The 55,562-nt window shown below is 42.7% G+C and overlaps 4 protein-coding genes across 4 annotated transcripts; 2 read left to right on the forward strand and 2 right to left on the reverse strand.

Annotated features, from left to right (window-relative positions):
• Window positions 1–756: 756 nt before the first annotated feature.
• On the forward strand, window positions 757–1,654 carry LOC144741121 (tetranectin-like; the record flags this gene model as incomplete). The annotated part of the gene is made up of 3 exons (XM_078623756.1): window positions 757–942; window positions 1,026–1,124; window positions 1,254–1,654. Coding segments are annotated over 3 exons (686 nt in total), but the record flags the coding sequence as incomplete, so codon positions are not given.
• Window positions 1,655–3,078: 1,424 nt separating this feature from the next.
• CDCP1 (CUB domain containing protein 1) lies at window positions 3,079–8,262 on the reverse strand. Its single transcript, XM_078623757.1, is given in 12 exon segments — window positions 3,079–3,523; window positions 4,178–4,265; window positions 4,427–4,583; window positions 4,585–4,784; window positions 4,885–5,250; window positions 5,678–5,875; window positions 6,660–7,028; window positions 7,168–7,222; window positions 7,224–7,400; window positions 7,402–7,478; window positions 7,557–7,775; window positions 8,193–8,262. Coding segments are annotated over 12 exon segments (2,421 nt in total).
• Window positions 8,263–10,458: 2,196 nt separating this feature from the next.
• LOC144741123 (actin-binding Rho-activating protein-like) lies at window positions 10,459–10,971 on the reverse strand. Its single transcript, XM_078623758.1, has one exon. It carries the CDS (start codon window positions 10,969–10,971, stop codon window positions 10,459–10,461), a length of 513 nt encoding a protein of 170 aa, XP_078479884.1.
• Window positions 10,972–11,905: 934 nt separating this feature from the next.
• Window positions 11,906–53,726, forward strand: LOC144741124 (tRNA (guanine(10)-N(2))-methyltransferase TRMT11-like; the record flags this gene model as incomplete). The annotated part of the gene is made up of 14 exons (XM_078623760.1): window positions 11,906–11,983; window positions 12,772–12,837; window positions 13,046–13,119; window positions 13,247–13,328; window positions 13,505–13,597; window positions 13,703–13,837; window positions 14,006–14,162; window positions 14,522–14,606; window positions 15,046–15,206; window positions 15,318–15,390; window positions 15,496–15,630; window positions 18,165–18,285; window positions 21,059–21,184; window positions 53,644–53,726. Coding segments are annotated over exons 1-14 (1,469 nt in total), but the record flags the coding sequence as incomplete, so codon positions are not given.
• Between the last annotated feature and the right edge of the window lie 1,836 nt (window positions 53,727–55,562).

Below are 55,562 nucleotides of genomic sequence, written 5' to 3' on the forward strand. Positions count from 1 at the left end.
TTTACAGTATTTGCTTCAGTGCGAATTGATTTTGTAAATATTTTCTTCCAAATATATTGATGAAAGCAAAGCAAACGCTCTATGTGTGTTTTGTGTTGGAGTGCAAAAAGGTGACATTGTGAAGGATTTGCACTTTTGGAATTGAATCTTTGCATTGCGTCACTTTGTTGTTGCTGGTGTGTGTGTGAATGTGTGTGAGTGTGGTGTGTGTGTGTTCAGTCAAATGAGATTATAGTGGACTGACGTGTGGGATCTTTATAGGATTGGATCAGCACGCCGCCTCCTTTCTCTCTGCCAGCAAAGGTGAAACTGAAACTCTCTGAGGAAGAGTAGAGTTCCAGTAAATGATGAACCGTAAACAAATACTGACATCACAACTGTTTTTCTTCATTATATAAGACGCTGCAATGTGTCGTCACCTCCTCCGGCCCACTGAGGAAAACCAGATGTGTGTTCTGAGATAAACCCCAAAACATCTAACCTCTGGTCTGCCGGAGCCAGAATGCAGCAGACCGTTTAAAAAGAGTCTATAGACGTCGATCAGCAATCAAATAATCCCTTGCAGAAGTAGTAGTAGAGCCGAGTAGTTTTTAGTTAATATTTCCTAACCTGCAAACATACAGAACCGCAGTCATGCTTGCTCCCATCTCACCCTCATCAAAAACAACACAAATGTAAAACATCTGTGAAACATTTGTTCTGTCTGAGAGACGACTTCCTTGTCCAACTGTGTGCCGCCACTCTGCTGTTTATAAGCAACAGTGTGTCTGGCCAGCACTCAGAGCTTCAAGGAGACGTCAGACTGGTGCTGCACTCAAACGGCTTCTTATTTTCCTGAGGAAATGATGGATACTCGAGGTGTTGGCTGGGTATTTTGTCTTCTCCTGCTGTCACACTGTGCACATCAGCAGACAACATCAAAGAAACGAAATGGGAAGAAAGGTAAGACTTGATATTCACATTCACAAATATCTCTGTTTCTGAAGCTTTTTGTTCTTTTTATGTTTTTTATTTGACCTCTACAGACTCTGCAAACAGTGCTGCAATTGAAGAGCTGAAGAAACAAGTAAATGACATCGTCCAAGAGCTCAACTTGTTGAAAGAGCAACAAGCTTTGCAAACAGGTATAGTTCCTCTAAGCAAAGTCTTTCATAAATGTTAGGGTTTATTTGTTTTGGACATTGAAAAAGACCAATGATCTCAGACATAAATTGATAAAGAAACATCTGAGATATTTCTTCATTCTCGCTCAGTTTGTCTGAGAGGAACCAAGATCCTCAGCAAGTGTTTCCTTGCTGATCCGGTCAAGAAGTCCTTCCACGCAGCCAGCGATGACTGCATCGCCAAAGGAGGCAGCCTGGGTACCCCTCTGTCAGGAGATGAGAACGACCATCTTTATAATTACGTTCGCCAGAGCATTGGCCCGGAGGTGCAAATCTGGCTGGGCATCAATGACATGGTGACCGAAGGCCAGTGGGTGGACCAGTCAGGGTCAAACGTGCGCTTCAAGAACTGGGAGACGGAGATCACCCTGCAGCCAGACGGAGGACGCAGCCAGAACTGCGGCATCCTCTCCACTACAGCCAATGGGAAGTGGTTTGATGAGAGTTGTCGAGCTGAAAAGGCCTCGGTGTGCGAGTTCAACATTGTCTGAAGGCATTCAGTGCAGATTAAATGAAACGCTGCCTGTGTCTATAATACGCTGCATCTTCCTTCAGCTATCACCATGTCAGTGGCAATCACTTCTCCTTTCCTTGTATTTGTATAAGCTAACGTCCCTTTCAGATGGTATTTTTCATTCATACTGATACTAAATACTAAAATACAAAATACTACATTTCATGGTAAACACCACTGGATGACTTTTTTTTAAAAATGTATGTCTCTTTATATAACATTTGCTAATAAACACAAGATTTTTTTTACTGTATCCATCATCCATCAGTGCCTCCTCATTTTCTGCTGCTTGTATTGAACGTTATAAGAATAATTCTGGGATGATTTTAAGGAAACAAAAAAAAAGACCAATTCATTACATTCTGAATTCAAAAAGACATTAATATTCACTCTTGAGGGGAAATGTCAGAGAGCTTTTTATTAACGTCTGTGTTAGGTCACAGTTCGTAAGAGCGTTGAAGTGGACAGCGTTGCAGTAATCTTTCAGCGTGATACTCATCATTTCCCAGGATGACCTCGTGAACATAAGGAGGAATGATGAGCTCTCTGACAGAAATATGAGGTGTGTATACAGAATTAAGGCAGAGATGACGGCCTAATAAGTGGCCCCTGGGTGTAGTTTAACATATATTCAATAAAAAACAAACACTGAACAAATGTAAAGCCTCAATGGTTGATACAAGCGTGAGACTCAAAAGATGGAGACATTCCCTTTTCATGAAATCCTACGCAAAGCTCCATAATCTATATCATTGAAAGTGGCACAGGTTCTCTGGCTCCAAAACATCAATCCAACAGCGTTTTGTTACTCCCCCACTCATGTTCTCCATCATTTTAACAGTTTCTGGGGTGACACAGAAGTTTGACATTACATCACATCAACATGTGTGGATGTTTTCCGTGGACACCCAGCCACCCACCCACCCATACTACTAGTGTGGATTCATCTGTTGTTTATGTCCTCGTAGGTCACTGTGAGTCATTCTCACACCAAAACATACAATATCTACATGTTTTTGTTGTTTTTCTCTGTCCATTCTTCAGCAAACATAGAAAAAACTGTAAAATCCCATAAAAACTGTCGTTGACTGACCGACCCATTAACAAAGACTGGATGACTCTCAGTTTTTTACATTTACACCCGAAATTCATAAAGTTACATAAAACTCTTTGAACAACAAAGTCTCCATGTGTCCATGTTCGTCCTTCACTGGAGACCAAAGACCTCCAGATCTGTTTTATTGGTGAAGAGGGGAAGAGGAGGAGTGCCAAAGTGCCTCCATCTCAGATGAAAAAATAAGAAAACAAAAGGGAACTTTCCGGTAATCACACAGACGCCAGGGAATGAACAACTCCCAGTGGAAGTCGGTCAAGTGAACAGCAGAAAGCTGAATCTCCTGCTCAGTCTCCTCCCTCTGGGTCCTCCCGTTGTCCCAGCGTCTCAGACTGTTCCTCCTGCAGGCTGTTGGCCCGGTAAATAGCATTGTCCACCATGGGCTGGCTGTGGCTCGGAGGCCTGTTTGGAAGCGGGGGAGCCTGTTGAGCTCTGGGGCAAAACTGCCGGTAAACTCCGACCTCCATATTGTCAGCGCCCGCGTTTTTCGACAGTAGCGTATTTTGTGAGTCTGTGTGGCCTGTAAAAGGCCGGTACGTGTCCGTCTCTCCGTAAACGCCCATCTCTTGCCCCTTTCTCAGCAGATGCGTGTACACCAGCGTGTCCTCGATAGAGGCGTACACATGGTACTCGTCTTCAGATGACTTGGGGAGGCCGTTGTGGCCAGGCAGGAAGCTTGTACCGTTTGGGTTGTAAATGGACACCTGATGGTTGAGCTTCTTCTTCTTTTTCCTGTTTGGCAGCAGCATGAAGAGTTAAAGAACATGAGTTACACAGTTACAGCTTTCCAATTCAGCAATATTTGGAAAAAAACAACAGAAATGAGTTGTAATGGATCCTCGTTTTGCAGTTTCTCCTGCACACACTGCACACTGCAGCTTTTGACTCACTGAACATCCATGAAAGTATCGCCATGATATTTCTAATTACTGCTGACTACACCACGGTCTGGGTGAATACTCTTTTCTGATTGGCTGGCTGCTGTGCGTGAAAACCGTGTAACGCGCACATCGTTCGGCTCCAGGTTATCTTTTCTAATCCATCCACGGCTCAACCATTGGCAACATAAAACAGCGAATGGGTGCATCTGTCAGCAGTAACAACAGGAAAACACGCAAAGTGGATGATTTTAACATTTGCGTCAACCTGTTTGGAGAGTACGAGAATTTGTGGAACACTGCAGAATAAAAAGAAATGGAGAACAAAAGACAGAAAACCTGGTCTTGGGCTTGTATAAAATGAAAACAGAAATAAATGATCTGAGGACCGTTTTGCCCCGTTTAATGCACACCTACGCACTGAAGAACTCTAACTAAGAACTAAAAGTCAACAACTGGACAGGACTGTATCCACTATACCTGACTTAAATTGGGAATTTGCACTCACCTTATCACCACGCAGACCACTGCCAGCACCGTCACAAAAATGACCAGCAGAACAGCAACCACGCTCACGATGATGGTCAGCAGCAGGCCTGCAGGAGAGGAAAACACACACGACGTGATCGTCAACCATGTGCGATAGAGGATTTATGACATGTGTTCATAATTACAGGCAAAGCCCTGTAGCCTTATTTCATGCTGGAAATAAAAATGTTAAAACTGCAGACGGGATGCAGTAAATCAGTGAACATACTCTGGCTCCTCTGCAGCGTGACCTTGGTGATGACGCTGAAGTCTCCTCTCTCCGGCATGCAGTTGGACATATTGAGGTAGAAACCCTCTGAGACGGTGATCTCGCTCTCAGCTTCCTCGTCCTCCCTGCGGCTGTAGTCTTCTTCTGGACGGGCCGAACCGCTGCACCTTGATGTTGGTGTGGCGGTGGCTGCACTTTGGCTGGCTGAGGTTGGCGAACATTAATTGTGCTTCCATCTTGGGCGGAAGAGAAACCATCCAGGAGACAGTGGAGTAGGACTTCATTCCCAGCGGCCATCCAGGTGTAGCCAGCAGGACGGACATGTCTCTTTTTGGGGACACAGTGATGATGTATGTTTCTGTGTATGGATAAAGAAAGAGAGTTAGACTGAACTGTTCTGCTTTTTTTTCTGAGTTAGATTCAGACATTATTGATGATGCATTTGACAGATTCCTTACCTGATATCTCCTCTTTAAATGTAGCGGTCAGCACAGGCCTGAGAGACGGCCTCAGACCTTCCTCCCCGGCTCCGGTCACTGTGACGGACACGTTGGAGTGGATTTGGACCTTCTGGATGACTCCTTGAGGACAGAAGTGTCCGACAGTAGTTCCATCATCCTCTGACACTTTAATGATGCTGTCATTGCACGGCTGCCCCGGCAGGTCCTGCTTCAGGGGCACAAAGGAGTACAGCTCCACGGTGCCGCGCTCAGGAGGACGGAGGCTCCAGGTGACACTGCTCAGAGGGGCGGGGAGGCAGCTGGGCAGCGAAGGCACGAACAGGGGGACACTGTGCTTCGGGCAGTCTTCAGGGGGACCACACCCTGGGCGGAGAGCGGGTGACATCAGTCAGTCAGAGTTCAGGGTGTTTAGAGAAAGTCTAAACAGATGTGATATGGAAAACACTGCAACACATTCATGAACTGTCCACAGCACCACACATAAACGGAACCTTCTCATACCCACTAAGACCTTTTAGTTACAATGTTCACGGGTCTGGTGGACCCACATGTGTCCAATGACGATGTCAAAATACTCAAGACATACTACTTACTGCCAATTACAAGTAACAGAGACTCTTTAAACAGTTCATATTTGCCATTTACCACTGTTTAATTAATGAATAAATGCATTTTCTCCTTTGCCATGTTTATTTTTTCATTCATCATTTTAGTACTAGTACTCACAAAAGTTAAATTTGTTTCTAATTCATGAGAAAATACCTTTTGTGTTGTGTCTGGACTGATTTACCTATGACTCTCACAGCTGAGATGTTCAGGTCCTTGGGGAGACAGTCCTGGAAGGACAGTTGAGTGACTCTGTCTGAAGGGACGTTGATCGTCTCCTTTGTCTCAGAGTCCATCTTCATCTCGCACTCTGAGTCCGTTCTCAGCTTGTCAATGCGAAGAGAATGTCCCTTCATGTTTCGTAGGTCCACGCGACACAGCACTGCAGAGGACGGAGGTGAGACAGAGTGGTTCATCTTCCTCAAGCAGAAACATGAAAATGTGTGGGCACGCGCCTTTTAACCGAGACCATTATTCATCACAACCATGTCGACCAGGAAGCGTTAAATGTGATTGGCCAATGCAGCATGACATCAGCGTGACTTCCAGTTAACAGCCAGCGGTGTCAGTCTTGAATCAGTGATGAGGCAACATCAGAGCCCTCCAAACCTGACTGACACCCCAGGGCTCAGATAGTGACGGTCCACGTCACTGCTGCATTACTCAGACAACAACACAAAAACTGTCTGACGAGACGGAAAATCCCTCAGTCTTAGACCAACAAACCTGCACAGAATGTCACAGAATCGAAAAACAGCGCAAAATTGTCTTGTCTGAACATGCAGGAGAGACGTACATCAAAAACTATTCTGAGACGTGGTGGAACAACTGCATCACTGACCACTTTATTAGGTCCACTAGTGCAATCAGTGTTATAGGACAATAATAACCATCGCATATTCATGTCATATTGATTAAACTCCATATGGTTGTCATATGCAGTGTTGGGGAATAACTGGATACATCTTAGGGGTATGAGATGGATTTATCATTGATAATTGAAAAAAATAGATGTCATAGATTTCAGTTAAATCAACGGATTAACAAACTGGAAACCTTAAATTGCTCTGAAACATGATACAGCATTTTTTTTTAATTCTCCATCTGATAACATTTAAACATCTAGCTAGTCAAACCTCACCATCAAGTGCAGATGATGTACAAACCTGGTGGACTTGCCCTCGAAGCAGAAACGTTGAGTTTTAGGGAAAGTCCAGGAGAGTCAGCTCGTCTTCTGTCCATCTCACAGTTCCTCAGAGTCAAGGAGAAGTCCCCCTGGTTCTGGACGGGCTGGGTCTCCGTCAGACTCAGCACCACTGCCCCTCTCCCTCTGTTGTGGTACTCCACTGCGGTTTCCTTCTTCACACAACGTGGCTGCGTGAGATTTAAGAAGCGAACAGAAGCCTTTTGTTTGGCCGCAACCTGAAAGTACCACTCCATCACATCGTCATCAGGAAAACTGAGCGGGTAGTTTGGAGAGAGCAACTCAAAGGACGAGGTCTCTTGTGGCAGAGACACCTTCATTCTGGCAAGAGCTAGAAGACAAAACACATTCAACTGTCAAATAAGTTGATGTTTGAGGACCAAGATGGAGCAGAAGCTGATTGGAAATTCACTTACATTTAATTTCCTCCCCAACAGATACATCAAACTGGGCATTTTGCAGCTTCACACCTGCTGGGACATCCAGGGAAAAGCTGCCCCGGTTCAGGATCTGGGCACTGCTGATTGGAGCCGCTCCGGCAGAACGTTCCCACGACCACCGTCCCTGCAGACTGGATGGACCTGAGTGTGTACGTGTGTCTGTCAGGACAGCTCACAGATGGATCGATCTGTCTCAGACCCATGTTGGTGAATTCTACTCGGACTGCTTTTGGAGCCGCCGCTTTAAGATTCCAGGTGAACGAGGCGGTTAAAATCCAGAAAAGGATGGACGCCAGAATCCACTTGGACGACGTCGCCGCTGCACGACCTCGTTGTACATTCTGAGGAGGGGATATGTTGTGAATGTCACTACAAACAAACCCCGTCACATCATTTCATCATTTCATGATGTTTCTCACCTATATTTCGTACGACCTCCACGCTGAACACGTCTTGAGGTGTGGAGCAGTCAAACTCCACTGAGACGGGAGTGCTGTCCTTCAGCAGCAGAGACGTGTCACAGCGTTTGCCGCGGCGTCCGGCCACTGTGCATACTTTGCATGTTGACCCTTTGACCTGACTGACCCTGAGGTTGAGAGAGGTGCCGCGCTCTGGTGTGACGGTCAGCTTCTGGACTCCTGAGTTAAACAAACACAAAGACACACACACACACACACACCAGTTAAATTAGGAACAACACACGTGTTAAATGTGACGTTTGACCAACCAGACCTGCACTGAGCAAACACTAGGCTACAGTGTTCTTTCACTTTTGCTATACTTCTTAAAATGACGTGGACATCATGTTAAACATGTCTGGTGACATATGTTCCCTTAGACACTGAAGAAACTCAGAAAACACCCTGACCACATCCGGTCTGACTTCATTTACCGAGCCAGGACTGATCAATAGATCCACTGATATGTGTCAGAGGCCACACGAGCAGCCAACAGCTCAGAGGTAACATTACTGATGTTTCCCTCCATTGGTGAACGAACTGTGCGGAACAGTCCTTTAAATAATCCTCCACCGATTGTGTTAATGATCGACTCACCTGAGACAGAGAAGACGAACACAGCGAGAAGACAAAGGTGAAGAGAGACCGGGACTCTGGATGAGGACATGTTGTCCGACGATGGAACCCTCTGCTACTGCTCCGGAACGGAATCACGCGCATGTTTTCATGTTCGGCTTCTTTGGCCGAAAACAGAAAAAAAAAAAAAAGAAACGAAGTTTTCCTGCGCTCGAACACGCTGCTGGTGAGACACACAGGAGTCCTCCACTTCCTGTAACAGTGTGTGTGTGTGTGTGTGTGTGTGTGTGTGTGTGTGTGTGTGTGTGTGTGTGTGTGTGTGTGACTCAGGTGAGGCAAAGGCGTGGCTGTTTGACAGAGAAAAGCTGACTCCTCATGACGCCTTTAAAACAAAAACTACGATATATAGTGTGTGTGTGTGTGTGTGTGTGTGTGTGTGTGTGTGTGTGTGTGTGTGTGTGTGTGTGTGAGTGGCCTACGTCAGCTCTACTGATGCTTTGGTTTAGTTTGGTTCAGGAGACAAGACACGAGACCTCACAAAATATGTCAATATATTATATACACACTCACAATATATTTTGTGACAATATTTGTCACAAAAAGTGACAAAACGTAAATTATATACGTTTACATACATGGTAGTAAAATCTACCGATAATTAAAGAATATCTAACTGTTTGAATAAGATGTAATATAGATAGAATATAGAATAAAATTTACAATGAAATACTGTACATTATTTAAATAAGAAAAGTACTCAAATAGCTTAATACTAAGAATCTAAATGAATAAAAAGTCCAATACCGGTAAACACCCTTATTGTGTTAATAGAAAGCAAAACATATTTGTAAAAAGGAAGCGACAGATTTTTTGTTAGATAAATCAATTAAGTTTAAGGACAATTATATTTTCCTTTCGTACCAAGTAGAACACATTAATCTCAAGATATTTGCCAATGTAAATGTTTGTTTTCTACACCAAATCGCCTGAGAAAATGTTGACATATATAAAATGGCAAAGTCGGCTGAGTGGTCGAGAAGAATTCAAAAGACTTCTATTACTTAAAGTCTGAAAACATTCTGAGCAGCAGCGGTAACATGAGTCAAAGCTGAGTAACATCAACTATTTACAAGGCTCCTTCCTGCTGGAGACAGCTGAGTAATCCTGACACAAGTCTGTGTAATGATCCTAACAAGCACCTCAGACAATACAGCTTCATTTGTGATTATTTATACTGTTTCATGGTCACACTGAGAGGGACTGAGTCTACTGTATGTAAATGAATGTAACATCTGGTAAAGGTTTCAATTGTTCAAACATGTGCACTCATACACATGTACAGGGTGAAAAACAGTCACAGTTAAAGACAGTACAGTAACACAATGACAGACACATGGTGATTCTTATCTTGATTTTATTTTGAGTTGAAACGTAAAATATCACATTGTGTGTCAGACGCATTTCTGTTCACTTGTCTCTCCATGAAAGCAACATTTTCATTTATCTTTGACATTCAGGTGCACTAAGTGTAGAGAGATGGTCTGACATATAAAAGCACACTTGAAAGAAGAGCACTCGGAGAGCGCAGAGCCGCACTGCTTGATTGTGCCACACTAATTAGATAAAATGCCTCTACAAAGTCATGTCCGCAGCATGGGAGTTAAGCACGAGGGTAAAGCCTGAAGGAACCAGCATACATCTCCAGTGCATGTATTCATGGGAAGTGGGATTCGCGGCACACAGATTAGCAATGAAAAACGTCTTGCATTCACCATGATCTGAATCGCCTCCAACGTTAATAAGGTTCTTTGTGGGCCAACAGACATCTCCATCAAAATGTGGTGAGAATCTGATCAGTAGCTTTTGTGTTGAAGTGCTAACAAACAACAAAGTAAATAAAACCTTCTTAGAAGAGGTTAATGACTACATGTCTTAAGACATGACAGTCAGCTCCTATAACACCTGATTGTCACAGACATCATTGTCTTCTTGGCTTTGATGGCATTAATACCTGGGCTCACATGTACTTCAGCAACTTTCTCCATGTTAAGTTGCTTTTCTATTGAAAAAGCGTTGGCCCGGAAAAGAACAACTGGCTCGTTGGTGATTCACCCCGCAGTTAGAAAATAAATACATAAACCGGGTCAGTCAATCCTATGTGACTATGATCCTTCGTGGAAAAACTAAGTATCCTCCTCAGAGTGGCAGTTTAAATGATCCACAGTGACGTCTACAAAGAGAAAAATGCAGCTTATTGTTGAATGAAAGCACTCATCCATGTTTTCATTCACTGCAACAGAGTGATCAAAACATGATCGTCCCTCCCCTGCCACAGCATCTCCCCCTCAAAGTGAACCAACTTCTGCTTCCGGGCTCGTAGAAGAAGCCCCACCAGTTTATTAGAGATGGTAACATAATGCTCAAACAGTTTGCCAAATTCTACAGCGATCACGTCCCCAACTGAGTCTCTTTGCTGGTCGATGTCCCTTATCACGTCACAGAGCTCCTGCACCTCCTTGCTGATGTGTTTGTGTGCATCCTTCCCCCGCTGCTCGGTCATAGAGCCCTGCAGGGGCCTTCCATAGTCACCCTGCCCCCTCTGTGGGACCACTACGTCTGGCCTAGTGTTGTGACTGAAGGGGTTGTTCTTCTGGTATTCCTGGTGCTCGACAGACCATTTTTGCCAGTTATCTTTCATGCCTTTTACAGACACGATGCACGCTGCAGTGTCGTCATTAAACTGCGCAGTAGCAGGGACTTCATGTTCAGTGAGGTTGTTGCTCTGGCTGTTGCTTCCCATCAGTGACTCTGATGACAAAAAACATATACAATTTGAATTTAAAATATGACTACACTGTTTTTAGTACATTTGAAGCTTGACAAAATGTATTTGATGTGTTTTGTCAAACACAAAAATTAACATGTAACTAAATTTCAGTTCAAAATGACAATAAAATTGCTGGGATTGATCACTTTATATACACGTGTATACATCATTTTATACAACTAATCTTATTCTTATGCTTCACTACCATTACTACTATAATTCTAATATTTACATATTTCCTGTGTAGCTTTGACGTTATTTAGTTACTTTTGTTCAATTCTATTTTTACTTTAGTTTGCTCTGTATTCACTATCGTATTCGTGATATTGATTTGAACTGCTCTAATTATTTCTGACTCTGATTGTCAGTCTAAGATTTTAGAGATTTTGAGTGAACACCATCAGACTTACATGTCCGCCGCCGAATGTCACATGCTATAATGGGTCATTCTGGCCTCCGATGCCTGAACTTGTTATTTATCTGACACAACTGCACTACACAGCAGCACTGCTGACAGATGCAATACAGCAGGTATGTTCTGTCCCGGAGCGAACCGCTGTAATAGACATCTGATTTGACCAATGGACTGTTAAGAACGCTCTGTCCAGCCAATCACAGTCAAGAAAGGGCGGGACCAACAGGGTGCCGCTGAAGTAAAGAAGATTACAACATGGACAAGAGAAAGCGTTTATCCCGATAGCCAGGTGTATTGAGTAGTAATGGAATTACGTCGTCTGTATATGTTACGTTAACAGTGACACTAAAAGCGTATGACTCGAATTAATTACAAACGATAGCTGAAAGAAAATACCTCATTCTTCTGCCATCTATGGTGATTTGTTCTCCAAGCGGTACCTTTGTCACAGCCTCGTTTCCAGCCGGACGTATTATTGACTCCGCATCAAACATGGCTGCTCACACTAGAGCGTCATGCCTTCAGTATTTATTACATCTGGCCCAAGACAACGTGGACTTTCGGTTACCGGTAATTCTTAATATATCACTCTCAAATGTAGTTCGGTGTTCTTCTGGCTGTTGGTCTTTGTCGAGTTGACAAAGTAACAGAAGGACAGAAAAGACCCCCCCCCGGTCTGTGATCGCCTCTTGGTAACGACTGAGGTGGAACGTAAATGTTACGTCAAGATAATAACACGTGGGCAGGTCATGTTCATCCCCACTGTATTATATGGTTTATACTGCAGTACTACTTCGTCACAGATGTCCTGGTAGAAACCTTCCACTTTTAAACATCATTCATCCATCAGTAGAATTTGGAGCAGTGTGTTGACGTGTGGCCTCATTCATGTTCTAGTGGTATTTCACTGATCTTACATTCAAGAAAATTCAAAGCCTGAGGAAGTTAACAGGAACATGTTATCAGGATGATGTGAAACCAGCTTGCTGTTGTGTTTCATTTTGTTATTTATTAGGACTGTGGTATAATACTTTAATGTATTTTTATTTCACACTTAGAGACAGTTCTGTTGGGTGGGTTTACAGTGGTTCTCTGGTATATGATACATATACTGTACATGTCAAAACAGAGTAATTCACACACAATATTCAGTCACAGCTACACAATCTCCTCAATTCATATCCAGTTGTTCCCGTAGGCTTGTGCAGAAACGTATAATATTCAATACTCTAATATTCTCATAATCATGTTCTCACAAGTACCCCTGGGGCTAAAAAGTAACTATTCACTAACACTGCAAAAAGTCTTGTATTGATTATTTGTCTGCCTTGTGTTTGTGGTGCGATTATTCTTTTTAGGAGATAAAGGCTCTGCTGTCGCTCAGAGGAAAACCTTTCCGGCCTGGCTTGAACTACAAAGAAAAGGTTTACAACATTCAGACATCAGTTGTGCATGTGATTGTTTGATTGTATTGTAATTTGTGCTTTTTCATCCAGAGTTGAAAATCATTAAACTCATTAAAAAAATAGCAGCTCCAATCAGTAGATATAATCACTGTCCACTGTTCATAGTCACTGTCCTTTGGATCCCTTTTCCCTGCAGTCACATCCGTCTTCTTTCTCTCCTCTCTAGTCTCCTTTCTGGTGTCTGGATGAGTTGTGTGAGGACGACATCCGTAGCATCATGGCCAGATCGGTTTGTGTTAAGTAAGAAACATTTATTACCTTCACCACATGAGCACTGATCACTATAGTAACTGATTCTCATCTGTGGCATGAGCCGTATTCTGAGGGCTTTAATACAAATGTAGGCCATGTGGCATCATTCTTCCAGGTCAGCGTTTGAGCTGTGGGGCCACGGACAAACTCACAATGAGCTTCGAACCGCCCTCCTGAAATACCCATCAGACAAAATGGTTGGTAAAGTTCATGTTCATTGCGCTGTAACAATGACATTAAGGATGGTTTACTAATGTCGTTAGTAGCATGTGTTTGTATTAGTATCTCGATTCAGTAGGACTGCTGTGAAAAACCTCTACCCAGTTATTCTACTCGAACCTGCAGCTTTAATTCTCCTCCACATTCCCTGCAGTCGCCATTCATGCGCAAGGACTCAACATACAGAATCAATGTGTACACGTTCAACAAAACCCTTGAGTTTGCAGAGAGAATTAAAAGAATTGATGTGAGTATATTGGTGTGTTTGTTTGTGTGAACGAGTATGAGAAAAGTACGCCACCATGTGAATGTGCAGTGTGTTCATGTTTAAAATGCATTTTTCCTCTCATAGGCTATGGAGTATCTTCCTTTTGAGGGCACAGTGAGTCTTAAGAGTCCTCAGCACGTCTTCTGTTTACTGGAGGATTACGGGACTGACCCCAATGACATCCCGGAGAATCCACATTACATGTATTTTGGCCGATGGGTGAGAGACTGACAGTATAAAAGGGATAGTCCACCAGTATTAAACATTCAACCTGTAGACTTAAATCATTTTTGTGAACTGGTGCTACACAAATAAGATCTGACTTGACTTAAATGGCAACTTTGATAGTGCAATTAAATTCTTGACTTGCTCCATCAATCGGCACAGATAGCAGATGGACAGCGTGAGCTGATTCGCTCCCACAGTGTGAAGAACAGGCACTTCATCGGAAACACCAGTATGGACGCAGGCCTCTCGTTCATCATGGCCAACCATGCTAAGGTCAAAGAGCACGACCTTGTCTTTGACCCGTTTGTTGGAACAGGTGAGTTGAGTCCATCACTTGAACACACAAATAGACAGATTTACATTCTGGGAAACAATGATCAGGCCCCCATAGCCACACCACAACAGAATCAGAAAGACTTAATTGTCATGTATAAAACTATGACTAAGGAGCTTCGGCTGTTTACCTGAGTGTGTGTGCTGTCGTGGTCATCACATCTCAAAGACCAGACCAGGCAGGGGTGCAGAGCGTTCTCTTCTGGGCTCTGGAACTCCTTCAAAGACAGTTTTCCAATTCCACCGGAAACTGCATTATGAAGTATTACAATGGCACCTGCTTTTTCTGACTTAGAAAAACAGAACTGTCTTTTTCAGTTTTTGTCTGTTGTTTTATTAAAGGGAGCCTATTGGTAGCGTGTTGTCATTTTGGAGCTTATGTCTGTGGATCGGATATTGATTACAACACTATTCATGGTAGAGGTAAGTCTTTTACTCTTGTACTTTAAAAATGTTTGTATGTTTTTGTATCTGATAAAACACTACAAATCAAGACTAACAAATGACATGTACATAATGACCATACCTGAACAATGATGAAATTAGCTGCGTTCACTGGTGTTTTTTGAGTAAAAAAGAGGAAGAGGAAGAAAATGTGTTTATTTTGATCCAGCTCCAGTGTGTGTTTTATTCTTTCTGGTGTGTCCTCTGGAGCTCACAAGTCATGTCCCTGCTAAAATCTGTATTGACACAAGGGGGAGTGTGAGCAGCTGTGCAGGCTGGATGAGCCTGCTGCTCAGTCATGAATGACATCAGCAGATACACTGGAATGCAGAATATCGCCTTCATGTATTGGCCAATTGATCAATTGCTCTGTTACTAATGGTGCTCTGACGGATCAGTGTCTGGATTTCTCTTCTAGGAAGGTCAAGTCGTAAAAACCAGAAATGGCGAGGACCTGATGAGAACATCCGAGCAAACCTGCGACAGTACGGAACAGAGAAGATGTATGTAGATGTCATGGTGTCTGATGCGTCTAATCCGGTTTGGAGGACAAGTACTTTGTTTGATGCCATCATTACTGACCGTAAGTTTGTTTACAATACTACACTGACTTTGTCTGTCCATTTTCACTGTCTTTATGCTTCTCTGATTATGGACTGTCACTGTTTGTAATTCTGACCGTGTTTGTCCTCAGCGCCGTACGGTGTCCGTGAGTCCACGAGGAAAACAGGCTCCCACAAAGATAAAAATAAACCCCCTGATGGAATGTAAGTTCACCTCAGGTTCAACCTGCAAATCTATTGTAGGTATTTGATTGCATGACAGCAGGTGGAAAACCTGTATTTTAGCTTATTTTTTCCTCCTCTGATCAGCTATGCAGAGTCACATGTCCCTGTCTCGCAGTCCTATCACCTGAGTGACATCTTCACCGACCTGCTTAACTTCTCCGCCAGCCACCTGGTCCTGGGTGGGCGGCTGGTCTACTGGCTGCCGGTTTACAGGCCAGAGTAAGTATGGAGACCTATGGTGTTATCTTTGAATCATGAGTCCATTTATTGCAGTCAACAGTTTTCAAGAGAAGGTTTAGGCCTTCACAGTATTTTTCCAAAAAGGACGCGATAGGACAGGATAAAAAAACTAAACTGATATACGAGGGTTAGATGAGGCAGAGCTCAGCAGCTGCAACTTAGAGAGCCTGGTACGGGCTGAATGTTAAAATCACTGAATGTTAAAAGAGAAAAAGGCCTCAGCATGTGAAATTTATACGAATGTTTGTGGCTAGATATGGAAAACTGTTATACTTCTGCTCTTGAGCATCATTCTAAAAAAGGATCACAAATACTCAGTTGTGTCATAAGTGAAAGACATGTCAGGATGTAAACCCTCTGACAATATTTGTCATCTGAATGTGGTCTGCTTAATACATTACCTCTCATGTGACAGTAAATCCAATCAATCAACAGGGGGCAGGCTTAGACCAAAGAACAGCCTGAACACAACAAATAATGTAAATGCTTTATGACATTCCAATGTGTTTTAGTAGCACTTTCAATATGAGTAAGAACATTCCACCACACTTGAGTTTTCCCCCTTTCAGCATTTCCTTCCTGCATTTTCCCTTCCCGCTTCTATAAAACACAAAACAGTGTGTGTGTGTGTGTGTGTGTGTGTGTGTGTGTGTGTGTGTGTGTGTGTGTGTGTGTGTGTGTGTGTGTGTGTGTGTGTGTGTGTGTGTGTGTGTGTGTGTGTGTGTGTGTGTGTGTGTGGTGTGAGAGAGAGATCACCTGTGTGAATGACAGTGTTTATACAGAGTCATTACAGGTGTGCTGAGGTTCAAACGTCACAGTAAACCACAACTGACAAAATGTGAGCTCCTTTCATAACATCGGCTCTACAAAGTTGCCCATTGTTAAACATTTTTTACACTGGCAGAAATTAAAATGCCATCTGGAAGTGCAGGTGTTTGACTGTAAATGAACGAAGCGACAGCAGCAGCAACTGTTGCTAGGGGAAGAAAACGCCCGGTCACTGATTACTGGGAAGGAGATGAGATAATCCTGCATTGTGTGTGTGTGTGTGTGTCTCAGAGCGACAACTAGAACAAACACACTTTGCGACCCGTTGGACCTTGAATATTTCCCTGTTAATGTGCATCAGCACATATGCGTGAATGTGTGTGGCCTCATACATGAGCAAATGCATACGCGTGTGTCATTATGTTCACACATTTGTCTTCGCTACTCATCTACGGCTGCTTGACACTGTGTCTGTCAGAGCACCAAGCCAAAATAAACGTCTGAGGCCAGGCAAGTCAGATATGTGAACTGTCTGTCTCACCGGTGCGCAGGCTGACCTGACTGTGTTTTTGTATGTGTCTGTGTGTGTAAGCCCAAACGTAGCCTGTCTCCTGGGCCTAATCTGGGGCTCTACAGGGGAGATATCGGGTTTCTGTCACCCCCACATGTGTGTATCTGCAGCCACGGCTGTGATAGAAACCACAGGGATTGTATGTGTCTGCCTGTGCCATGAGAATGGACTCTTATGTGTGCGTGTTTGTGCGACCGAGAGCGAGAGAGTGATGACAGGTGACACAAAGTTCTGTCAGCAAACGATGGCGTCTAGTCCCGGTCAGAGTCTTTCTTCTTTCACAAAATAGATGGAGTTAATGTATCAAGACATATTACTGAATATCAGTCGTCACAGTCATAAAGTGACCCAACTACAACATAAACAGTGCAGCAAAGAAATGAAGACGTATTTTCAGAAGTAAGACGATACTTGTCTTTTTTTTTTTTCAACTTCAGTCACTGCGTTTGTACTGAGAATCACAGTCATGCATTCGCTATTATGATAAATACAGTAAGTAAAGTTGAAATTATATTTCCTTTAGTTTAGTTTAGTATTTTCCTGATGAAAAAGAAACATTTATTTGAGTTGATGTGACACAAAAAAGAGATCATACATGTTTTCATCACTAGTAGACGGATTATTTATATATACACACACACACACACACACACACACACACACTACAATTGTACATCGCCTTTGTGCATAATTACGTAACAGAAACAGTTTCTTTACAATTAGATATTTTTATTTCTTTTTACTTTGGATTTTTTTTAAAAATTGAAGCTTCTGTAACTTTTCCTGGTACTTTCTGTCCGGCACAGTCACGCCACGTAAAATGTGTCAGTCACATTTTATGTAGTAGTTGCAGCCATTTACAAAGGCCTAGGATAGAACACTGAAGTCACAGAACACCTCCAACAGCGCTGACTGGGGAGAGGGATCATTACATGACAGATTGATTATAACTGGGGCGACGCAGACACAGTAAGAAGGTCCCAGGTTCGATGTGGGGCTTTCATGCTCTCCCTGTGTCTGCGTCCAGAGTGTACCCGGCCTTCCGCCGGTTGACAGCTGGGATCGGCTCCAGCACCACTGCGACCCCGTTACTGGAATAAGCGGAAGAAGATGAATGAATGATTACAACTGCTCTGTCCTTTTGAAGACCAAGTTCTGAATGTGTCCATCCCAGGTACTGTGAGGAGATGGTTCCCCTTCATCCATGTCTGCAGCTCATCAGCAACTGTGAACAGACTTTATCCAGTCACACGTCCCGACGCCTGATCACCATGGAGAAGATCAAGGAGCCTGAGGTTTGTGGGACATTGCCTTTCAGAGAGTTTGTGTTGCTGCTAATCTGAGTAGTGCTGTTGGTGGGGGGGGGACACTACTTCCTCTACTCCTTAACTGGAACACGACAACATATCAACATTGATTTCATCTAGTCCAAAGGCTGGCTACTTTTTTAGTTGACCAGACAGCCAACTTTGATAAAGACACACGCGATATACAGTCATACACTGACCTCACTGAGGTACTAAGCTAAAACACACTTGTGAGATTGTGTGAAACTGACACCCCAGTGCAACCAATACACACACAGTACATACACAGCATAAATCAGTATCAGGTTTAGGGCAAGTGAAGTCCTTTACAGTAGAAGGACTTTGTCCAGGTAGACTGCTGCATACGATCTTCGTAATCCTGACTTTTCTAATTCTCTTTGAAGTTATGTACCGGTATTGTGGTGTGAACCTGAACACTGCACACTAACAACCTGTGTGTGCCTGTGTGTGCGAGCATGAATAGATGAATAGTTGATGTAAAATGAGAGCATGTGTGTGTCTGTCAGTTATTATCTGTGCAGTTCGTAGACTTATTTGTATATGTAACCGCAGTAGTATGTGTCATGTACATGTATGCATATGTGTCACCCCAGTGGAAACCATGGTGTCTCTCTGACTGTCTGGGCTAAATCTTCACCATCTGGCTCTGCTTGGCTCATTTCTTTCATACTGGAACGTTAAATAGCTTAATCGCACATCATATGAAAAACAATCCATCTCTGGAACTGACATCCATCCCACGCCAAACCCCCAAATTGATGCCACAACGGCACGGACGCACGCACATATGCATGAACGAACGAACGAACGAACAATCTTATCAGAGCTGTATCTGTTTTCATCCAAGTTCCATCCTCTTTTGGTAGATGTCTATCTTCTCTGTGTTCTTGTCTTTCTGCTCTAGCTTCCATCAATGCTCAATCTATCTGCTCTTTGTTCTTGTCCATCTGCTCTGTCTACCTGCTCTATGTTCTTGTCTGTCTGCTCTGTGTTCACCAGCTTTTCTGACTTGGTACTTGTCCATTTATTTCAGTCCTCATACTATGACATGGGGTTTTAGCGTCCGATGATAAATGTACTGGCTCAACTCATGCAAAGTTTCCTGTTATATTGGAATAAAATCATTTTATTTATGAGGTGCTGGGTAATGTGTCCGGTGGCCACAACCTGCTTATTTGCCTCATTTAACACTAAATGTACGTAGACCTCCATCTGTTATGGTTCTTGGCAAAGGCTGAGTGTTTATTTCCACTATTTTCAACTCTCTTATAGATTCCCTCCTTAGTCTTGTTATTAATTGTGAGGTCGTGGGCAGGATGTCAGTTTAGTTACCCAGACTTCTCCCCACGGAGTGGTCATGGAAACCGGTTCCAGGTTGCTTGGCAGCATCAGCGAGCAAAAGAGAGGTGTTGCTGACAAATTACAGGCATGGCGTTGGAGTCATCACTTTCAGCTCCGCTCCGTTCATTATTCCTCTTCCTCCCTCCATGCTTGTGTTGACTAGTGACTATGTTACAGCCAAGACTAACTGTTTATCTGCAGGAATATACAGTATACATTGTTGGTGCATTGTTATTATACAACAGCACTGTCCTGTTCTTGCACACAAACACGGTATTCAGACCTTGTACTGCTTCTAACATCTGATGGTTTCAGTCACTCATGAGATGATGAATCTCAGTCTTGTTGAAATCATTGGAATCAACGCGATCCCAAATGTCTGAAAGACACTCGAGTTCCTCACATGTGAACAGTGAGAAATACAAACCTCTTATTGAAAGCAAAATGAAGCAACATGCTTAACAATATGTTTTATGTATATTGTTCTTCATGATGTGGGAAGCGATTTCATGGTGGTGATTTTATACACATTAACAACAAAGATGCTTGTTTGATGCATTTCACAGATTTAACATGAAGTTGAGTGAAAGGGTGAAACACTGTGTCAAGCGAACCTCTTTCATGAGACAAACAGTCTGGCTGTGAAATCTGGGAGTGATTCTCCTCTTCAGACAACTACATCACCGCTGTACCTTTTTTTTTTTTAACTAAAGTGAACAAATCTGAATTTTATTTTACATCAAATGTAGAACGTGTAAATAGTCCCTGGAATTTCTGGAAGGGAATGTCCCTCATCACACAATGAGTTAAGCTCTGATTTAATTCCAACCCTCTTTTGAGTGTTTATTTTCATGTCACACTTGTCAGCAAAGAAATTCAAACGATCTGTGAATCGGCCTGTGCACTCCTTTTTTCCAAAGGGATGTGATTCAGACTTTTTAATGAGCCATACTTCCATTTCTCATTTGTCTGTTCTGCTTGAGGTTTTTGAAAAATGCCAGTAAGCTATTAACTGCAGTAGCGTCTGTTGAGCAGAACTATTCACCGGGTTTTAAAGAGCATCACTGTGCAGTTACTGGAGCTTTGATGAAGGAACTGATTTTATTTTACTTTTTTGACACTTTTTTGTCACTTTTGAAATGCTTTATCTGAATTCTCTACTCAAGTCAATCCTCCACCTTTTTTTGAAGTGTAATGTTTCTACATTTCTTCTTTGGAGTGATATGTTGTATGCATAAAGGATCAAATATTGTTGCGTTGTGTCAGTATGAGTGCTAGCTCATTTATTCACCCACCACACGTTGCCTTTTGAACTACGATGATGATGATCTGCTTCATGTGAATGCATCTGCTGGGTGTTTGGGCAAGTTAGACAACCTCAAACCTTTTGTCTCCACAGGAAGTAGACAGCCTGGCCCATCTGTCAGACCCTCGCTTCAGGCCGTACCAGGGACACAACGCCTTCAGAGAGAAGTATTTCAGTGGATTAAACAAGAGATTTGACAAGGACGACAACAACTTAGATGTCAGTTGAAAGTGAATGAATCCACTGAGAGAAAACCACCAAAGAGGTGACCGCTGATTCAGACGGAATGAACTGATCTTTTATTACTCTATTACTTTTTTATATATGTGTAATTTTTTGGAACTATATTATGCATCTGCTGTGTATGTCAAGTTTTACTCTTGTTTTTGTTTTTTCATTCCCTTAGTGCCGAATATTAAAACTGCTACTTAACAACCGGCTGACTTTGTTGCCCTTACCATCCTCCATTGTCATATCTAATGGCTTCTCAGATCATTTGCTGAGAATTATAAATTACTTTTGTTTGTTTATTTCCACCAAAACAGATCCATGATGCTGATAAAGTGTAACCGCTTGGTGCAAGATGTCTTGAGCTTGACTGTCGTGTCATAAATCACTTTGGGTCCATCCATTAAACAGCAGATGAACTCAAAACAGTGGAACATCCAAGTAAACAAGAACGTTTTACCAGGATGGAGACTTCAGATACTCTGCGTTCTGCGTTCAGAGCCACTGTCCTGATCATTGTAGACATAGGCAGCTTGTTTATAGGCAAGAAAGAGCCCAAAAGCCCAAATTACAGGGCCCCACCTTGCCGCACACCACTACAGTTAGTCAGCAGCTTTTGTTGTGCTCTAACCACGGTTTACATGCAGCCGGCCTCATTATTCATCTCCTGAGAGCGTCAGCACGCCTCTGTGAACATCACCCGATCACTCTGTTTATCACTTGGGCCCTTGCCTTTCTCCCTAACACTTCCCCGTTCGCCACACGCTACCCAGCTCGCCATCATTTGCGGTGTGTGTTGTTTACTGTTCCCACAGTGCCCTTTGTAGCCCATCATCATCGTCAAAGAAAATCAAATGATTCCACAATACAGTTGGGGACATTTTTTTATGACTTCTCTAGTTTCAGTCTCAGCTTTTGTTGTTTTGTCACTTGGAGGTTCCATCGGTGCCCACAGCTGAAGACTCCTCCCGGTTGAAGTCGGGAGTTTTAATACAGCTGCTGTCTATTTCTCTTTGAGGCATGCTGTGTGTGTGTGTGTGTGTGTGTGATGCTGCATTTCTATGATGAAACAACTAAAAACCCCATGATCTCCCCTAGTGTGGGACTATAATTACGAGGGGGAGGGTAGAGGGAGTTCCTCTCTACACCACGTAATGCTGTCCAGACGTGGAGGAAAGTCCGTGTGTGTTGTTGTGACATGTGACTGGTTTGTTGCTGCACGTCAGTGACAATGAAGCAGGTGAACGTCAACCATCAGTATGAATGCTCCTCTGTAATTACCCAATTGAACGCTCCAACGCTCTCCACCCTACTATCCCTGTTCCCTCAGCCTCCCCTTCACCTCCTCGCCCTCCTCACCTCTGCCCTTTCCTCCTTTCTCCTCAGTCATTACATCTTTCTCCTTTTCTCAAAGGGGAACTCCCTTGAGGACCAGAGGGCCACTGTTGTGGAACACTGGCTCCTGATTAAACTCCTCTCAGTCTGAAAGTGACCATCGCTGAATCAGCTGTTACTTTGAGAGCCACCCACGTTTAAGCTCAAGGAGAAACCTGTAAGTTATTTACAGACTCAACGTGAAGAGCGCATGCACATGAATCATATCGGCACCGTTAAAGGCCATAAAATTAGAGTTGGACTATTGGACTCAAACTATTAAAACTATTAAAATGAAGCAGCTACAGACGGAAACCTCTTAGCTTAGGACAAAGACTGATTGTTTTGCTTGGATAAACTCAGTTTACTCACTCCCATCTCTCTCTCTGAACGTTTATGAAGATTTCGGGAAAATGGAAGATGTCAAAAAACTGCAGAGTAGCAGCATTTTGTGGTTTTACAGTGGATCATGTGCAGGAAAAGGCTGTCGACTTGGCACAGGACACTTTGGATCTCTGACTTAGGGATCCATCAAGACATAACATACTTTCAGTGTAACAGTTTCACATTGAACACACAAACAACACAGTTGTTACCTGTTAAAACATTGTGATAGTTGGTCATGACTGAAGCTGCTTTGACCGGTAACAAATGCGTCAACCACCATTTGTGCTGACTGGTACTGTGCTGACTCTGCTTTAGATTGAAATGTGACGGGTTTGAATGAAGTGATAGTGTCTCTCTGCCTGCGTTACAACAAAAGACTCGCTGTAGGACACAAAACGATTTCATCAATTCTGAGCATTATGGACCGATTCTCACCATCCACTGGGACTTGCGTGCGTGCACCTTCATTCATATCCCTCGACAAAAACAGGCTGTAAGCTGGTTCCTGGGGTGGTGTGTTGGGGATAGATGGATGTCTGGATGTATGTATTCCTTTGACCCTCATTAGAAGGCAACACACGCTCACGTACATACCTCTCAAACATTTCTGGACGATTCCGGCAGTCAGACGGGAGGTGTGAATCCATCATGATGTCCTTATCCCGGCTCGACTGGTGGGCAGATGCTGCACACATCAGTTAGCCGCTGATGGATAGCAAGTGGTAAGACACTGACTGACCTGCAGCTCATCGATCTCTTTACAGGTGTGTGGGACATACAGAGGAATTTCGAAGCATGTGTGTCACAGTCGGGCTGCAATTGTCCCATCTGTGTGTGTTTTAGGTGCTAAGTGTGTGAAGAAAAGTGGGAGAAACCTCAGCACACAGCTGGTATCCAGTCCAGGGTCCACGCACACACGTGACCGGCCGAACATATGTGGCACAGGTGTGGTGCACCTGCCTGTAGCAAAGGCACTTTGGACACCTGCAAGTCATCTTCCCCCTTCTTGTCTCGCCCCCCCCCCCTCAGGTCACCACGCTGCCTTTATCAACCCCAGGAAGCCCCCGGCAGCCTCTCAGTTGTTGATGGAGGTAAGGTGAGAGGTGTTATCTCAATGTCTGGGAGGAGACGCAGCGCTGTAGGAGAGACACTACAGTGCAACAAATCACCACAAGAGTCCCAGCTCTCACAGCTGTATGAAACTCAAACCATGCCCCGACCAGAATAGAGCCTGGAGTAGAACACCTTGGATGCATCCTAATTTCTACTTGTTTCTGCAAATCCCGACACAGAAACCTTTGCACATCTCTTTGCATGATTAAAATCAGTGCCACTAGGTGACAGACTTGAGCAGAGAAAGTTTTCCAAGTGATAGCTGCAGCCCCCATCTGCGTGGTCTGTACTGTATTCCAGCATACAGACTGTCTGCTATATAATCAATGCTCTGCAGCTTGTAAACAAACAGTTGAGGGGCTTTTGAAGTGATAGGGCTGCGGCTGAGAAAGTGCAGAGCCGCTCAGAGCACACAACATCCTATTTAAGATACTCGCCTGGAAGTGGTGAGGGTTGTTGGCCCAGGAAGTAACAGGGGTGACTGAACGGCTTGTCACACAACTTCCTCATCCTTCTTTCACCTATTCACAGCCAACTTTTTGGTTTCAAGTAAAGCATGAGGAAAATGATAGTAAACCAATAGATTGCCCGCTTTCACTGTAATTTTTTTTTGGCATACAAACCCATGAGAGTTTCACCCTCTTTCACAAGATCACTGTTTATTTTCCTCAATGAAACCCTGGGCTGTGAAATAATGTGTCTTTATGGGGTCATCACACTTAATACGACCGGAAAGAGGGAAAAAAGTGTTTGGAGGAAAGGGCAGCAGGGAGCAAAGAGCCCAGAGACAAACAGCCAATCACTGCATTGGAAGTGTGTGTATATATATGCTTAATTTTGTGTTTACAGTCTTCATGCGTGTATGTGGCTTCTTGTGGTTGTCAGTGCTCCTCATTAATGAAACCGCTGGATGGCTCCCTCACGCCCTTCTTTAATGACTCTTAACTGCCAAGTGGGTTACGCACACACGCAGAAAGGCAAACCTGTTGGATCCAAACCAAATCCTAAATGAACAATTCCTCTAACTGGACTTAATATAAGAGGATGTAAAAAGGATGAGGGTGTTTTTAATGTGTTCATAACAGCCTGGACAGGTCAGCAGTCTGCACCAGGGCAAACACCCCCACGCTAATATTCACACTTGTGAGCGTAATTAATTCTCCCGTCTTACTAGAAGCACATGTATTTGTAATGTGGGAGGAAAGCGGTGGTGCCAAAAGAAATAGTGTGCACACAGGAAGAACACCACAGAGGGCAAAGAATAGTGTTCACTGAGCCTCATGAGGAGAGAGTGCAGCTGCTTTAAGAACCACTTTCATTCACTTCACAGCAAGAAACACCCTTCTTTACTATAGTAGTTTTTTTTTAACACAAATGTACAGTATCTCTTCCACCTGCACCCTGCTTGGCATGGCCTCTGGCCCAGAGACATGACATCTTTCAGGATGAGCTGCTTTGCCTCTCAGCAGTGAAAAGTGCTGGTCTGTGCAGGGTTTGCATTTGACAGTCACCTCAGAACCTGTTGGTGGGGGTCAGATGGGAGTGTGGGTGATACCGGTAGCTGTGTGTCTGCGTACATATGTACATCATCTATTTGTTGTCCATCATGCCGACTGTTCTCATGGCTGTTTAGCAGAGTGGAATGTGTTATCCATGAGGGCTTGCGTTAGTTGGGGGCCAGGATACACGCATGACAAATGTTCAGATGTTTTCTGCTCCCAGACCCTGTGGAGAGGATCACCCGTATCACTGCCGGGTGAATGTGTGAGGTGCCTCCTGGCTGCTGATCCCCTCACACCTGTCCTCAGACACAGGTGAGCCTGTGGAGGACCGGCTGCGCCCCCGCTCACCTGCATGACTCTTTGCGTCACTGTTTCATCCGTGTCCGTATCTCTCTGGAAATCTCTTCCTCTCCAGTTTTTCTCTGTGGGAGCTTCAACATGCTTTATTTCTTTTAGGTTAAGTAATAACGTCTCTAAAGGAAATAGAAAAACATTTTAATATCCACATAATCAGCACCTTTCAGGATGACATATGAAGGTTTTCTAAACCGAGCTAGATGGATTTGGAACTTATTTCTTTCCATTCAGCTTTTTCTATCTGATTGACCAGTTTGCAAAAAGTGCGTGAAGTAAGTACTTTTCTTACTTTATTTTCCGATGGACGGTGCTGTATGGCCAAAACAAGCCTAGCCAATATCTGACAGTGTGGAAATCCGACCAAATAAACCTCACAGATTGAGTTAGTGCATGTTCTTGTTGTTACAGCTTTTTGGCTTGGCACAGGCCAGGACCAACACTGACTTCCATCCATCTTGAGAGCTACGTCGAGCTGCAACAACATTGTGTTATATTGCAGTGAGAAAAACTTGAAATGCTTGTAAGAAGAGAAAGAACAGTATAGCTAAAGGGTTTCAAACTTTGAAAGGGACTGATTCTCAAACTGCTTTTTCTTCCATTTGTTCTTTTGATTTTTTTCCTCTCATCACAGAGTCGGCAGCTTTGTTGTGAGGCATTTTAAATGACTGATATAAAATGAACTGCTATGGGCAGATTAGCACTGAAAAACAACAAACCACAAGACGTGCTTTTCATTTTTGTTCCTTTCCCCTCTGACTGTTGTTCAACAATGTTGCTATGCTACCTCTTCTTGCCGTAACATCATAAACAATTTGCAGACCGCAAAAGACCCTGCTGGTCTCTCTGTCTTGGCTTGTTGGGTTGCCAGGTTGCAGAAATGACAGTTCAAGAAACATTTGTTTTTCCAACTATATTTTTGTGTTGTGGACGGTAAAACGCTGTTCATCTGTCACCTTTTGATTTGCAGTGGGTTGTCTAGTATGTTACAGTAGAGGTACGTGAAGCTGGTGTGAAGTAGGACTGAATTCTGCATGTCACTGTAATTTTATTTCATTTTTGCACATAAAAAAACATTGTTGGGTTTTAGAAACCTAAGTAAAAACCTGTCTGTCAGTCAGACTTTTGTGTCAGTATAAGACACAAGTGGTTTATTCAGGACTAGTTATTTGACCAGCTGGGACTGACGTTATTTGACACGAGGGGCGGAGAACATGTTAAAAAGTTTGTATCCACACATCCACAACATGCTTGTGCATGCGTGTGTGACACTTTCTATCACAGGGTTTTTTCCAGAGAAGGTTTCTGCCAGCTGCACCCATATAAAATGTTTTATCTCCTTGTTTTCTTCTTGTTCAGATGCTCTTTACCTTTCACCAGTCACACTCCTGCAAGGATTCAGCATTTGCCGTAAAACAGCAGCCTGCCCTGACAGTTTTAAACCAGCTTTCCGTCATATTTGGATTTGATTTGGATCAAGGTGTATCCTAGTCATCGTGACTCAGGGGGTTTCCAACCGCAAAGCATTTTAGATGAGTGGGAGAAAAATGTATTTTAGTCACATCTGTACTTTGATCAGGCCAACAATGAAATCAGTCCATATTTTCATGATAATCATCAATAGCTTTTTGTGTAATGCTGCGAAGAGGTACACACACACAAACACATGGAGAAGATGGTCTTCATCAATCATCTCTAGATGAAGACCAAAAACAGACCATGTTCTATAAAAGTCATCGGAGCCTCCAAACTTTGATAGAATATGAGATAATAATGGACAACACATCTTTAGGAAGGCTAATAAATGATTACATCGATATGTGTAGTAACTTTTAAACTATATGTGGATGATAAATGAAGCACATTTAATCTACACCTGCTTTGAATATTGCTGAAATATGTCTTTTCTTTTATTATCATGGAAGGCAATGCTCTGTGGTTCCCACGCAGCTATAAAACCTGCAAGAGGCTCATACAACTATGTTTGACCAACATATTTCAACAGTGAGTTTTGTTTGACCTGTCTTCTCTGATACAAACTCACATTCATGTGGTGGTTTCAGAGGACTCAGGAGAAGGGGGCTCAGATGTGGACACATTATTGTGACAGGCTCTTGGGATGATCAGGGTATCATGAGACAAAACTACAGGATGTTTTATCCTAAATTATGTTCATTTTTGTTGGTTTGTGTGCATCTGCCAAAGCGGATGAATTGTAGTCTGTTTGATAAATCTTTAAAAACAATCAAAGAACTCTGCACATCAACAAACACTGATGGGCAGGTGAATATCTTTCATGTGATTCACGCTGGGCAGTTCTAGTGACCATCTGTGCCACCAATTAGGACCGGGGACATTCCTTGGCAAATGATGAAGAGATTGCTGTGGATGGTGTCATGTCCTTATTTGAGGAGTTTTATCTCACCCTTTATTATGCACTTAGCACCTCATCAGAACTTTCCAGACAGATTTGCTGTAAAACTGGATGGTTGGAGACGTGCCAACCTGCAGCCGCAGCGAGCGTGAATGGCAGGTGTTGGTGGGCGTTTCCACAAGTGGCATTTCCTGATATGATCGCCACCATACTGGAAACAGACTGGCTTAAAAGCAGCTCCTCGACAGTCTGGCTGGTCTCCCTGAAAGGTTTCTACTTTCATGAAGCGTGACCATTTTTAATGGCGTCCATGTTCCATTTTTGTCTTTCATGTGATGTGGTCCATTTTTACTCAAAGGTTCTTAGAGACAAAGCAACGCGGCGCAAAGCCGCAGCGTCAGATTAATAATAGTATCATATGTGAAACAGGTGAGAAATGAGCTCCTATGATATCAAGTTTGTCTTGAAATCTGCTCTCAGCAGTCCAATAAACTGACCACTTTATTGTTAATGAAATGATGGAACCTTTATTGTAAAAGGGGGGAAAAAAGTATTTCCCTTACCTCTCTCGTCAGTCCCTCCATTTGTCACGAAACATACATGTGCTGCCGTGTGGGCCTCCAGCAGTCATTTATCAAAATACACTCATTCCCCCATTTGTGTAATGAAAGCACAAAGGGGAAAAATGAAAGAAAATAGTCTATTTAACCTGTAATAAAGGCCAGATGCACAGTGCAGGAGTCAAAGAGGTGACGTCTCATTGGCTGCCAGCACTGCACAAGGTGACTGGTGAGAAGTGTTGCATTAGTGGAACTGATGCAAAGAAAGATCCTGGAGATTTTACGAGGCCACAGACAGAACTGACAGCTTCAGGCTGACACTCAGTAGCTGAATGCTCTAAAACACTGGCACTGCCAGCGGTTGGGATGTTCCCAGACGTGAGGTACATTTTTCCACTGTTGAGATGCCCCCAAACAAACGTGGACAATGTGTGCCCGGCAGGAGACCGGTGTCTCTGGAAGGAATGTTTAGGAAACAAAAAGGGGTTACACACTGCTACTAATGACATAGTAGACATAATACTGTAGCTTTTATATCAGTCAGTATACTGTATATGTACTGTATATATATATAGATAGATATAAATATACAGTAGATCGTAAACCAGTGCCTTTTTACCTTTGAATTTCTGGAGGATTTGACAACTGATCTGACCACAGGACCATCACCAAATATGAAAATAAATGTAGTTCATTACAAATCACTCCATCATCGCTACCATTAGCTACCACACCTAACTTACCACTGTTTTATGCCTTCTATAAACTAGTGACCAGTGATGGTGAGGTGTTCGTGATGCATGATGCATGATGCATGATGCATGGTGTCATTATCCCACATGAGCTTTTTGCTCTGTTACCTTGGATAATCCTGAACAGGTGAGCAGTTGTTCCTCTTTAAGTGTTGCAAAGTGCTCAGGAAAAAGCCAAAGCAGATCAAGGGGGACCCCCATGATGGACTACAGTTTGTTTTGAAAAGTATGAGAGAATGGGGGCATTAAGATGAAAAGGATTGACAACCTGTTTACAGTCTAGTACATTTCCCCATGTGAACAGGTAAATATCATGAGTGACTTCTCATTTTCACCTTCTTCTAACCTCCCTTGCAGCTTAAAGTAAGTCGGCTTTGATTTGTACCAACAGTAATAGCGATACCCTGAAATCCCCAGCGAGCCTTATCTAAGGCGGAAGACCTTCTGATACCAGGAGATAATCGACCCCTGTGCTGTCTTTTTCCACTCAGCAGGGAGCCCATGTGCCAGCGATGAAAGCGCTGTGATTTACTGTCCAGATGAGTTGGTAAGTGATCATTCACGTCATTGGTCATCCATCACAAATACGCAGTTTGCCAGTTCAGCCACATTTTATTTCCATATCTCTACACTGAATGTAGGTACATGAGGAGAGGTTAAGAAAAGCGCACACATGCAGAATGGTCCGCACCATAAACCTTTATGATATACCCGGTGTGAGGGTGAAGTATGCAGATTCCTGGTGAGTAAAAGTTAGAATCGGTCTCAGGGTTTCTTTTACGTTGGCTCCTGTGAGCTGATCGGAGCCGACACACTGACTTTGCTGTTGTCACATTGGTTTGTGGAGCCGAGTATACATGAGCTTGTTTATAGTAGATATTCACATCCTCTGGTTCGTTTAAAATCCATTCTTAAACCTTCCATGTTTCGTTTTTGGTTCGAACGATAATTGTATTCTCTAATTAGAAGCTCTTTGTCATACCAACATATTTTCCTTTTAATTTTCCCTGATTGGTCATACTCGCACCACACGTTGGGCTACCGTTGTCACTACGGGTTACCAGGATGTTATAGGAGAAAGTTATGGGATGGAGGGGAGCACGACTGTGAAACAGACTCAGAGCTGTTTATGGTTCCCTTCAAGCAGCAGGTCCTGGATTCTTTCAACAGTTGTCCCTGTAAAGGTTTAGTGCTGGGGCACTCACTCATGGGGCAGCAATTTGGACTTAAACAGACTGACAGCAAAGCTGAGACACATTGGCATCATATCGATGTGAAGAAACACCAACAAACACGCCATATCAAGTCATGCATGTGTACCAGACCTTGGGGAAAAACTCTCAGTGATGACATCACATGCTTGGCTCAGAACCTGGCGACATGTCTGAGATCAGTTTTTATGAAGTTCTTCTCTTAAAACTGATTGAACCAAAAAACTCCTAATGTGCAAAAGGGTTTCATAATTCTTAAGAAATGGAAGTTGTAAATCTGAATTTTACTTTTACATTCCTGGTCATCGTTCTCATGCACTGCAGCACCTGTCATATTAACATGATGTACAACGATTTTATATTCAGGAGATGGCGGTTCCTCAAACAGGGTCTCGCAAAACTGAATCAGACCAGGATGTGACTTCTAAGTCGTGTAGTGTGCCAACAACTCATGTCATGGCCAACTGTGCCCTACAACCAAGTGGAAAATCTTACCTCAAGTGTTTCACAACATGGCAAACAGCAAAAACTAGAGAAAACACAAAGAGCACATTGGTCTCTCACCTACAGGAGAATTATCCTCCAACTCCATGTTCATTAAAGATGAACGCGATCGTTAACGTGGTCTGAATGAAATTCCAGAGGTACTCATTTGTCTCTTTACTTCTTTACTACTCTGTTCCCAAAAGGTAATGGGGTAACATCTAAGCGTTCATGAGTAGAAAAAAATATTTCTTACATCAAATGGTCATCATAATAAAACGTTTTAGGGTATGTCTGACTGAGTTTTTGGCATGTGTCATGCCTGAATGTAGGACATGCACTGAATTCTGCCATGAAGCACCTGGTGTTCCCCCACTGTCATGCTAACAGGGCCTGACAGCTTCGCCTCATGCAGGTCCAGCAGAGGAAAACACTCTAAGATGATGAGTCTCAAGACGTAGCAGGCCATTATTACCATCTCCCTACATAAACCAGGTGAGCAACCAGCAATGTCTGAACATGTACACATGCACATTTTGGTCAAAGACACGTTCATTACTGAAGATAATGAGTTAGAAAATGACAGAATGAATGAATGATCAGTTGGCTCAGAGTGATACTGGGAAAATATATCACAACATATACAGCATGCCCTCTTGATGCTATATTCCTTTTGTGCATTAGTCGGTCCATTTTTCACGTGTGTGTGTGTGTGTGTGTGTGTGTGTGTGTGTGTGTGTGTGTGTGTGTGTGTGTGTGTGTCTTTGATGTGTCCTCCCTGAGTTGAAAGGGAAACCTGAGAACACAGAACCCACAATGCCGATCTCACCTGTGTCCCTTTGATGATAGGATGGGGCTAAGTAGTCCAAACCATAGCCACACACACACACACACACACACACACACCACACACACACACACACACACACACACACACACACACACACACACACACACACAGACAGATATGCTCCGTGACCTTTTATTGACTCAAGCGAGTCCAGCTGCCTTTGTTGGCTGTCGCTCTGATGCGCTCCTGTTACGATGGTGGATGGATGGGTGCCATGCAGAGGTGAAGGACGAGCTCCCTCCATCTCTCAGTTCTCACTGTAGGAGTCCCAGACAACTGGACGACAAAATTTATATCGCCAGACTGCAGCTTTTTTTTTCGCTCTACATCACAGTAGCTTTCATGCGTGTCTGTATATTTACGATGTTTCTCTTAATCGCTACCACTCGCCTTCCACCACACACGCTTCCAACACGGTGTCAGACATATCAGCCGTTTAAATGAAAATGTTTTGCTGCCTGGACTTTCTGTGATGATTTGTAAATAACTCTTTACTTTTACTTTTACTCAGTAAATTGAGCATATTTGCATAATTTGAGAAACCTGAGGCTGGGTCACATGTGACTGCCCACTGGAGGGAGCAGAAGGCCCATTTCTTATTGCAGGTCCATCACGAGGTCATTTTTTTCGATTTTGCTGCTGTTATTCATCATCTGATGCTGAATTAACATGACTTGAAAATTCTTGCAAATCACAAGTTTTGTTTTTGTTTTTTCGGTGCGTCATTTCTGGTCAGGGTGACCAGTGTGCAGCCAATGGCAGCATCATCTTGTGAGAGAGAGTGATGAGTTGACGTCAGGATGAGGATATCTCCTGCGGACAGGTGAACCAGATACTACTGAGGTCAGTTCAAGGTCAGAGTGAGAGAAGAGATCTACTATCTGCTGTGAGAGAAAGAGAGAGAGAGAGAGAGAGAGAGGAGGGATAGTAGGACGACAAACTCATAGTCCATCTTCTGTGCACACACACACACCACACACACACACAACACACACACACACACACACACACACACACACTCACCACACCAAAACTTTCACCGTTTAGTGAGGCAGAAGCAGCTCTTTGTCAAACCAAAGAGCCGCCGAAGGAAGCTGTCCTCTGGTCACTTCATCGCTCTCTTCCTCCCCGCACTCTGAGCGGGGGTGACAATGACCTCTGTCTGAAACAAAATAGGTGGTGCACCTGTGGATAGACGGGGTCCCGTGCAGGCTCGTTTGATTCTCTTCTCTCTTCTTTTATACCCTCATTATTCTGTCAAGCTGCACGAGGTCTCAATTGCTGACTCCAGAATAGATCACAGATCTGGCTCTGATGCTTTTTGTATGGGAAAAGGCAGCTTCGCATTCTTGTGTGAAGATCAATGGTTCAATACTGACTGCCAATGCTCATTTACAGTGTCAGCAGAGTTGAAAAGATTGGAACCCTCAACTGATGGGAACATTCATCCTTGCAACATTCATAGGCACATAGGCAATAAAAATTCTCTGGTATCTTTTATAGTATGAAGAATGTTCTGAAAGTTTTGACTCTATCTAAATAGTGTGTATTCAAGTTACAGTACACTGTGTGTTTATAAATTCAATATCTTCTCACATATCCAGGAATGGAACCACATGGCTCTACAACTGCACATGCATATGTGTTAATGACGCTGTGGCTGACGTGTGTATGTTTATTGTATTCTTTTATTTAAAATTGGATTGATCTTTTCTTCACAGTCATCTCATTAAATCTTCTTTGGTTATGTGTTGCCCGTTGAACCAAGCCAAAAACATACCATTGTTGCTATGACGGTGATCAATGACAATCCTTCTAAATACACACTTGAAGTAGACCTTGAGCCAGAAATCTTTACTCTCATCGTTTCTCCTGCCCTAAGTGTGTGTGTGTGTGTGTGTGTGTGTGTGTGTGCATGTTATTCCTCTGGCTACACTCACATATACATGAGGTCCATCCCAACGTCCTCCCTCTCCTGCTGTCTCCATGTTGGCCCAGTCTGTCTCCAGTGACCCCCGCCTGAAACCAACAGAGCTCTAATCCCAGGATCACCCCTCGTTGCTGGGTGACAGAGAACAGGATCAACCCTCCTCCATTGTTCTCTGACGCTCATGGGCTGGACCACACCACACTATGGTAGAGGTGGGAGGACAGTGAAAACATGGCTCATGCAATATCTGTGTGCGTGCGTGCGTGCGTGCGTGCGTGTGTCATCAGGTGAACTTGTGGCAGCATTTACTCATGGCTGTGAGTGCTCCGCTCCTGTGGTGAGCTACATTTCATACATTGATACAACACAGCAGCCTGCATGTTTGAATCAGAACCCAGAAAATACTGTACACTCTAAACTCTGCTCTGTATCTGTATCATATATCTACGAGGAATTAGTTGATAAGCCTCAAGGTAACGTGCGTTTTAGGTTCCTTGTGGTGTTCTCTAACTGTGTTTCACAGTGACACATAGGGCACAGCTCCCCCATCGCACTGACAGCTGCTGTTAATCAGGAAAACTGTTTAAGAGAGCCGTCATGGACCGACAAAGGAGGGCAGCAGGGCGGGGTAAAGCTCCCAAACTCTGTGGGGTTGACCAAGATAGCGCACAACACATCTGCTTAGTGTCATCTGGCCACGCTCACAATAGAATAGATTGGATGCAGTTGGTCTTTGTGCTATATGAAATCAGTCTCCGTTCGCTGTTTGAACATGTTGGATATCAAGTGATCATCCAGCTCTTCTTTCCTCTCTGTCTGGTGTTCTGACTCACACATGGCTTCCAGCTGTCACTCCTCATCCACTCTGACACCAGGTCCGATATTTACACCAAATCATTGTTTTCACATTCGTTTTTTTTTTTTTTTTTGTTTTTTTTTTAAAACAAAATTGTACTTTCTGGATTGTGAATGCTCAAATAGGCTGAAGAGATTATTCGAGTGTTCTGCTGAAATTTGATTGACAAAGTGGTTGAATTGGGGAAAAAGGTATAAAAAAGGTATAAAATGTATCCCTTTTGTATTTGTAAAAAAACACAACAAAAACGACATGCCAACTCAGAACCAACCTCCCTGAACGTTTGGAGTTAAGCGTTCTTTTGCTCACTTTCTATCTCCATCACTTTCATATTTCAGCTCCACATAATCCAGCAGTTAATGAGGTATCAAGTAGTATTGAAACCCAATCGCTGTTAGTTGTGAGTGTTTCCTTCAGTAGCTCTGTGTCATGACAAGATAAAACACAGCACATCTGCTTAGTGTCACCGACCGACCATGGGCGGCGCGTCGGAGGGATGAACTTGTTGAGGGGAGTGACGGGTGATTTAAAACTCATGAGCCGATGGATCTGCTTTCTTTCCTCTCTCCAAAAGGAGGCCAAGTGAACAAGCGTAGGTCTGAATGTCCTGGACTTACATATCATATTTTGTGCGAGTGTGTGTTGTGGTAGGATATTCCTTTTTTTCCCCATATAACACCACCCCCTCCCCTTTGACGTAGCAGGAGCACAAGCCTCCAACGATGACAGTGTCACTTGTTGTTTTTTTTTGCTATGTCCCTGCTGAATGGATTTCTTTCTCTGGACTCTACCTTAGAGCCCTCGGCTAAATTTTTTTTGATAATTGCATCTAATTTTTCCACACAAACTATGATTGTATTCTATAAAACTATATTTTGATCCAGTTATTAGGTCCATATACATGAGGTGTAACAGGTGAACAGGTAAAAACCTTCTGGAGACCAAATTCCCCTGTGGTCAAAGTAAGAGAAAAGACTTTTTTTTACTAGAGTTTATGATTGCAGCTTATGCTGCTGCAGGCAGAAGAGGGACTTCCCGTGATGCTCTGACCCTCCTTCCTCTCCCTCCTTCAGGTTTGAATGTTTCCCTTTGTCTCTCACTCTCTCTCCCCCCTTTCAGAAGCACAACCCCCTGCATTGCACAACATCCCTGGAGCACAGAAAAGCTCTCACACACTTGAACTTGAAGGATAACATGCTCTCTCCTTCATTCTCTGTCTCTCATCAAACCGCAGGTCGTAGTGATCACTCCCTCTGTCATTCAGCCCCTGTCATGATGACAAAATGTGTGTGAGAAACATTTGAAGATGTGTAGAAAAAGTATGTTTTAAGTGATAAAATCACCTCTAAAAACCTTCACGGGTTTGTTCATCTCGGTGAATTTGGGGCTTTGAACGGTTGTTGTCGTGTCACCAACTGTAAAGGTTTTGCTTGAGTCTGTCTACGTGTTTCTGCAAAGTTTCTGCGAAGGCAGTCATTGGGTCTTCTTTTAAGCAAATTTCCCATCTATCTCTGTGTGTGTGTGTGTGTGTGTGTGTTCACGTACTGCATGCATCTGTGTGCGTGGTTAGCTGGGGTCATAACTCTGCCCAGGACAGTTTTATTAAAGTGTGGTGCAGCTAGTGAAGCAGCAGTAAATCAGTTTTTATTTGCTGTGTGTTGGGGGGTCAGCTCTCTTGACACCCCCGGACCCCTGACACCACCAGGAATGGACTGGCTGCCTTTGGCTGTTGCAGCTGTGTTGTTGTAGGCTGGTAGTTAAGGGGGATTTATTCCTACACAGACATGGTTCCCCCTTGCAATACTGAGTTTAGTTTGGATGGTGCACGAAATCTATATAATACTTGGTTTATCTCCATATGGATACTTATTGGATTCTCCAGTTCTTTCTAGTCACATTCCAGTTATGCTCCGACTTAAAGGGATTATTTACATTTTGGGAGATAATGTCTTTTCCTTTTGATCCTACTGCATGTCTGTTCAATATAATGCTGGAGATGGCTGGATTGAATACTTGCGCACAGAGACAAAAGGAAGCATCTTACCTCATCCATCAGTTGTGTGCTTCTTTTCATGTGGAACAGTGATGAACAAGGCTGACAAACTCTCTGTGTTCATTGAGGATTGCTACATTAATGCTCTCTGTGTTCCGTTTGGCAGTTCACTACATCATTTATTCAAGAGCGTCTTCCTCGTCCTCTGATTTGCCAAGAGAAAGTGTAGTAATCATCAACACCAGACACCTAAATTAATTCCTGTACCAGACACCTAGGGATATGTTTGTTTGTTCGTCATCTTCCCACTTGCTCCTGCTACGGGTCACGTTTTATTCTGGAGCTGATACCAGCTGCGAATGGGTCAAACGGCAGGGTACACTCTGGACGAGTCCCCACTTCATGGCAGAGCTGACATGTGAAGACAGACAAGAACCTGGAGAGAACCCACGTCACATGTTATTTACTGTACACTCACTTTCCAGTTTACTAACAGTGATGTGTTATGATGCAACAAACAGCAGTAAATTATACACTAATGAGGGTTAAAAACGTTCTGTTTTTATTGAGTCTGTTTCTTCATTCTATTCCATTATAGGGACATAACTAATAATTGTAACTCCAGTGTACATTCACTGAAAATCAGTCAGTATGATAACTGCTGAAAATTGTAATAATACTGTAGAAGTAAAATGATTATCAAATCATTTTTTATATGTTTGTGTCACTAAAATACACCACTTGTCACCATTTGTCACAAACTGTAAGACATTTTAAAGAAGCTGCTGTTGCTGCTGTTAAAAGGGTGTTTCAGCACTTATTGTTGTCTTGCTGAATTGGATATTTCAGTAGCTTTCCTCGTCCAAAGATGGTCCTCAGACAGTAGTTTAATGATGAGAAAAAGGTGACAAAAACTCAACCAACCAAGTGAAATTAGGTGAATTCATTTTTTGTGGTCTTCGACAATTAGGGCCGCACTTTAACTTCCTGTGGAGTCAGTGTGTTTGCTGTTGATGTTTTATAACAACAAAAAGGTGCTTTTAGATGAAATAAATGGAGAAGAGAAGATTTGTATTTACTTTTGTTACCGTGTTCCCCCATAATCTGGGGATAGTAGCTGTTGTACTGAAGAGTAAACTCTACTGAATTTTGTGAATGAAATGTTCTTGGCCCTCTGCTCTAATGGTTTCATGTTTTCTGTCAAAACGTCCTGAAGAGAATGATTCATGATTTTCACACACACACACACACACACACACACACCACACACACACACACAGGGGCTGTAGGCCACACCAGCGATATAAACATTCTGTTGGAATGCAAACAAACTACTCCCTCCCTCGCTCTCCCCTTTCTTTCCAGCAAATCTCTTGGAGTTCATTTCCTTTAGTTCTCAGCAGAAGTTTCATAAATGTGCCGCCCCTCTAGGAAAGTACTGATTGTAAGCAAATGAAATTATACTTAAAGATGATGAAACAAACACAGGCCCTTGGAATGTGAAAAGAAAAAAAAGGAAATAAACCATGGCAAAGGATAGTCTTTTACTGCATCCTTTTTGAATTCCTACAGCATGCAAATCAAAAAGGAGAATTTGAACATGCAGGCCAATGATACTGAAGATGTGACTGAGTGGTGATCAGACCAGCATGGACTGTCGCAGTGTCTGTGATTGGCTTCCACGATCTGTTTTGTAAAAGAAGATTAATGAAACAACCGGATTATAATTTGATTTTACTTGAAAAAGGTCTACGGGCACGGACCTGGAATATTATGTACTTTACGGCTGTGGAAATGCTCCAGGGATGAGACCAGAGTAGTGAGTAAACGTGTTGTTAGATGAGTTAGATGCCAATGGACAGATATGGTATGAAGAGTTGTTCATTTCTGTTTTCATTTACTCTGCTGTCAAAAACAAACAAACCTTTTTATTCTCTCTTTTTTTTACTAGTCCACACTTTGTTTTGTTATTCTGTGGCATAGTATTTGATAATAGGGACTGGGATCTGGGACAACAGATATTTTTTTCATGGTGTCATCCTGCAAGCTCCTCACTTGTCAACATGATCATTGGTCGAGCACACCACAGAGTTCAAACAGTACCCACACCACCTCTGCACATGTGCTTTGGTGTTTAGAATAAAACCGCACTGATATTCTGCACATTCTCTGTCAAAAAGCTGGGGGGCCATTTCCTTATGTGTGCGCGCACGTGCACCTGTTTTATGTTTCTTAGCCATCTACTCTGGAGGTCTGGTGAAGCAGGTTGCAGTGTCCAATAGTCAACAGATGCCTTCTGAGAGATCAGGATTAACCTCCAGGCTGTGTGGTGACAAAAAGGGGAGAGATTCTATTTGATGTTGTCTTTAAACCCCAACATGTGATTTGGAAAGTGAAGTAAAAGTTAAGTAATGAAATATCATAATAAGAAAATGAATGTCATAACAATAAAAAATTCATTACACATGAGAGCAAAGGTACAGATGCCCTTAATACAACCGGGTTCTGGCTGGTTGTTTGGTTTGGACTGTGTATCATCAATCAAAGCAACTTAGTGTGACTCATCTGCTGAGAGACAGAAATCAGAATTGACACAGCGTTTGTCACATGTTTATCTAATGATGTTTGTGGATCCGTCTGGCCTGACAGAATCTCTGGTTTTCCCTTGTGATCTTTCTGTGTGTGTGTCTGTGTGTCTGTGTGTGTGTGTGTGTGTGTGTGTGTGTGTGTGTGTGTGTGTGTCATGCCCTCAAGTTACCCCAGTTGTCGACCCCAAATGACATTCAGGAGCACTCCATCACGTCTTGCACAGAGGATGGAAGCCATTTGTGCCCAGTCAAAGGTCTCAGTACCTGATGCAGACAGCGCCAGATATTTTTACAGAAAAAAGTGTTTTTCCACAGAGTCAAATAAATACAAGGCAACGTGGAATTTCCTACACAGCACTACACCCTTAAAATGTGACCTACACAAACTGTCGTTTACATTTTGTGGCACACACTGTATCTTGCTATCAAACCTGACCTGTGTGACGAAGTGATTGAGCGTATCTGACCTGGAAGGATTTATTCCAGCTGGGTGCAAAAATCCAGGAGATTTCAGGAAGGGTGTTAAAACTGGCAACAGCCTCAAGTCATTATGGCAGCGTTTTCTGGTTTAATGGTGTATGAAGAACCTTTGATCACCTCAGAGATTTTAAAACCCACCTTCACTACAAATCAGAAAGTACAAAACTATGTTGAGTTCACAACGAATGACTTGCTAATTTATAAAAAATAGCCTTTTTTACTAGGGTTTATCTACAAAGTGAGTTTAGAATAGTTTCCATCATCTGTTCATGCACGTACAAGGTGAATAAATCAAGCAATCCCCTCAAGAACACAGAAGTCCCGTCTGAATGTTTTCTCATCTTTGCTCAAGTCTCATGTTCAGAATTACAATTTAACCGTTGGAGCTTTGATTCACCATTTGATTTACGTTATAGATAAAACAGGAATAGCAGCCACAAAAACTGCTCATTTTACAACCAAGTACTTTTGATTATTTCCAAAACCTTTCAATCAGGAAAATGGTACGTGAAACCATCTGTGGTGAATAATAGCCTTCATTAAAGGGCAGGTCCCTTTATTTTCCCTGCTTATAAAGGTGTGATAAGACAAGAAATATCCAAAAAAACAAAGTCACATTTTTCTTACAAATACACAGAACACACACACTAGAACCACCATTTCCCCTTTTTTTTTTTTTTTTTCCATTTTGCAGGTGTCTATTTGTTTTTTTTGTCGGGCCAGTGGGACGTTGTAGCATCAGCCTGATCACTGAAAGAATCTTTTTCTGTCGTAGCAACTGCTGATAACTGAATGGATGTTCTGTTATTGTGGTTTTTATCACACAAAACGAAATAAATACTTAACGTCTTTCATGAGAGTTGCATGTTTGGTTTAATAAACTGCTGCTGATGTGTCTGTTTGTGTCTGTAAAACCGTCCAGTAACTCTAAGAAGGATGGACAAACGTGTTTGCATCTCTTGGCAACCAAAAAAAAAGATGCTACAAAGCAACAGTGTCTGTGTATTAGTATGGTCCAGGTCTAAAATACACTGTGCTCACTGTACTGTAGAGGGTCCTGAGCTGGTATTGAATCATAAATTTGGGCGCTGCCAGGATCATTCATTCATTCATTTCATCTTCTCCCCTCTTGCTGCGGTTACGGGTCGTGGTTGTGCTGCAGCTGATCTCAGCGGGTGAACGATAGGGTACACCCTGGACGAGTCGCCAGCTCAGATGACAATCCACTCTGCTGGAGGTCGACTGCGGATGAAAGTGTTGTTGTGGCTGTGGAGAGTAACTGCAGTTGGTCAGTGTGATGCCGCTGTCTGTGACTGTACCACAGTTTTACTACTACATTACATATCTAACTAACCCCCTGCAACGCCTCATCCAGTTCATCACATACCTGCTCATTTTGCTGCAGACTGAGTGAAGTTTGATGAAAACGTTATCAGCGGTAAAAATCTGCAATTTCTAGTCACTTTAAAAACATGTATACTACACACGTATTAAAACATGACTACCACAAAGAGCCAGTACCGGTAAACCTTGATCACAGTTCACATGCTTGAGGTGTGTTTCCCCGAGAGAGCATTAAAGTCTTATCAGGTTTCTTATCTTCCACTGCTGGTATGCGTATAGCTGGAACATTATTTTCACACTGAATTTAACCTCTTACCAAGCACGGACAAATTTGCACTTCAAAACTCAGTAATTTGGAGCAGACAGAGTGAGGTAGAAACTCCTGCAGCTCCAGTATGTATTATTGGTAAATAGGATGATTTTGCCCAGGGCGACTTGCTTTCATTTCAGGCCTGCTGCCAAAGCCCACGGTGAATTTATACAAAACCATCAAGCCATGTGCCATTAAAGTGAACTCAGAATGCTGGCAGAGCACCAGCCGCCTATTATTATTTATTAATATAGGTTTAATTCTGCAAATGTGTTGCAGATGTTTGAGATACCTTTTGTGTTTTTTTTCTGGTCTGATGTGAAGGAGCAGTAGTTGTAACCTAACATATGTTTTCCCCACCTCTCGCTTACTTGTAGGAGGGGGGGGAAAAGAAAAAAACTCAGCTTTTTAAAAGCAAAGTCTGTTTTTGTTTATTTTCAGGTGCATGCTTATCTGGAATTCCCCAGGTACCAACTTTGCAATAGAATTTGTACTGATCTTAAAAAAAGCAAATATGGATGTTTATGGATTGTCATCTCTATATTTACATGTGACAAAAGGATATAAACACCTTGGGTGATTGGTGTTAGTCCAACTCATCCGGCGCCACCAGTCGATTGTCCAGGTCTGAGAACCTCTACAAAGGGTTGGTTGATCCATCATGCTGCCTGTCTATATATATTTAAGTATAAAAAACATGTAAGTCACACAATCACCAAGCTCCAGTCAAAGAGAAGGACAATCACCATGACTAATCCAACCACATTAATACTGTGGAACACCCCCATCGGTCCAAAACCAGAGCTGTTTATTAGACACTCACTGTTTTCTCCTAAACCAAAACAGAGGACTGCTTCTGTAATGGAGGCTGTTTGAAGTCCTATAATCAGTTTTTAATGGTACACAGGGTACACAGTGAGGTGGATATTAACTACTACATGTGTGGTTTTATGGTTACTTGCCATTGCAGTGGTTTGTGTGCTATAATAAGCCATGGCCAGATGCACTGATTCCACATCATGTTGTTCAGCAGCTTCACTAATGATAGAAATAAACAGGTGCTCTATGAGAACCTTGTCTTTTCTGATGACATATAGTTCCTCCAAAATGTCACTAAAAGGTTGGTCTGGTGACTTTCAGCGGTCACTAAAGGCAGCTATGCTTTACTTTCTGATGAGAAGAACAGCTATGAATCATGTTTTGAGATGCATTAATAGCCACTTCTAATGTGGTGAATGTGGGTATTGTGATGCATATACATGTGAGTAATAAGCCTGTGTAGACAAACACCTATGCCTTGTGGGAACTTGGGTGGAACTTTGTTAGTTTTGCCGTCACTCATGCTCACCAACAGAGGACTGGAGAGCCATAAAGAACAGGAGACTTTGGTTGGTTGTTCCGTTGCCTCCTTCAGTTAGTTGACTCACTGTGACCATAACAGAGGGTAACATAAATAATAATAGCACTGATGTGATTGATCTATTGATTTATTCTCCTCTGCTTGGTATTTTTGAGCAGCGTGATAGTAAGAGTGTGAAAGAGGATGTGTAACGCCAGAGGCATGAGGGTTGGTAACCCTGGTCTTTAGCTTTATAGGTCTTTATAGGAAACCGGGGATGCAGTGTATATCTTTACCCGGGGTCTAATCCAGCAATAAAGACATGAAGGAGAGAAAACAGTGAGCGACCGTTTTAAGATCCTGATCTGCTCTCTGCAGAGTAACTTCTGTTCTATTCTATGGTTTATGGTTTTCTATGGCTCCTGGTTTTTGTTCTGGTATCATTGGGTTTGTTACAAGTTCAGTAAAAAACCAGACTCATTTTACATGTTCCAGTAAGTTGAAACGTGTTTACACCACTAGTACCCACACACACACACCATTAACACTGTTTGCTTCACGGTGTAATGTTTTTATCTTCCATTTAGACATGAGATTGTACTAGCAAGTTATTTTCAGACATGTTTTAAATCTGTCAGTTTGTCAGTGACACTCACTTGATGTAGTAAATATTTTAAGATTCTTTTCCAAATTAAATATTGAGAAACACTGACTACTAGCAGACTCCTTTTAAAAATACTTCACCACAGGAATTCACATAAGTAGAAAATCATAACAAAAATACTGATCCCACAATCTAAAAACGATAAAACATGTGAGAGGTCTTTTGTACAAATTCAGATGTCTCTCAAATTGCATTCATGAATATTTACGTAAGTAACTTGAAGTGAGTCTCCAGTCATGTGTGTGGAACACACTAACTTGTAACTGGTTACCTCCCAACCACCTGTGGACAGAAGCAGGCCAAAGTGAGTGTGAAAGAATATTTGTTGTGTTTGGACTAACTAGTCTTAACACAATGGAAGTCTTGGAGGTGGAGCGGAAAGGTGCCGATGCAGTTTCTTACACCTACATCCGGTCCGACTGCCGAGGCCTGTCCTGTGTTTTAAAACGTACAGACTTTTTCAGGGCGGTAACAGTGGCTTTGGGGTTTGTTTCATCTGTACTGGCACGGCCGCTCAGCCCACGTTTGATGGTTGATTGAACAAGAAAAACACTTGGCTACATTCTGCAAGGAAGCCGTGAAACTGTCAGTCTCCCTTTACTTTCTGAGTTGTTGGGTTGAGACTGACAGTGAACGGCAGACAAATCATCTTGCAGAACTGAACATGCACAGAACTGTTGTGCACAACCAGGAAACTCAGACGTCCCTACGTAAGGGAAATATGATCCCCACAAAAGGTGTTTGTTGTTGTCGATACAGGTTTGAAAACACTTTTGTAGGCGACATTTTGGTGCTTGGTTCCATTTGGCTGTATTGAGTGTGTGTGTGTCCCGCATGAAAAGACAGTGAGATGACGAGGTTGGCCCGCAAGAAGCAAATGAGCCCTGGCAGTCTATGATGTAACCTTCGTCCTCAATTCATTTCAGTCAATTGTTCTCATGTTAGCGCTGATCACCCAGTCACACTGGGGTTCATGAGAGTTTTACAGAAATCTGTATTCCTCGTTCACCCCTCAGAACTAAGCCACGAACTCAGCTGTAGTCCTCCAGTGTCTGTTAACCGCTTGTCCTCACTTTCATATATTTTCATATAATGCAGAAAATACTTGACACTTGCACAGCTTAGAGATCTTTCCCAGATCAGAAAATGTCTGACCTGCCCAGTTAGTTCAAACCAAATAGACTCCATGTTGCCATCGAAGCTATGTGAGGTTGGTTCCAGTCACTCTTGTCACGCTCTCATCTTGATTTCATTTATGAAAAGGAAGTATTAATAGCTTCAAATTGCACCCAAATGGCGATCATGTAGACACACAAGAAAAACCTGTTTGTTTCTTCTTTCCGTTGAAATCGTTAGCAGAGTTTGGAAAATATTTTTGGATGAGGTTCAGAGGTATTCTGGACGTTTGCAGCATGTTGCAATCGCAAAGCAAACTAAAACATATTGTTTCAGGATCCATCAGTATCAACCTACATTTGACACATATCTGGCAAATAGAACATGGCCAAAAATATGTCAAATGTGGGGGTTTGTGCATGTGTGTGCATGCTATGGGCAAGGGGGTGGGGGTCTACACATTTCTTTATTAAATTGGAGCTAAATCTAAATACAGCTCCTTTTAAGGCCACAGGCTTCAAACCTCGTGAAAACGTGTACATGAGAACGATGGAAGAGTGAACTTGTTCAAGTCAATTTATGAATTTGTTAGATCACTGAAAGCATGACTTTCTACTGGTGAAAATGTCCTGTAATATTTGTTAATAAGCTCTGCACGGTAAAAATACAGGGGAAGTTGAAGCTTGAAAATGTTGGCACCCATTGTAGAAGTCAAACAACCCTTCAGTCCCTTTTCATCTTCTCTTGACTGAAAGCGTGAGAACTTAAATATGCGACAGAGTCTACCTCGTTACTCCTGATGGACAGTTACATTGAGGATGTTTTTTTAAAAAAGTGTAACTGTATTTACACCACAAATATTCCAATGCTGTGGATCAATGCTGAGAGGGTGAAGGTGCTGAGGACTGTTTGGATCAGGAGCAGGAGAGAAAATCATTCCAGATAACGACAATCAGTCATGTCTTTGTTTCCAGCCAGGACAAGATGGATAAGATGCTGAAAACAAGAGCATTTAATGGACTGATCCCTGTATGAGGCAAAGATTGTGATGAAGTGCACTCTGGGGACGTGACAAATAAATTACAGTAAAATGTGTCGTACTTGTCTGCTAATATGTCAAAAGTATTCAATGTCAGCTGCATTGCTTGTTCTCAAAAAGGCTTTAATAGACTTGTGGTTTATTTTTATAGCCACAAATCCTTTCAATCTACCTCCTCATTTAACAGCATTTCGGGTCAGTTTACATTCAATCATCTCCTTCCACTTTTGGGTCGCGGTTGTGCTGGAGCCGATCCCAGCTGTCAACGGGTGGACGCCAGCTCATCTCCGGGCCACATGAAGGACAGACAACCCTTCACACCCACACAGACACAGGGAGAGCCTGTGAACGCCACATAGCAAGAGCCCAGACCAGGAATCGAACTGGGACCGTCTCGCAACAGTTCTAACCACCACACCACTTGTCATTTTACGATGCAATGCAAAAATGAACAACACGCAGAAGAACTGCAGATATTATTTCTTCCTATCATCAACTGATGACACAAACCGTAAACACTTACTTCATTGGACTCCATGTTTCCTACAAGTAATGTGTCGTTTGTAAAGTCTTGTGGGCTGTGGCCAATTCACACCACAGTCTGATATATGCCACATTTTACATTACATCATGAGGCACACACAGAAAGTGGATCTAGCAAACAAGCCCAGTTGACATAAAGGTTCGCAGGAAAAAAGCTCCAGATATATTGTGGGATGATCAAGTTCAGCTTTATAACATAGTGTTAATGTGCCAATGATGTACCTGGTATGTCAAATCCTTCACTAATGTATTCTCATATTAAAACCAGAAGGGCTTGATTTCTGTAGTTTTTAGAATATATGATGTGAACCACATGAGGACTCTCAGTCTCTTGACAAACACAAGATGTATTTATGTTGCAGTGACATTAGGAATGCTTTTTTCATGTCAGTCCTTCCTGTATAAGTTCCACTGGTTGCTGTGATCATTCCTGCTGTCCATAGTGAGCTTTCTTCCAAGAGCACGAACATCTTCATTCTGAGCAATTTTGGAAATTCAGCTGGAGCTGATACAAGTCAGTGTTTTTTTTTCTTCTTCCAAATTACTGCTCTTTCAGTGCAAAATTAACTGGCTGACAGGAGCAAATCCTCAAATGAAATAAAGCTGTGCAGCCATCATTTCTAGCCTGAAAGTAATTCGGTTCATCCAAGAACAGCTTCCACTCTGGTTTGCTCCCAGCTGCAGTTTGTGTGAAAACTTAATCCTGTGTGCACATCCCAGAGATGTTACTAAAACACAAAACATTTAGATAATAAAAGTGATTTATATAACGACATGATGCATCATGAACACAGCCTCAGATTCTGCTTCTTTACTTCCGATCCATCAGTATTCTAGCTTCTGTGGAATATACAATATTTGACCTTAGGAACTGATCATACGGCCCGATTCCACTTCTCACCTTTGACTTCACTGGTTAATTCACTGCTTCTCAGAGCAGACAGGCAGCATTACCTTCTTTTCCAGTGGAACTTACCTCCGACACGATTGAGTTTCAAAGCCACACATTCATTTAATCAAGCAGCATTGTTAACAGATGTCACCGTCCGGCGCCCAGCCCATTGATCCTTCATCAGTATGTGTTATTGCAATCAATACCCTCATTAGCGAGCGGCCAGGGCCAAGAAAGTGCTCAGGGAAAAGGTCTTTTTCATGTTCGATTAGGCTGCGAGCTCTGAGCTGCTGTCCAACTCTGCAGCTGGCTGAGCTTCCAGACAATTCTGGGAATGTTTCACATCACATGAGGGATTTCAAATGAAAACAACAAACACATTTTTTATTTGATGGAAATCAATATTCACAGGCTGATTGTACTTGAGTGTGGTCAGACAGTTGCATATACAGTACAAGTGCATTTATACATTCAGCTGAGTTGTTTCATAGAGGTGTTGAAGTGATGAGTAACTAGCTACAAGACAAGCATTTTACAGTTTGATAGTTTGTCCTAATTTAGCCTTTTCATTATGGAAATTAATACTCTTTGTCTCCCTTAAAAGTTCTGCTAAAGTTTTTAATTTTTTTTTTAAATTTTGTGTATGTGTATATTTTAAATTAATATAACTTTGTGCAGTTCGTTTTACACTTTCACTCACTCTCAAACTTCTGTTCCCAAAGTCATAAAATAGCAGTTAGCAATTTTAAAGATCTGAAAATGATGAGGGTCACAGATTTCTGGATTTATTCTAGCCTCTTGTAAAGCCTATGAAGTATCTCCTAAACGCTGCCATAAAAAAAAAAAAAAATTCCAATACACCCTTTTTTCTTTCCCAAAGGCTTTGAACATTTTTCCATGTAGCCACAAATCATACTGTATAAAGGAACAACATGTTTCCCTTGCACACATGTTTCTTGAATCGTTTTGATCAGTGGTTCACGTAATGATTTTATATGTGTCTGATTTTATGTTTCACGCACAAAACCGACGTGTTGGTGCTTGTGTGTACGTACGAGCTCTCACCTCCTGACAGACATTATCAGATTTGTGCATCTTCAGCTGCCATCTCTGCCCTCATGTGTTTGGATTTCAGTGTGACCTAATAGCTACTAATAAACAATTTATGCCACTTAACTGGGCTAATACATCATAATTGTGACACACGGTTAAGTAACCACCTTGACTTTTTCTTCCTCTCCTCTTACAGATGTGGAAAACAAAATACTTGGCCCTGGGCCACATACGAGGCTGAGGCCCATTGTCTCCTTGGTGCTCGCAAACGCAGCTACCAAACACCACAAGTTCAGCGAGACCTTACGTGCTGACCAAGAGATTATGGAAAGTATGTGACCAGTAAAGAGGCTGCAGCAACACGTGGTCGTATCTGATGATTCTTTATGATACCGTGTTATGACTGATTTGTATAAAATAATGGTTGATTCTATAGTAATCTAATCCACCTGAAGAAATCCAGAGGATTTACAGAGGATGCATGTTTTCTGTTTGCAAGGGTGCACATGTGCGGATGAGAGTTACGCTCAAACCCAACCAGCACTTACACATGTCCAAGGAAAACAAATGATTCTTCATGAACTCTCTTTGCACACACGCGTGCACACACACACACACACACACACACACACACACACACCAGAGAGGAACTGTATCAACAGCAATCACGTGATCTGGGGAGTCAGACTGCCTTAATCCTACTGTCAGCCCTAATTGGGCAGTGGGGGATTGAGTTAGTGTGTGTGTGTGTGTGTGTGTGTGTGTGTGTTCATATACAGAGGGACCCCCAGTTAATATTTTACCTGTCAACGCAAACAAGAACGACAAAAATAGATAAATGCATAGCAGACATTTGCTGTTATACTGTATATATCCTCCACATTATATTCTTGTAACTAGGCAGCATATTTGCAGAATTTCAGTTCTGCTGTCTGAGAACTGAAGGTTGCCAAGATCTCGCAGCACCTGAACTGCCCTTAACCAGTAGAGGGCACTACTGCTGTGACCTTGTGCCTCCCAGACGCACAAATCTCATCCATTGTCTCTGTTGTTTGGAAGAAGGTTCAAAAGAGTTGCTTTCAGAAAAGATGTAAATCAAATATGTTCAGCTAGAACAAAGGAGAAAACTACAGCAAATTATGCTGGGAAGTTTGCTGTCACTGCAGTGAGAAAGAGGTGGTTGTAAATAATGACACACGTGACTCATCGATGCATTCAGTGCCACAGGAATTCATAAATACAGTTAAGAGCTTCACCATCCTCTGCGTCCCCATTCATCTGTGTTCATCGCTTTACTTTGTGAAGGAGGTGGCTGACTTATGCATCCTTAAAGCTTTAGAGGTGAGCAGCTCAAGACTTGACAGGGCACAACGGGTGAAACGAACCAGACATGGCACTGCGACTCTCAGCCAAAGACTGTCATCTTTTTTTTCAGCTTTTCTTTCTTGTCAATCGCCATTTGGGCAGTTTTATTCTGATTTCTTTTTTTTTTGGAAGAGTACTACAGAATAAGTCACATTAATGTCTTATTCGTTTTAACATCTTAGTTTGAAAAATGAGTAAATACTTCGGTGCTGTCTGATCTTATTCACGATTTCTGATCCCAGCAGATAAAATCAAATATTCTGATTGGTTCGTTAGCATGAAAACAAGGGAAAATGTCCTAAAGCCCTTTTCTGACACTTCTGTCTTATAGCCTCCTCTCCTATAATCTGTGGTGTCCTTGCACCTCACTGCAGTGACACAGGTACCCATTATTTTCCAGTTTAGCTCATAATAATTTTGTATTCACTGAATTTGACCCCATTGCAGATACTTTGAGTAGGGGGGTGAATGACAGATGTACTGTTCTGAGTCCTTACAGAGAGCTGTTGTTTAGACAGGTAATGGACTGAGAGAAACACGACCACAGAAACCACTGTCACGCTTGATCTGGTTACACATGGCGAGCACCAGTGTGTGTGTGTGTGTGTGTGTGTGTGTGTGTGTGTGTGTGTGTGTGTGTGTACGTGTTTGTACGTGCGTGGGTGTTTGTGGGTGTGTATGTTTGTGTGCATGGATGGGTGTTTGTATTTTTGTGTGTGTGTGTGTACATGTGCCTCTGAGCACGTGTGCACCAATGTGTGCGAGCACCAGTTGTTAGTGTACGTGTGTAGTTGCTGGTGGTTGTTCAATGGGTCATTTAACACGTCCACATATTTACACAGCAGGATATGAACTGATAGAGACACTTGTGCTGAGAACGGAGGCTAAGACTCTTTCTTTCTATCTTGAATATTCTCTATGCCCGAACACGAACTGCTCCAGATTTCCATCTGTGCCTTCCTGTCCACTGCGTCGCCTCCCACCTATCTTCTGTGGTCTCTGCCCTCCATTCCTTCTCCATCACTCTCCCATCTCCATGTCCACCACACACACCCCAAGCTCTCTTCTTGGTTTCTACCTTCCCCATTTCTCTCCACCTGCCAGCTCCCTCACTCCTCCACCCTCTTAAACCCCCTCCCTCTCTCTCCACACATACAAAAGCCACATGGAGGGTCTGCTTCTAATCTCCACATGCTGGGGTCTCCATTTGTTTTGCTTGTCCACGGACCCCACAAAGCAGTTTCCAGTGCCCAGGACCCACTCAGTGCAGATTTAATTAGATAAGGCGAATGGTGGAAGGAGCTGGAGAATTGAAATTGGACATGGGGGTTTCACAAGGAGTGCTGGTTAGTCTCTGGCTCTGTATGAGCCCAACCTGACAATGCACTTCCAGCTGAGAAGGGCAATGAGAAAGTGGAAAGGAAGAATGAGAAGGAGACTGTGGAGATGGCATACTTAACTCTACCCTGGTCATCACTAAGGGTCTGGTTGTTCTGCTCTCAGACTATTGGCTCTTTGGCTGAGCTGACAAGGCGAAACGTCTCCCATGAACACAGATTTTCACACGCAGTTAATCAGCTTAAGACAAAGCGGGCAATGGCCTTTGTTGTTGATGGGCAAATACATCAGCAAAGAGTGAGTCAGTCTGAGCCCATTCTCATCTCTCATCAACAAACAGTGATGCCCTCTCACAGCTCTCTTCACCTGACAGAGATGCACCAGAAAGACGTTCACGTCAGGGTGAGAGGCCGCGGGCTGCCCATTCACCTAGACGTCCTTCTCTCCTATGTGAATCTCAGAGCATCTGTGTTCTGCATGTTAGCACCTGTATGACTTATTTTAAAATCGTTTTCATGAAGTCACTGAAACTGTGCCTTAAAACCGTTTAACACACACCTACACGTTGATTAACCCACTTATACCATGGTCATTTACCAAAGAAACAGAAGTCAGAACCAACAGCCTCGTGTGGACTGAGTTTGGAAAACAAGCCTTCAGTTTGCTGCCCCCCCAAAGCTGATCAAAGGTTTTCTGAACTCATTTCACTTGCAGTGAGTTAACTTGCGAGTTAACTGCATTTGGTACTAGTAAGTGGTCGTAATCCCTAAATGATTGTTTTAATTTATCGTATTGCTATTTTGGTGTGTTGTTTGCAATCTGTGCTTTAACTCGTGTTGTCTATCATGATGTGTGTTGCTGGCCTCTTTTCCAGGTCGCCCTTGTGAACGAAAGATTAATCTATCATCTTAAATAAAGGTTAAAAGAAAACAACCTAATGCAGACTTTGTTCTTGTCCAAGCCTCTCACACAGACACCAGTGACTCTTCTGACATGGCATGACATGACTAGAACTCATATAGGAAGTTAGACAGTGTCCGAACCTGATGCACAGTTTGTCATGGTGAGAGGAGAAAGTGTACAAACCATCAATGTCCTCCTGTTAGTTGTTGTGACCCCCCCCTGCTTTAAGGTTTACCACTGAAAGAAGGATGTTTCCCTTTGATGAGGAATGAGTGTGAGCTTAACAAGGGTTTAGTGACAGTTGGGTCTCACATAAAGTAACTGCGGCTGCTGGACGTCTTGGTGAGACTTTGACCATTAGCAGCGGCGTTCAGGTGGGTTTGATTAGCGAGCACAGTCTGTACCAGATTGTGTTCTCATTTGGCAGGTGGATGTTTTAATCTCATTGTTGATTCTTGATTAACTTCCTCTTCATTCGTGACTCGCTGAGAAAACGGAGGGATCTTCCTGTGCACACATGGACTCGTTCATCGTCGGCTCAGTACCGACTCTTACAGACAAACGTGGCAACAATTATGACGATTATTGTGCTGACAGGAATGAAACAAAATGTTTCTGCTTGTCGTCAATCTTCTCTCTTGTCCCCTCCCCTCACAGTGTCTCTCCTCCTTAATCCTTTGTCTCAGATGCGATGCAGTATTGTCACTGAGCTAAAGAGAAAGATGTTCTTTCCAAGGACTTTTTAAGGACTTATTGGCAGCACATGTGGTTTCAGACAGATGTGCTCAATGATCCATGTCAATTAACTACTTTCATGAACCTGCTGACCTGTTGCTCTTGTGAAAAACACCAGTGTCACTTAACTAAAGGCAAAAGTGTTACAAAACATGTTCTGTAATAAACCAAATTCTTCATGTCGTATGGAATTGGAAGGTGTCCATAACATTCGCCTGTGTCATGCTACTGTATGCCAAAGCTGTGATATATCTTATTATTACCTTCCATTGTGAGTTATTGCATTCCCTACACTGATCTTCCACCAAGGAGTTCTGTTTAATATCACTATTCATTTTGATTTGTCTCTCTGGCAGCACGATCAAACCAAAACCATCGTCAAAATGCAGAAAGTGCAGTCCTCAGGCCAACTTTCCAATATTCAAAATTCTGCAAATAAATACAAGTTCACTGTTCAAGTGCTGAAGAGAGCTCTGCTGTGACTCCTCACAACATTTCTTGTTGCATTAGGCATTTTTATGATGGTCACACAGATGCTTTAGTGAAGTCAAGTCTGATTTGAATTATATTGCACAACTTCACAACAACGGTTATCTTATGACACTTAAATAGTTATATTCTTATACAGTCTCAACATTTACATGAGCAGATCTCAGTGATCGAGGTGAGGAGAAACATAATTTTACAGCACAAAAACCTCGGCATATCCAAGGCTACGTGTGGATGGCCTTCTGCCTCGAGCAGTTGTGATGAAAGCCAAAGTAACACTGACCTCACTTCCTAATTACTTGTCGTTCATTGTGCAATGCAACTTCATTTCTTCTTACTGTTGTAAGTCACAACATAAACATGACTGATGATTTAATTGATAGGCTAAGGCATTAAAATATATGTAATATAAAGAATTAAAACGTCCCATGTCCCCCCAAATAAAGCAGCTTGTCCTTTAAAGAAAGCTTTTCCACTGTCTGAGTGAACTGTTCTATGTGTTTATCTTCACAGATTCCAGATGAGCTCTTGCTGAATGGACAGTGGGTGAACATCTGTGTGCTGGCACTGAGCAGTGACAGCTCTGCTGCAAACTGGTAATGTGTGTGGAAAAATATGTGGGCACACACTCACATTCATGCATCTTATGGGGATGAAAGCGCACACTCATACACGGAAAGGCCCCCTAAGAAAAAAAAAAACCAACACCTTTGGTTTGACTGTGGCTCTGCAAAGAATCAAACCTGATCACACAAGGAAAATTTATCGTATCACTTCCAGGACAGCGATAAAAGTGGTTTAGTAGTTACCCTGTTCCAGTCAGCAGCTGACGTTTTCCCCCCCAAACTCTGCTTTTATTTCTTGAACATTGTATATATCGGACTGCAAGCGTTTCCCACTGTTAAGAAGACGTGAAGACATGAAACACCTGCTGGTCATGTTGAAATCCTGTCCAACAACAAGAATCCAATGTGTCAGGGACAATAAAAGAGGGATGCTGATTGCGATGATGTTTACCAAACTCAAACTTTCTTTCCATACATCTCTCTCGCTCTCTCTTTGGCTGCATCATCAAAAAACATCAACATCAAGAAAGCAGAGGAGATGACTTACTCACAATGATTTATGTGAGAGGGCATTGTCATTCATATTCACTGACTGCTGCACAATCATATTCTTAAAGAATCCCAGTAATGCTGATCTGACAGTATTGTTTTGGGGGTCTCTTTATATAGAGCTCATGGTGAAAAACAGCAGGTTTGTGTTTGGGCAGATGGACAGAAGTTGGCTGCTTCTCCCTAGGGATGAAATCAACTCTGCCGTAGACTGAGGTTCATGTTTATCTTTGGGCTTTATTAGATGTTGATGTTGGCTGTGTGAGAGAACCACTTGTTTAAAAACTGTTTTAAGGGAAAAGAGAGAGAGAGAAAAGAAAGAGAGGTGGTCTGAGAAAGAGGGAGGGAAAAGCAAGGGTACATTTGTGGATTTCATCAACTGCACAGTACATCTAGATAAAAAGACACATATGCACTAAGGAATTTTGTTGTGCGCATATAGTACATTTCGTTCCAGAGCTAAGGGGATGTAGTTGCAAAGGATTACCACTGCTATTTCCTCTACCTTGTTACCCAGGGTTCATTCTCTGGGTATTGGGTATTGGGTATCTGGGATCGGTTTAATGAGGTTTTTTGTTCCATTAAAAAATCTGAAAGGTGCTATTTTCCTTCAAGTTTAACAAACTATTTCTTCCTATTTTACCTTCCAGATTAATGTAAGGCAGCACTCTGTCAGACTACCGGGGTTGACCCCTTTTGGAAGGAAATATATTTAGTATTAAGTAAAAGGTCCAATATTTAACTGTACAGCTAATGCCTTCCTTCTATATGGTGATGCGTCCTGTTCCCTGTTGGATCTGAGATGTATCTGCCACCACTGGATGATGTGTAGGGGTGAAACACACTCAGCAAACACATTTAAAGTGACAGATACTTGGGTGAAAACACACTGTGAGATCAAATTTGTCCACAATGGATTAGCAGATGTTACACATGTAAAAGATGGAGCTTAATTACTGGACGTTTCTGGTCAACGGGGATGAACTTCCTGACAGGTGATGGTGATCTCTCATGTAATCACAGCACTCCGTTTTTAATGTGGGGGAGTGAAAGCAAAAATGCAGTGAGTGTGGTAGCGTGTCACCTGCCCAGCAGCTGGTGTTCGGACCAAATGTGTCAAGCAGAGTTTGGACACTGTGTTTGCACGTTCGCCTGCTGCCTTGTGTGTATGAACAGATGTGAATATGCATATGTATATAACGCATCTATTTCATCATGTGTATAGGAAGACTTTTCTGCTTCTTCAGTCCAAAACTGAATACATTTGACCGTCAGCGGGGGTTCAGCTGCTGCCAAACTATACAAAGAGCCGTGTCT

The sequence above is a fragment of the Lampetra planeri genome, unplaced genomic scaffold (genome assembly GCF_965212315.1).
Source record: "Lampetra planeri unplaced genomic scaffold, kcLamPlan1.2.h2 scaffold_429, whole genome shotgun sequence".
In the NCBI taxonomy this organism is placed as follows: domain Eukaryota; kingdom Metazoa; phylum Chordata; class Hyperoartia; order Petromyzontiformes; family Petromyzontidae; genus Lampetra; species Lampetra planeri.

Bases quoted from the DNA above. Each gene is read 5' to 3' on its own strand.
- LOC144741123 (XM_078623758.1), bottom strand. From the start codon at position 10,971: ATGGGAAGCAACAGCCAGAGCAACAACCTCACTGAACATGAAGTCCCT.